Source organism: Tenrec ecaudatus, chromosome 6 (genome assembly GCF_050624435.1).
Source record: "Tenrec ecaudatus isolate mTenEca1 chromosome 6, mTenEca1.hap1, whole genome shotgun sequence".
NCBI classification, from domain to species: Eukaryota; Metazoa; Chordata; class Mammalia; order Afrosoricida; family Tenrecidae; genus Tenrec; species Tenrec ecaudatus.
In genome coordinates this window covers 169,762,597-169,834,685 of record NC_134535.1, presented here as the reverse complement: position 1 = coordinate 169,834,685, position 72,089 = coordinate 169,762,597, and the positions used below count along the sequence as shown (strand labels likewise).

General features: G+C 45.7%; 1 protein-coding gene across 2 annotated transcripts; it reads right to left on the bottom strand.

Annotated features, from left to right (window-relative positions):
- Positions 1-26,993: 26,993 nt before the first annotated feature.
- On the bottom strand, positions 26,994-50,530 carry MSRB2 (methionine sulfoxide reductase B2). Of its 2 annotated transcripts, XM_075552484.1 has the most exons (5): positions 50,391-50,530; positions 43,604-43,704; positions 39,648-39,724; positions 28,840-28,987; positions 26,994-27,720 (listed from the first exon to the last, which is right to left on the bottom strand). In XM_075552484.1, the coding sequence occupies exons 1-5, from the start codon at positions 50,506-50,508 to the stop codon at positions 27,616-27,618; spliced, it is 549 nt and encodes a 182-aa protein (XP_075408599.1). In that variant the 5' UTR covers positions 50,509-50,530; the 3' UTR covers positions 26,994-27,615. The 2 variants fall into 2 exon arrangements, with proteins under 2 accessions (XP_075408599.1, XP_075408601.1); XM_075552486.1 differs by lacking the exons at positions 26,994-27,720; positions 28,840-28,987 and adding an exon at positions 32,634-33,864.
- Between the last annotated feature and the right edge of the window lie 21,559 nt (positions 50,531-72,089).

The window sequence follows — 72,089 nt, the reverse complement described above, 5'->3', positions numbered from 1 at the left end:
TGGCAGTGACCCATGCATAACAGAGGCGGAGGTTGCCCACCCTGTGCCATTTCACAGTCTTTAAATCCAGTGCGCATGGGTGGTCGAGACAGGGGCAGCGAAGGGAGGTTCATGGCGCTCCAATTATCACTCCATTGCTACTATTTGACCTGGCAGCTGACACAGCAATAAAGGTCTCTCGGAGGTCCAGGGAGGAAAACAACCTACAATTCCACTTCCCTTCCTGAGGGCTCGCCACTGCTGCGCATGGTCAGTGCCCCTCTGGGTGTGTTTATGAGATCTGGGGTCTGGGTGCCCCAGCCCCCTCTTACTACTTCCTGTCCTAGGGCCTGATCTTATATGTGCTCTAGGAATGCAGTGTTGTGGGGCCAGCAGGACTAGAGGACCCAGTCCCCAGGAGAAATGGCTTGTCCCGGAAGCTCAGAAAAGGAGTCTTCTTGCTTATGTAGGACCAGTTTGGCATTTACCCACCCCCACCCTGGGAGAGCCAATGAGGATGTCTGCTGGGCTGTTTGTCCCCCATAGCCACCACCACTGAATGGATTCTGACTTACGGTGACTGTGCAGGGTTTCAGAAGCTGTAAATATATATTGGATCAGACAACCTCGTCTTCCTCCTGTGGAGCAGCTGGTGGGTTTGAACTGGCGATATCTGAGTGAATACTGCAATACACAGTGCACAGCACCACTGGGACTCAAGGTCCTGTCTCCATGTTCAAACTCACTCATGGCCATGGAGTTGATGCCAACTCCTGGAGACCTCATAGGACAGGGTAGATCTGCCCCCTGTGAATTTCCAAGACTCACTCTTTATGGAGTGGAGAGTCCCATCTGTCTCCCACAGAGTCTGAGATTTGAACTGCCGACCTTTCGGATCGCAGCCCAATGCCTAACAACTCTGCCACCTGGGCTCCTGGCAGTGGGGCTCAGAGGAACCCTGGGGGGACACAACAGTGAGGTGCTCTGCTGCTAAGGGTCCATGATTCCAAGCCACCAGCCACTGGGAGGGGATGGAGGCAGGGAGACCTGATGATCTAATCCCATAAGGAGCACAGCTTAGGAAACTGTGAGGCAGTTCTGCTCTGTCCTATGGGGCTGTTAAGGGTCAGAGATAACGGAGTCTTCTTTTTGTCATATCAATCTCTTTCTGTACACACACAAGTATGAGCAGCCCTGGTTTTGCTTCTTTAGAGAACCCAGCTCAACACAGAGCCCTAAACCCATCCTAAGTCTCCAGCCTCCATTGGATTCAGGCTCCATTGAGTTTTCTTCTGGCCATTGACTGGCAACGTGTAAAGCTTTGACCTCATGCCGAGTGTGTTTGAAAATGGATTTACTACCATTCCTTCAGCCAGGTAGGGGCGGTCCTGCCCTCTAGACGTGCCTGGGCGTGCCCTTGATAGGAGTTGGGGTACGGGAGTCCAGAGTCATGAGTCATACTTGGTTGGAGGGCCCTAAACCAATCTTGTAAGCTTTTCTAATCTACAACAGTGTATAGACCCCCCAATCACAGCCCCTTCCCAGCTTCTGTAACCCCCTTGTGACTGTAGGAATCCATCTGTTCATAGTCACCATTTTGTGACTAATGTCTTTTGTTTTTTAGACAGAACTGGAAAGGGCGGAGTGGGTGTGGGTGGGAACAATAAAGTAAGGACTCTTAACCCAAAAGGGAGGTGGAGGGACACCTCTCCCAAGCCTCCCCAGTGCAAAGGAAGGTCAAGGGCAGACCAGACACATTATTTTATTAATGGAAGAGATAGAGCAGGGGCAGGATCAAGCAGCCTTCTCTGGAAACACTGAGGCCCCAGGCACTACTGTGGCATGATTGGTCAAATGGGAGGAGCCCCAGTAAAGCATACATTGGACTGATAACCACAAAGTCAGCAGTTCAAAACCACCAGCTGATCCATGGGAGAAGGATGAGGTTTTCTACTCCCATAAAGAGTTACAGTCTCAGAAACTCACAGGGCAGTTCTACCCGGTCTTACACAGTCACTATGAGTTGAATCAAGGGTGGGCAACTTGAATTCCAGGTTGGGAAATTTATATCGTATGTATTATGATTAAATTCAAAGATCTGACTCATTTCCCTAACAAGAGGCAATACCCCATCTGGCCAGAGACCAGAGAGAGTCTACAAGGCATTATTGACACATAAGTTGTTATTGACCAGCAACTCACCTTGTTATTGTGACAACTAGGCCAATGGGAACATGTGGGCCGAGTTTGAAATAAATAAAGACAGCCGGCATCCCATCTCCCTCTTCCTCCCTAGTGACTGGACTAGTGTGCTGCTGCTTTAGCTAGTTCTCTGCCTCAACCTGTGAGCTAGTCTACCTGTGGACCAAGCCAACCCATGCATCATGTTTCTAGAGCATGAGACTCCTTTGAAATTTGTTTCTCCATGCTGCTGGTGTGTACATCGCTTGAGCTTGAGGCTGGTGGATCCTGTCACTCTGCTTGAGCTGGAGATTCCATGGGGCCTGCTTCACTAAACTCCTGAGCTACTGACTGCTGCTGACCCACCCTGCTGCTTGCTGCCTGTGGGCAGACTGTGCCCGCCTTGCCTGAGGGAAGACTCAACTGTCTACTTCTTTGACCTTGGTCCCTGCAGTCCACATGAGTTGAAGGACTTCCAGTATATTAACTGTTCCACAAAAGTGAGTTGAATTGAGCCCTCTGTATGCCATGTGGACTAATTAGCTATTATATTGCTTTTTGCTGTATAAACCTATCCTTTATATATGTATATATATGAGACATATATGAATATATACATTCATAAGTTTCCTGGTTTTGTTTCTCTAGAGAATCCTAACACAGTTACAGTCTTGGAAACCCACAACAGGTCACTATGAGTCAGCATTGACTCGATGGCAGCAGGTTTTGTTTTTTATAGAATGGTCCAGGATTTCAGGTCAACTAATAGGTCATCCCTATACACCCTGTGATACCAAACTCTTACACTATTCAGAGGCAGATTCCCTCCCAAACAAAGTACTTTTCTGTCCTGGACCTGAAAGATTTGCTTTTTCTGCATTGTACTAGACGCAGCATCTCACCTTTTCCCATGGTGGAGAGAGCCTTATTCAGTCCACCCCCACAGCCAGTAAGGCCCCTGGGATAATCCAGTAGATACATCATTCCAGAGTGAAAACTTGTCACCTGGCACAGTATGAAACTAATGAGGTAAAGGACAACCACTGGACCTTTCAGCCACGGGAGGACCTGTGGATGTTCTTTAAACAGATCAGAGCAGAGGAGTATAACCTTACAGTGTTAGTTTGCATTGTGCCTATCTATATATGCCAGTCTGGGTAGACTAGAGAAACAAATCCATGGACACTCCCATGTGTATATAAAAAGAGGACCTGATGCAAAGGGCTTAAGTGGAGAGCAAATGCTTTGAGAATGATTGGGGCAGGGAATGTGTGGATGTACTTTATATAATTGATGTATGTATATGTATGGATTGTGATAAGAGTTGTATGAGCCCCTAATAAAATGTTTTTTAGAAAAAGAAAGAGCTTTGGATACAAGAGCAATTGAATATTGAGAAAACATCCCAGACCAGTCCAGATCAAGTCTATAAGTCCAATATTAGCCCGTATATCTGATACCAATCGATAAAGTCCTCTTCAGACTCACAAAACACATGCAATGATGCTGAATGCAGGAAGATCACAGGCCACTGTGTAGGAACTATTGTGGGTCAGGTGGCATTGTAAGCATCTCAGCGCTGGCAGGGGTCTCTACGTGGCTTCTCCAGCTCCAGAGCTCTGGTTGCATCAAGGGAGGTCCACGTGGCTTCTCCAGTTCCCAGGGCGTGGCGCCGTGTGTCTTGTCAGTAGAGTGTCTCTCAGGCAGTGAGTAGAGAGAGTGTGTGTGTCTTCTGCCTCTAGGAGGAAATGCAGGAATTCCCAGAATCCTCAGGGGAAGGCCAAACTCACACAGAGAACTCATTGGCTATAACCCCATTGACAGAATAGACTCCACCCCATTCATTCTTACCCCTCACCAGTCCCAAACTGACACCAGAGTATGTAGCTACCACAATACAATTTCCTGTATTGCTCTGATACAATCAGCAGCTAATCTGTTGGCAAACACTCTTTGTAGCAGTCCATGCTGTATACTTGAGCCTAGGCCAGTCTGGGAGCACAGCAGGTGCCCTTGGTGCTTTGGGCCCAGACAGAGGGATTCATGTATTACTCCACCCCCTGGATATCCGGACACATATATTTATATATGTCTATGACAAAGAAGGGCCTTGCCCATCTGTCGTAGGACTGGCTTACATTGGTATTTTCCTTAAAGTGCAGGCTCCACTTTGTCCACCTTGGGTATGATTTTATTCTGGGTCTTAGATGCCTGGTACTGGATCCCATTGACACATTGTGATTACACAGGCTGGTGTTCTTCTCCAATGTGGACTTTGTTGCTTCTGAGCTAGATGGCCACTTGTTTATCTTCAAGCTTTTAAAATCCCAGATGCTATATCTTTTGATAGCCGGACACCATCAGCTTTCTTCACCACGTTTGCTTATGCACCCCTTTTGTCTTCAGTGATCGTGTTGGGAAGGTGAGCATCACAGAATGCTGGATTGTTAGAACAAAGTTAGATTCTTGTGTTAAGGGAGTACTTGAGTTGAGGCCCAATATCCATCTTCAAACTTAATTCTTAACATAGATATGAATATATAGTTCTATTCCTCTCTCTCTCTCTCTATATATATATATATATACATATATATATATACACACACACATGCCTATATTTAGGCCTCTATAAATGTCCTTTGCCTCCTGGTTCTTTCCTCTATTTCCTTTTTATTTTCCTCTTATTCTACGATCATGTTTGGCCTTCATTCAGGTTTGATAATTCCTCACTGCTACATTGCTCTTGATTAAGCCCCACTACCAGCCAGCATATTCTAGCCTCCCTCTCAAACTCCTAGATTGGACTGCTACTGGATCCCATGCCATGGCATTCCCTCAACCCTTTGCACTCAGATAGGACTCAAAGTAGTGCCGTCCACCTTAGTTCTGTGCCTCTTTCCAGCAGGAACCAGTTAGAGAAGGATACTCTTCATCCCTCAACTTCCAAAAGAATTTGGATAGTACCACTTGGGGAAGGGAAGGCAGGGCAGAGAGTATGAGCCAGGCAGAACCAGGCAAAGGAGACAAAAAGATGAGAAAGAAAGATTCATAACACACAAGGGAGATAGAGGTACCCTTTCCCCATGGCTCCAGTACAAAGAACAGTGAAGGGCTGTGTTTGTCTGGGTAGACTAGAGAAACAAACTCATAAGCATTCTTATGTGTGCAAGAAAGAGCTTTCTATATGAGAGCAATTGAATATTGAAAAAACATCCCAGCCCAGTCCAGATCAAGTCCATGAGTCCAACATTAGCCCATATGTCCGATACCAATCTATAAATTCTTCTTCAGACTCACGAAATATATGCGATGATGCCAAATTCAGGAAGATCACAGGCCAGTGAGTGGGAAGTCTTGTGGATCCAGTGGTGGTGGAAGCATCTCAGCACTGTTAGGGGTCTCCACATGGCCCCTCAGCTCCAGTGCTCTAGCATAACTCCAGGTGTCTTGTCAACAGGAATGTCTCACAGGAAATACGCATGTGTCACTCCTCCAACAAGCTATTTATCTCCTTAGTACTTCTAAATGAGGTCATCAAGCTGTGACCTGATTGACAGGTCAAACTCCGAACCTTGTTGACAACAGATTATGTAACTACCCCAAGGGCACACAAGACCCATTTTTTAAGGAAGAGAGATACAGTCAAAGGGTGTGGGCGGAGAAACACAGGATGTTCATGTTATTCCACAGTGGCTGAACTGACCATTTGTCCTGGGGCATGGCACAAGGACACAGCATCGGATCTGGGATAGCACATACCTGGAAAGGGGAGGTACGCTCCAGAAGGCCAGCCAATAGCCAAAGACCTGTCAGGAAGGTCATGGAAGGTCCCCCATTAGCAGGATAATAATGTGCCTCTTCATTCTACACGGCCCTCAGATTGCATGGTGGCCCTTTTGTGCTTCACCGCACGGTACCGCCTCAGTAAACTCACTTGTTCCATTCAAACCTTTTTTTTTTTTTAATTTTCTAACTCTGGTCTGAATTATTTCTTGCAACTGGAACAAGAACAGAGAAAAGAGCAACTTAAAACTCTGAGTCGTCTCCTGGTAACATTCCCCAGGCTCAGACGTTTAGCTGTGTGGCTGTGAACCCTTGGGCACTATTATGGCTACGGGCTGAAGGTCTCTCTCAGGCAGATGATTCATGTTTGTTGTTTTTCTTCTTGTTTTTGATCTGTTTAAGACTCCATACATGGGTGTGTAGAAATCATTTGAATTTGGAGGTCTCTTCTTCTCCTAAAACACATGAGAAATTTAGGAAAAGGGTGTTTCTCTTTTTTTTCCTCAAATGCAGCACATAAAATGAGTTTTATTTGACTATATACAGGCATTATCAATTAGAGTAGAAAATTACAGGACCTCTACATACATACATACATGTACGTTCCTTCCATCCGTTTCTCTTTTCTTCCCAGTTGAAAATTTCAGTTCCCCATTCACACCAACCTAATTGCTTAGGAGCCTTGTATCACGTGCACATAAACAGCTTCAGAATAACAATACTCACACCACCTCCAAACTGTGATGCTGAGAACTTTTTTTGGTTTTGCTTTCTGATTCTTTTTTGGGGGTGCTCCAGATAATACCCTACTAGGCTCCAAATGAGGTCCTCAAGCTGCGACCTGATTGACAGGCTAAACTCCACGTGTGAGCATGTAGAATATCACATTTTCAGAAGTCCTCGTGGAATCATCAGCTGGAACAGTGGCCTTGAGCAGTCACGGAGTCTAGACCTCTGCCTGAAGCTAATGACACCAGATAGGGGCGCAAAGGTACAGACTGGGAGCAGAAATGGAGGGGAGAGTGGTCCCTGGCTGGATGAGAAGGAAGGAGAGCACCCCCCTCCCGCCCCCACCCTAGCATCAGACCGTCCCTCCCTTATTGAAATCTTGAGGCTCTTTCACACAGCTATTGCCCCAAAGACTGAGAAGTAGTGCCATCTTGTGGAGACTCTGGGTACTACATCCCCCAGAACCTCGGGAACAGAGTGGGAACAGAGCATTTTGATGACATAGAAGAGATGAAGGGAAAAACAAGGGAGGTGCTGCCAGCCATGCAAAGAGATGAGTTTGAAGTATGTTTCCAAGAATGGAATCGCAAATCTGACTAATGTATTAAGTGATAATTTGAAGGTGATAAGGCTATTTGTTAAGTTTTTTTTTTTTTAAGTACAGAGCTTTGAAAAAAAACCAATAACTTTTAGGGGCATACCCCCTTGAATTCTTGATCAGAACAGATGGTAGTGGGAATGGGGTGCTGTCTAGTTCTTCGGGTATCAGGGTAGGTGAGGCTGTGGTTTGTGCAGATGATGGCACTCATTTCTTTTCTGAATCTTTAGTTCCCTCTCTCTCTAACTCCAGACACACAGACACCAAGAGTTGTATCTTAGATGGCTACTCAGGAGCTTTTAAGATCCCAGACGCGACTCAACAAACTAGGATGTCAATCATAAACTTTATTATTAGGTCAACTGCGCTGCTACCAGCAAGACCATGGTCCTAAACCTTCAGACTCCACAAACCAAATCTTTGAGATGTTGGATTAAGTCTAAGAATGATCCCTGTTTGTATCCTCGATGTGCCACACACACACACACACGCACACACACACACCATCATGGATTATGAGTTGGGTTGCTAACCACAAGGTCAACTCTATTATAAAGTTCTGTGGTAGTTGCATAATCTGGTGTCAATTTGAGAGGATTACTAGTGAAGGGGTGGAGTCTGGCCTGTCAATCAAGATATAACCAATGAGGCCTCTGGATGGACATGGCTTTCTCCTGAGAAATCTGGGAAATCTGGTTTTTCCTTTTTGGGGACAGGAAAGACTCTCTGCTGACTTCCTGGGAGACTTCTCTGAGGAGAAGCCACATGGACCTACCCTGATGCATCCCGAGGAACTGGAGAAGTCAGGAGAAGACCCCTGCCAGTGCTGAGATGCTTGCAACGCCACTGGATCCAAAGACTTGCTACCCACTGGCCTGTAATTGTCCTGCATTTGGCAACATTGCATGTGTTTCATGAGTCTGAAGAGGAATTTATAGATTGGTATTGGACATATGGACTAATATTGGACTTACGAACTTGATCTGGGCTGGGATGTTTTCTTAATATAGAATCACTCTTGGATATAAAGCTCTTTCTTATACACATATGAGTGTCTCTGGGTTAGTTTCTCTAGTCTACCCAGAAAAACACAACCATTCATAGCGACCCTATAGGACGGGGTAGAACTGTCCCTTGTGAGTCTCTGAGACTGTAACTCTTTACCGTAGAAAGCCTTGTTTTTCTCCCAATTCATTAGCATCTTTTGATTTGTTATTTCTTGATCTCTATGTCCCTTAGGATTGCCTTATCCCCTTCCCCTAATTTCTTGACTCTTATGTACGTGCTCCCTGTTCCAAATAACGAAAACATTCGAGGTAAGGAATACCGTGTTAGTAACATTGTTGCTGTGATTAACTGCCTTTGAGTCAGTGCCAAAGAACAGACACCCCGCACCACAGCAGGAGACCCTGCCTGGTGGGTGCAGCACCGTCATCACAATTGTTCCTGTGCTCCAGCCCCTGTTGTAGTCAATGTCTCAACCCGTCTCATCTTGTTTCCTGACACTCCCTCTTACCAAGCATGAGGTCCTTCTTGGGGAGTCTGGTCCCGCCTGGTAATATGTCCAGAGTACGAAAGAGGTCTCACGATCCTCACCGAAAAGGACAACTTCATTTTCTTAACACTTGAAAAAAAGAGACCTTGTCTAGCAGATGTGTCCACTGCAGGACTTGGTTTGATTCCTTGACTGCTGTTTCCTTGGGTTCCAGTAACACGAAAACATTGACAACTTCTCAATGTTCTCCATTTACCGTGATGTTGTTAATTGGCCCCACTGTGAAGACCTTTGTTTGGGATGAGATGTGATTCATGCCGTAGGCTTTAATCTTCCCACTCGGTGCTGCGGATCCTTTCATTTCAGCAGATCGGAGGTAAGGAGTCTGTCTCCAACCTCGATATTGTCTTCCTCTTCCTAGAGTCTCTGGCTTCTCGAATTATTTGCTCAGGATGCAGAATGAATATGCCGAGTGGAAGGATACAAGCTCCATGTTCACCTCTCCTGACTTCAACCATTTGGTATCCCCTTGTTCTGTCCAGAGCTGCCTCTTGGTTATGTGCAAGTTGTGCTTGAGCACAAATGTGTGTTGTGGACTTTCCATCCTTGGCACAGTTTTCCATAGTTTGTTATGATCCACGCAGTTGAATGCCTTCATATAGTCAACAAAGCACAGGTAAGCATCTTTCTGGTATTCTCTGTTTTCAGACCAGATCCACCTGACGCCAGCAATGAGACTCCTTGCTCCATATCCTCCCTCTTCTGAATCCTGTGTGAGTTTCTGGCAGATCCCTGTCTGTGTACTGCTACAACCATTTTTAAGTTCTCTTCAGCAAAACCACTTGCATGTAATATGAATGATACTGTTTGATAATGTGTGCATTCTGTTGGATCTTTTTTTAACCCTTTTTATTGTGAGTTGTGTGAAGTTTTACAGAGCAAGTCATTCATTTTATATCCAATGACTCATCAGTTCTCCCACTGAGATTTCCCTGTTTCCATCAGGGCTTCTTGTTGGACATTCTTCCCCTTCACCCACGTTAACACCTGTCTACTCTCAAGCCTGTGACATCCCCCTTCTTATCTTTCTCCCATAACCAGGAAAAAAGGATTCTTTTAATGTATAAACCTTTTTTTAATTGACTCTTGATAATAGTGGCTTCATATAACATTTATCCTCTTGTGCTTGGCTAATGTCACTTGATGGAGCCATGGTGGTGTGGTAGTTAAGCACTGGCCTGCGATTCCCATGATCCTCAGTGCGAACCCACAGCAGCCTCCTGGGAGAAAGGCTGGGCCTTCTACTCCCGTAAGCGGTTATGGTCTCAGAAACCCACCAGGGGTTGCTATGAGCCAGCGCTGACTCGTTGATACCGAGGGAGAATGCCACTGAGCATGACGCTCACGAGGTCCAGTCATTTTATGAGGCGTAGACGCTGATCACTATTCCTGAATGTGTCACAGTGTTCCGTTGGGTCGGTCACCTTTCTTTGGAGTGGGCACTGATATGGATCTCTTCCAGTAAGTTGGCTGCGTGAGTCATCTTCCAAAGTTCTTCTCATAGGTTAGTGTTTCCAGTGCTACATCAGCTTGTTGAAATGTTTCCATTAGCACCGATTTCTGGAGCCTTGCTTTGGCTAATACCTATTACCTTCAGTGTTGCTTGCATTTCCTCAATATCATATTATATTATGCTACACAAATTTATGCCTCAACCATTAATCCCATTAATGATGAAGAAATTGGATATTTTTATCATCAACTTCTGCAGTCTAAAATTGATCAAACATGCAATCAAGATGCATTAATAGTTAATTATTAATATTTATAAAAAAGAATACGGGCTTAAAAGAAGGATTGGCTTTTGCACTCTCTTAGAATATATACCTTTGGTGATAGAAACTCAGAGGTCACATGATAGAATTTTGCAAAACCTTATTTACTGTAAATACTGAAAATGCAGTGATTATTCACTGTAAATACTAAAAATACAGTGACTTATTCACTGTAAATACTGAAGATATAGTGACTTATTCACTGTAAGTACCCTTTTTCCAACAACATAAACAACCATATACTTGTGGCCATCAACAGATGGGATACATAGGAATCAAATGAACTACATTTGTGGAAAGAGACCAGTGAGAAACTCAATATGATTTGTCAGCAGCTGGCTGCAGATTCAAGTTGAACTTGGACCAAATCAAAACAAATCCACAGGAGCTAAAATATGACCTTGAGTACATCCCAACTGAATGTTGACTGTATCTGACACGTTATACACCACAGAATACCAGAAGAATGATGGAACAGCATGCAGAGAGCAAAGGTCATTAAGATAGGAAAGAAAATGCTGAAATGTATGTCAGAAGAGACTCTGGATTTTGCTCTTCAGCTTAAGTGAACAGAATAAACGATGACAAGAAACAACTGGACAGGACACGTCAAAGGGCAGCTTGAAAAGACGGAGAAAGTATTCTAATGAGATTCTCCCAACCCGGGAGCTGAAATTCCCAAAGGGAAGAATGTGCTTGGAATTTCTCCAGCAGGAAGCATCAAAAGAAGATGGAAGGAATACACTGAGTCACAGTAACAAAATGAATGAATGAATGAATGAATGAATGAATGCCCAACCATTTCAGGAAGCAGCATACGGCCAAGAACCATACCCTCTGATTCTCACATGCAGTGATTCTACTTTCCAAGGATCTTCTGAAAGAGGCTTGTGATATATATATATACATATGTATAATATACATATCACAAGACTCTAACTCAATCTCTTACTCTACTAATTTAATATTCCTTTCAGATCTCAAGATAAAAGTCAAAGCAGTTGCTTGTGAGGTCTTTTGTGGTTGCTGACAGTGGGGAACAGAAGTCTAACCAACCCAACAGCTATAGTTAATCAAACAACTCACTGGTTTTAGCTGCTGCTTCTTTTTTACATTATATGTAACAGTGCTAACAAATTGTCTGTTTCCTGTATGTAAGGTCAATCTATAAAATTACCAATCTAGTTAAAAATGCTTAAGACTCTCTTCTGTCACCAAAGAAAACCATGGTTGGAGCACAGGTGAAGACAGTTTAATTGCTATCCATTTCTAAGGCTATCACACCCTCCACATGCTTCAGTGTGAAGGTGGTCACACTGTATCGTATATACTCGCGTATAAGCTGACTTGAATATCGGCCGAGGCACCTCATTTTACCACAAAAACTGCATTAAAATGTGCTGGGAAATGGCTTAGACACGAGTAAATACAAGCTCGTGGACAGAGTGGCAAAGACCTTCAGAAAACCGGGAGATGAGGGCAGCATCGACCTTCTACTAGACAGGACTCTTCCTCAATGCAAGTATTGCCAGAGGGGAAGCATGGCAGATACTGCGGCACGCTACCTAGGGAAGCTCTGCGTGGGGCAAAGGGACTGTTCTCATTGGTCCATATTCTCTGAAGGAGCATGCCAACCCACCCCTTATCCGATGGGGATTCTGTTTGAGAGTCTGTGAGAGTCTAGTGACTGAATGGCTTTGTAGGAAGAAGTGAGGGACGCCCAGATGAGGAGCCCAGAGGGCTGCTGAATGTGCCCTCTGGACAGAAACACAACTGAAAACCATCCTTCCTCATCCCGGGAAAATAGCCACTCTACAAAAGTACAACCCTCCTTCCTGGGATTTCTTCTGTTCTGGAAGGAACGCATTTCTTCAAACTGTTACACAGCACTGACAAGGAAAGGCCAGCGAACCACCTGACCAGCACACCGACACTGACACTGGGGCCATCAGGGCTGTGAGGACACACAGCAAACAGAACCTGTGCCCTCTCGTCGTGGTGCTGCAAGTGTTTTTGTAATGTAGCGGCAACTGGCTGCCAATGGTGATTTATATGTTTGAAACACAATTTACAGTGGTTATAAATTAATGAAGATCGTGTAAAGTTCACCAAAGTTTGGGAGCTAGAACACGGCACATACATTACATTTATTCCCATACAATCTATCTTGATTCATGAAAACCATATATGGTATCCAAAATGTTATCAAGGAAATCATCATATAAATCCACTTGCTATATATCATCTGTATGTTTCCATATCAAAGCAAATTTACATATTCAAAAAACAAAAATTTTGAGGTCATATTTTAATGAAAATTGGGGATCAAAACAAGATTTTTATCTACTTCTTTCTGACATTACATAAAGTCTCCACAATTCTATTGCCAAGAACTATGGTTTTGATTTTGATTCATTTTTTAGGCAAACAACCCCATTGAAAATCAGTTAAAAGTTACCAAGTTTCTTTCTGGAAAACCTCACACACATCATATTGCATTTTCCATATCTGAGGTTCATGACTCTGGTGAAGCACATTAAAGGATCCCAGATTGATTCACACCCATAGAACATACCTGTACACATTTTGTCCTGGTATCAGAAGACCCCAAACAAACAAGTATAATGATGTGAAAGAGAGGGGTCAGAGTGGACACCCAAAGCCCATCTGTAGACAATTGGACATCCCCTCACAGTAGAGTCACAAGGAAGGGAAGAGTCAGCCAAGGGGCAGTATAGCACCGACAAAACACACCACATTCCTCTAGTTCCTGAATGCTTCCCCCCAGCCCCCACTGTCATGAAACCAATTCTACCTTGCCAATTCTGTTAGACCGGAGCATGTACATTGATACAGGTAAGAATTCTGAGCACACGGAACCCACGACAGATAAACTCCTCAGGAGCAATAATGGAAATAGCAGTACCATGAAGATAGGGGGATAAGGGAGAGGAAGGGGGAGAAAGGTGGAACCAATCACAATGATCATCAAATAACTGCCCCCCACCCCCACCAGGGGGATGAAAACAGAAACAGGGGTGAAGGGAGGCAGCAGGTGGTGTAAGATATGAAAATAATAATTTTTAAAAATCATTTTATTGGGGGTTCGTACAATTCTTATCACAATCCATACATCCTTCCATTGTGTCAAGCACATCTGTACATTTGTTGCCATCATCATTCTCAAAATATTTGCTTTCTACTTGAGCCCTTGATATCGGCTCCTCATTTTCCTCCTCTGTCCCTGCTCCCCCCCCCTCATAAACTCTTGATAATTTATAAATTATTATTTTGTCCTGGATGCTTCCTCCCCCCAACTACCATGATCCGAATTCTACCTTGCAGGGCTGGATAGGACAGAGGCTGTACACTGGTACATATGAGGGTTGGAGGTACAGGGAATCCAGGGTGGATGATACCTTCAGGACCAAGGGTGTGAGGGACGATGCTGGGAGAGTGGAGGGTGAGTGGGTTGGAAAGGGGGAACTGATTACAAGGATCCACATGTGACCTCTTCCCTGGGAGAGGGACAGCAGAGAAGGGGGGAAGGGAGACTCCGGATAGGGCAAGATATGACAAATAACGAGGTATAAATTACCAAGGGCATATGAGGGAGGGGGGAAAGGGGAGGGAGGAGGGGGAAAAAAAGAGGACCTGATGCAAGGGGCTTAAGTGGAGAGCAAATGCCTTGAGAATGATTGGGGCAGGGAATGTATGGATGTGCTTTATACAATTGATGTATGTATATGTATGGATTGTGGTCAGAGTTGTCTGAGTCCCTAATAAAATGTAAAAGAAGAAAAGAGAAAAAAATGATTAGGGCAAAGACTGTACAGATGTGCTTTATACAATTGATATATGTATATGTATGAACTGTGAAAAGAATTGTATCAGCCCCAATAAATTGTTAAAAAAAATTATTATTTTGTCGTATCTTACACTGTCTGATGTCTCCATTCACCCACTTTTCTGTTGTCCACCCCCCAGGGAGGTTATATGTAGATCCTTGTAATCGGTTCAATGAAAATAATAATTTATAATTTATCAAGGGTTCATGAGGAAGGGAGGGTGGGGGAAGGAGGGAAAACAGAGTTGCTGATACCAAGGCTCAAGTGTAAAGAAAAGGCTTTGAAAATGATGATGGCTTGATACAATGGATGTGTGGATTGTTCTAAGAGCTGTAAGAGCCCCAATAAAATGGTTTAAAAAACAGGGGGGGAGGAACAAAGGCAACAGCCTTTGGCTTAAGAAACACTTCTGAAGTATGAGCCATGTGCTTGTAAACTGGCATTTCCTCGTCAGCCCTCCAGGGGAAGCCAGTTGCAGAATGGAGCGGATTCTTAAGTAAAAAAATCCAGTTAGAGTTCCAAAGGCGATATTAAAAATAAAGGCACAGCACTGGAAAATCATAGTCAAATGGGGGTCCTACCCACCGGAATATAACTGAAAGTAACTAAGATGCTTGTGCAAGACTGTGCTGCTGCACAAAGCCACTAGCTGATCTTCTTAAGCTGTAAAGAACCACCCCTACCTGGAGGTACCGGAGCGTGAACAGAGGCAAACAGTGTCGAGTCAGGGCAGCCGGCCTGCAGCATCTATCTCAGTAAGGGCTCAGATTGTAGTCTGAGGCTAAGTGAAGTCTGCTGGGTAGGGGCAGTGCTGGTGGTAGTGGGGAAACATAAGCAAACAAATCCTCTCTGGCTTCTTGGTCTGGAGAACCTGAAGTGTGAAGCCAGGAATCCGTGAACAGTGAATAGACTAGAGGAATCTTCAAGGGCAAAACAAACAAGCAAACCAAAAACAGGGAAGATTTGCCTACATCTCATCTACTCATGATCTTGCTGACACTTGGATCATGCTATTTATGAAAAAGACTCAATACATTGCAAATAAATAACAAGGATTTTTTAAAATTTAAGTGGAGACTGATGCTTCTGTAAAAGCAAAAGAGTTTAAAATTCAGATCCAGCTGAGAAAAGTACTTACCTAAACAGAGTAGCTAACAGTCACTGGACAAATAAAAACCTAGAAGCTTCACAAGTTAACATTCATAATATTCCAAAGATGATTCAAAATTATAGTACAGGAAGAAGTCGAAGAAGGAGGAGGAGGAGGAGGAGAAAAATCATTCAGCAGACACCGTCGCCTAAATTTGTAGTCTTGTCTGGTCCTGTTGTGTCCAGCCATGGTCAACCCTACTGTGTTTTTCGACATAGTCGTCTATGGCGAGCCCCTCGGCCATGTCTCTTTCGAGCTGTTTGCAAACAAAGTTCCAAAGACAGCCGGAAACTTCTGCGCTCTGGGCACTGGGGGGAAAGCTTTGGTTATAAAGGTTCCTGCTTTCACAGAGTCATTCCAGGGTTTATGTGCCAGGGTGGTGACTTCACACGCCATAATGGCACTGGTGGCAAGTCCATCTGTGGAGAGAAATCTGAAGATGAGAACTTCATCCTGAAGGACACAGGTCCTGGCATCCTGTCTATGCAAATGCTGGGCCCAATACGAACGGTTCCCAGTTTTTGATCAGCACCCCTAGGACTGAATGGTTGGATGGCAAGCACGTGGTCTTAGGTAAGGTGAAAGAAGGCATGGACATTGTGGAAGCCATGAGCGTTTTGGTTCCAGGAATGGCAAGAAGATCACCATTGCTGACTGTGGACAACTCTAATTAAACTTGACCTGGATTTTCATGTTTTATCTTAAGCACCAGACCGTTCCTTGTGTAGCTTGGGAAACCACCCTTCTGTTCCCAATGTGCTTGCAGTATCGGTTAATCTTGTGTTCTCCCTCCAGTTACTCAGGTTTCCTACTTTCCTTATTCCCCCTGAGTCCAGCTTGAAAGCAGAGTTAAGTTTATGATTATGAAATAAAAGATAAACACTAAAAAAGAAAGAAAATCAGTCTAATCTATTTCCAAAGTGAATTATACGTTGGAACTAATACACGAGAATTTTAAACAGACTCTTCGACTATTCCAACCATTTGCAATGAACTACAACAAAACGTACATTCAATAAATGAAGGAGCAGAAGAGACCTCGGAAGCTTTAACAAGGAAATAGAAACAATACAGAAGAAACAAATATAATTTAAAACAGGAAAGTAAAATTGTTGAAAAATTTAAAAATCAATAGCTAAACCTAAGCACCGATTATGACTGAAGAAAGAGGAAGTGCACTTGAAGATAGACCATAAATTAAAAACTATCCAAGGTGAACAACAGAGATGGAAAAGACTTAAGAAAAATGAAGAGAGCAATAAACAGAAAACAAAATTTAAAGAACTCAATTTATAACAATATCAAACTAAAATAACTCAAACTCGTGCCACTGAGTCAGTTCTGACTTATTGTGACCCTGTAGTATAACAAGATAAATATCTAGGAAGAAATTTAATGGAAGATGTACATGAATCAGACACCGAAAACTGAAAAATATTAAAAAAGAAATTGAAAAGGATGTAAATGCTCATGGATCGAGGGACTAAATATTATTAAGATGCTATTTTCCCCAAGTTGATCTACAGATCCATTGAAATCCCACCCCAATCAAAATCCCCCAGGAACATGTCGATGAACTAATTCTGAAATTTGCATGGGAATACAAACGAACTAGAATATCCAAAAACCATTTTGAAGAAGAGAACAGTGGGAAGGCTCACGTGGTAGTTAAATGGTTTTTGGGTCAGCTTGAGGTGTGTGAAAGGGTAGGTGGGGAATGCAGGTTGTCAATCAGGTCTCACAGCCGGATGTGCCTCCTCGGGGGCGTGGCCTTCACCTAAGGAGGGATCTGGGAACTGCCTCTCTGCTCCTTCGCCTTCCTGCCTGCTGGGACTTCCCCACTGACCTGAGAGCTGCCACGGCCCTGCCGGTTTCCATCAACCTTGGAGCAAGCGACACTGTATCCCCTGGCCTGTGATCTTCGTGCATCTTGAATCATTGCATGGGGCTATGTGAGTCTGAAGAGGGACTTTTGGACTAGTATCAGACTTGTGGACTTGAGTTGGACTGGGCTGGGATGCCTTCTTCATATAGAATCACTTCTTGATATAAAGCTCTGTTTTTATGTAGCATGTCACTGGATTTGTTTCTCTAGTCAATCGAGCCTAGCGCAACTCACCATGAAAGCATATGCTTATACAAAGACAGGTATGCAGGTGTCCAGAATGGCGTTAAATACACAGTGAACCTGTGCGAGCTGCAATTCCACAGGATGCCTGTTTCCCCCCCGGGTTGTGTAAGATTTCTGCTTTTGATGGGGTGAAGTTTGCTCCCTTTTCTTTCACCCTCTCTTAGTGGAGAATCAGCGAGTGTTCCTTCTCTGACAAGCTCCTGCTTTACACAGGTGTCTGCGTTTGCAGCTTTTATGGTAACAGCTCGGAAGCAGCCCGAATATCCATTATCTGGTGGGTTTGGGGTTTTTTGGTGGATGGATAAGAAAATAGTTATAGGATAGTCAGCAAAAAGGGCCACACATCACAAGGATGAATCATAAAGCAATGATGGTAAACAAAAGGTGTTCAACACAAACGACGATCTATACGGTAGGCTTTCAAGGCTAGAAGTCCAGACAAGGCAATGCTGTGTTGACAGAAATGTCAGAAGGTGGCTGGGGTCCAGGGTGGGACTAGAGGGCCGACTAAACTAGAGGCCCTAAGAAACACTGGGTGTGATGGAATTAGCCTACGTTTTTATTGTGGTGAAAGTCACATAATTGCATACAATTATTCAATGTATCAAGCGGTTCGCGTCATGTGAGTGACTTTTATTGTCTGTAAATGTTTTCCCTTCTGACTGGGGGAAGCAAGAACAACAATAATGGAAAGTGGACTGGATTTGGAGACACCTGTATTGTGGTACGGATTTGCCTTCTGACCACTGTCTTATTTGGGTCCCTTCATTTAACCTTCTGGAGTTTCCATTTCTAACTATAAAACAAGAATGAATCAAGCCTCCTGGCCTCCCATAGTGGAACGTTTGTGAGGGCAGAGTAAAAGGGTTCTGTAGACCACAATGATGAATTGTTATCCAGAACCAGCAAGGAGCCTTGGCGGTTACACCTTGGGCTGCTAACTACAAGGTCAGCAGTTCTCAGCCACCAGCTGCTCTGAGAGAGAAAGAGGAAGTGTTTTGCTCCCATAAGGAGTGACGCTCAGTCTTTGAAACCCACAGTGGCAGTTGTACCCTGTCTTACAGGGTCGGTATGTGTTGGAATGAACTTGATGACAATGACTAAGATCTAGAACTGGTACAGGAGCTACAGCAGACCAGCATGCTCACCCAGAACAAACAGAAAAGCTAGGCAAAAGTAGAGACTATGTCTGTAAAGAACAGACAGGTAACGAGGACTGAAGGGTTAGGACACGCAGTTTTCTACTGCGACTATACTTTTAATCACCTCATAGGCATGTGAAAGCTGTACATTGAATAACATGGCGGACAGGAGGAGGAAGAGGAGGAGAATCATCCATGTATTTGAATTGTGGTGCCAAAGAACACTACTGAAAGAACCACGGACTGTCCAAAGGACAAACAACCCTGTCTTGGAAGCATGTGTCCAGAATGGTCCTTAGAGGCAAGGATGGAGAGACTTCATCTTACGTACTTTGGACGCGTTATCAGGAGAGACCAGTCGCTGGAAAGGGATGTCATGCTTCTTCAAATAGAGGGGCACTGGAAAAAAGGAAAACCCTCAGTGAGATGGATTGACACACTGGCTGCAAAAATGGACTCAAACAGAACACTGGTGAGGATGGCACAAGAAGACAAAGTGCCGTGTCATCCCGTCCCACATAGGGGAACTCAGTTGGAACTGACGTGGTGATACTGAACGACATATGCATATATTTCAAGGACTGGCTTACACAGTTGTGGAGGCTGTTAAGTCCAAATCTGTGGGTCAGATGTTAGACTGGAGGCTTCTCCTGACTCACATGTTTGCAGGGGCTGATCTACTCCAAACTGGCAAGTCAGGAGACCTACCGGCTTATGTGGCTGTGGGAGCTAGCAAGCACAAAATCTACAATTCAGGTGGCAGGCTGCTTGCTGGCTCAAGTCCCAAGATGATGATGTGGCAAATGCAGGACGGAGAGGCAGAGAAAGAGCAAACGTTGCCAGATTACCGACATATATTGGAAGCACATCTCACTTGCAAGGACACTCTCTTTACATCAGCTCACACAATGGAGGGAGCTGATGTAATACTGAGATCAAGGCCCAGCCTAGATGACAGATAACATTAACCATCACATATAGGGAAGCACAGAGAGACAGAAAGCATGGAGATAGGGACCGGGAAATACAATGACTATTGACTCTATGCCTTACAGTTTAATGATACTGATTACTTTCTTGAAGCTGTGCAACCATTTGCCCCTCTTTCACTGACAAACTCAGTACTCAATAAGGTCTCCCTCTAATCTTTCAAATATGTGTTGTACAGTTGATCCCACCTAGCCTGGTGTTAACATAGCATCATGCGCGGGCAGGCAGGCTAACTCTAAGATGACTTCCGGGCATATTTTTGAGTGAAGAAGAAAGATTTTAATATCGTTCCAGGTGGCTGCTTATCCTCCTTCTTTGATACAACACCCAAACTTGATAAATGGTCGTTTCATCCATTCTTTTTTTATACTACTACATTAAAATCAATTGGACTCTTTCATTTATAAGGGATTTTTAGTGACAACACTTGGAAGATGTTGGTTCACCAAGTAATGCATTATGCATTACTTCTAAATGTTGGCATAGAACACTGTTCAAAAGTTCACATGGGAATGTCACCATCTGTCTCAACTGAAGGGAAGCTGGTGGCAGGAAAGTGTTCACATAATCCTAATTTCTGAATAGTGATTTACATTTTGTCATGGAAATGAACGCTGCCGGTTGTTTGTTTGAAGTAGCAGGCAGTTTGAGAAAATGTCTGCCAAGTGATTATGTTTAAATAGCAATCACCTGTCTGTTACTCAGTCTTTCAACAAAAATGGTCTGTGGTTGAAGTGGGGAGGCCAACTCACAGCTCAATACCACAAGTGCTTTCTGCAATTAAACCATCCTATTGGGGTCTGCAGCAAAGCACATTACATATCCCTGCCAATTTGTCACATAGACTACTAACAGGATATGTACTCTAGGATCCAGACATAAAATTCATGGTTTTTTACCTCTTCGACTATATTCGTAAGATTCTAAGTATCCTTTTGATTTCATTAATAACGCAGTGGATCTGTAATTTTCATAGTGTTTAATTTCCATAATTTTATTTAGCTTTCCTGATTCTTTTTGTTATTGATATGTAGCTTCATTCTGTAGTGGTCAGATTAGATGCTTTACATGGTTTCAATCTTTTTAAACTTACTGAAATTTACTTTGTGTCTGAAAAGAGTCTATATCAAACATATAAGATGAAGTAGTATGTATACCGTGCTACTGTTCTGTTACGTGCAAATGATCACTCTTCTGCAGTTCTTCTGTTTCTTTATTTCCTTTAAAAACTGTTCATCACCAAAAAGTGGTTCACATCAGGATTGTCCTTCTATGTCTCATAATAAATTTTCACTTACAGCTTATTGTCATATACTAACATTGCCACTCTTGCTTGCTTTGTATTACTGATTACTTGTTATGTCAAGTATCTCCACCCCACTTTAATCCATTTATGCACTTGTGCTTAAGGTGTGGTCTTTGTCATATGGAAATGTCATATTTGTCGTTGAGTCTACCACTGTTTCTTGACTGGAATATTTAGCCCATTTACATTCACGGTCATTAATCATCAGTAGAAGAATTTACTTCAAACATTTTGCTAAATGTCTCCCCCGCCCCCTAAACCCCCCTCCTGGTTTAATCTATGGCTTCTTTATTCTCTACCTTCAAAGCTGGGTTCTTTTTAGAAATATATATTTTCCTTTATTATTTATTTGATAATCTTTTATTACCAAAGCACTTACGATTCCCTGAAAGTTTTCTTCTTATCTATACTAATCATCTCCATTTTATTTTATGTTATTGTCAATTACAGCTGTGTGGTCCAGGTATCCCATCTCATTGTAAATGAATTTTAGTATACGTCTTCAGGTGGCTGTTTAGCGTCAACACTTTGGCTGGTTGGGCAGAAATCACGTTTCCTTTCTAGACAGAGCTTCCTTTAATATTTCCTGCAGGCCTGGCCTGATGGTTTTCGACACTCTAAAGAGGTCTTGTGCAGCAGATCTGCCCAATGCAACTCATTTCTAGATCTCTTTACTGCTTCTTCCATGAGCATTGATTATGGCTCAAAGCAAGACTAAATTCTGTTTATCTGGGAAAACCCTAATTTCACTTGGACTTTTAAATGATCATTTTGCTGGATATATTATTTCTGGTTGATAGTTACTTTCTTTCAAGGTGTTGTATACGTCACCCCATTTCCTTCTTGCCTGAGTAGTCACTGGTGAGAAATCAGCATTTCATCTTCTTGGTGGTCCTTTGTAGGTAACATTTTCCTTATCTCATGCTGCTCTCAAAAGCCTTTTATCTTTATTCCTGGTAAGCTCGATTATGATATGTCTTGGGGTGTTTTTCTTAGGGTTTAACCAGGATGTACTTCGTCGGGCATCTCAGATGATAATCTCATTTTCCATGTTTGGGAAATTGTCTATGATTATTTCTTCAAAATGTCTTCTGGACTTCATTTCCCTTCTTCTCTTTCTGGAATCCCTATTATGAGTATATTATTGCCCTTCATGCTGTCCCACAGAGCCCTTATGTCCTGGTTCATTTTTCTCCCACTTATTCTTCACACTGAGTCATCTCAGTCTTTGTCTTCTAGTTCACTGGTTCTTCCTCCCATGGTGTCCATTCCGCATCTGTATTTTTCTAAAGAGCTTTTACTTATTATTTGTTATTAAGCTTCAGAATTCTTAGTGGCTTTTTATTTAAGGTTTCTATCTCCTTACCAAACTCCTTGTTTTGCTCTTCTATTGTTTATCTGAATTCTTCCAAAACTTTTCCCATGTTTTCCTTCATCCCATCAACAAACTTTAATGCTAGTTTTTGATGTCTTTGCTGAGAATTTCATAACAATAAGTGCTGGAAATATTAGCTCTTTCATTGGTGGGTAAACAGAAAATATCCAATGTCGCGAAGATTCATAGACTTCCATATCTTTCACAATTCCTTCCAAAGATTTATTTTCGTCTTTCTGCTCATCAGTGCTAAGTGATGTGAATGTGTTCTGAGAGACTACCTCCCTGTTGGCTCAGGCTCCAAACTTAAATGGACCTCCTGATGGTTTCCCTTGATCTCTGCGGTTCCCCATGCCCCACCCCCACCATCCATGGTGCAGATTTGGAGAAACTGGATGGTTGGCTAACTCTGGAGTACCTCTGGTTTGGGGTGTTCCACTCGTGCCTGTTACTACCTGAGGGCTGTTGTTGAGGTTGCTGCCGCCCCCTGGCTGCACCCCTGGTGCCAGGATGTTCACTCCAGCACAGGTCTCCGAAACAGCACCAGCCTTGAAGGTAGGATTGACAAATGGCTATGGATATGGTTAGCTAACAGAGCAATCTTCACTAAGCACCTGAGACAAATTGGGATGAAGTTTTGTGTACTAAAATGCTCTAAGCTTAGCATAGCTTGGGTTGCATGAACCTTAGTCCTCAAAGTAACATCCTTGCTTTTCAACACTCTAAAGAGGTATCGTGCAGCAGATCTGCCCAGTACAACTCATCTTTTGATCTCTCGACTGCTGCTTCCATGAGCATTGATTATGGAATTGGTACATTGTTCCAAAATTCAATTGTGAGGATTTGAGTTTTCTTTGCATTGAGTTGTAACCCATACTGAAGGCTGTCATCCTTGATCTTCCTGGCAAGACTTCCTCTTACATACTTTGGACATGCTTTCCAGGAGAGACCAGTGACTGGAGAAGGACATCATGCTTTGCTAGGTAGAGAGGCATGAAAAAGAGGAAAGCCTTCAATGAGTGGATTGATACAGTGGCTGCAACGAGCTCAGGCAGAGACACCATTCTGAGGATGGCACAGAACCAACCGATGTTCTCTTCTATTGGGCAGAAGGTCACCATAACTGAGAAGCCACAGGATGACACCTAAAATCAACAACAAGCTCAGCGTTCTTGGAGAAGAAGGAAAAATAGTAATTTGCACACAAATGAAAAAGTTAACAATGCATGTGGTGCCTTTAGGATAAGAAGAGTAAAATGATGTATAACAAGCTAATCAAGAGCGTTGTGGTAGTTACATGATCTGGTGTCAATTTGAGGATTCAGAGTGAAGGGTGGAGTCTAGCCTGTCAACCAGGTCGTAGCTTGATGACCTAATTTGGAGGTGCTAAGGAGATAACTAGCTCACTGGAGGAGGGACACCTGCTCAGTCTCTGGGAGGCATTCTTGTTGACAAACCACATGGAGACAGGCTGATGGCAGCCAGAACCTGGAGCTGGGGAAGTCACGTGGAGTCCCCTGCCAGTGCTGAGATGCTTACATCTCCACTGGATCCACAAGACTTCCCACCCACTGGCCTGTGATCTTCCTGCATTTGATGTCATTATTACATGTGTTTCATGAGTGAACAGGACTTCATAGATTAGTATTGGACATATGGGCTAATATTGGACTGGATTTGGACTGGGCGGGGATGTTTTCTCAATATTCAATTGCTCTTGTATATAAAGCTCTTTCGTATACACATATTAGTGTCTATGAATTTGTTTCTCTAGTCTACCTGGACTGACACATTATGGTACCTTGGGAACGGGTTACTAGAAAAACAAAGTATAAGATGGTGAGTGGCTGTTTGTTTGACCTCTCCCTCATGGCAGTGTTTCTTCTTTGGTGAGCCAGAAGTCAGATAAGTCCAGGCGGTTACTGGATTTTTTTTCTGGAAAGAATATGGGAAGTTAAAGTTTTGATTATTTTGTTTGGTTTTCGTCTTTGGTTAGTCATCTTTGAAATGGTAAAAATGAACGTTGCTAATGTCTATTTTGAGCTCAGGGGTAGAAATCGCCCCTTGAATTTCTCTGAACCATGATGCTTAGGGAAAATGGCTGACAGAAGGTCATCATGGCTGACAGAAAGCCTGGCTCTGGTTTGATGCTGTCAGAGGCCTAATCCCATGTTTTGTGTAAATAGTTTAGATAAGGATTTAGATAAGCTAGACAATGATTATACTTCACTATTTCAAGAACTGAGTTTAGTATCTGCTTCTACATTGTATATACTGATTTCCTCTGCTTATTATTGTTGATATAAGGATTTATAGAAATGATTATTGGGAAGTATGGGAATAGAGAGCATGTAAGCCCACTTGCCTTGATCCATTAACATCTGAATCTTTAAATGGGTTAGGACACGCCTGCAAAGAAGGCTCTGAAAAGATAAGCCCCATCCAGTGTTTTGGCATACTCAGGAGTCTGTATTCAAAGAGTCTTGCTTAAGTGGCTGTTGTTGACAGATTGAAGGGGGGAGGAGGAACTCTGGATATTTGAATTTTGAGCTAGTGTTTTTTGTCAGAAGCTGGAAACAATCTGGAACCCGGAAGAAAATTCCTCTCTAGAACTGAACACTGAAGGAAGCCTGGAGCAGGCAGAAAAGCTTGCTAGGTGACCACCTGGATCCATTTGTTGTGTGGAAGTGAGAGAAATGCAGCAATAGATAGATGGGTTGAGTCTGGCCACTGACACCCATGTACCTGGTTTACAAAGTTAAAGGACAAGATGAGAGCAGGTTGGTCTGAAGTTCATGACCTAGTCCAAGGGGGCTAGGCTTGTTGAGAATTTGTGAAGGGGAGGTGACCAATGGACACCCTGATGAGGCTAAGTGAGGCAGCCCACATTGAGTTGACCAGAATTCGACCAGATGGAGAGATTTTTGAGACTATCAACTGATGCATATTGCTGCAGACTTTTTGGAAGGCCTGTCCTGATTTTAATTTGCTTATGGATGCAGACTTTGCAAGGTTCCAACTGGAATTAAGATTCTTTATATCAAGGGATATGGGCTCCTCAGAGCACTGGGTTGATGTAAGTGGGGAGAATAGAAACTGGATACCCAAAACTGGGGGGATAAAGGCATGAAGTGGCTGGTTTATAAACTTTCATAGGTGGGGGGATATATTCATAGGGTTATTGGATTAAGATGTAGGTATTCACATAGGTATAGCATATTTTTATTTTGTTCACTGAAAGAATGTTGTGTTTGAACGAGGTGGCACATATTTGAATTGTATGCATTTTAGTTTTATCCTATTAGGTACAGATATGATTTTATTATTGTTTCAAAATTATATTTGGCTAGTTATGTGGAAGTGTCAAATTGACAAGGGGTGGTCTGTGGTAGTTACATAATCTGGTGTCCATTTGAGGATTTAGAGTAGGGGAGTGGAGTCTAGCCTGTCAACCAGGTCCCAGCTTGATGACCTCATTTGGAGGCACTAAGGAGAAAAATAGCTCACTGGAGGCAGGACACATGCTCAGTCCCTGTGAGACTTTCTTGTTGACAAGCCACATGGAGACAGGCTGATGGCAGCCAGAGCCTTGGAATTGGGTCTTATAGATGAAGCTCTTTCTGATACACATGCGTGTCTGTGAATGTGTTTTTCTAGTCGACCCAGACTGACACAAGATTCCTTTCTGCCCATAAAGTCTCAAAGAGAATGAGACGGAAACATCTTCCATAACAAATTATTCAAACCTCTTATGAGTGAAGGTTTTGTATTAACTTGACGGGGCCAGGATTCTTGGTGGTTTGGTAGTTAAGATGTAGTAATCCTCAATGAGGAGGTAGCCTGATGAGTGCGCCAGCTTCTAGTGTAAGTGGATGCTGTGGGAGAGCTCAGTCTGGATCCTGCAATGTGGCCCAGTGACTTCCAGTTCTTTGGACCTGAGCCAGTGGTGTGTCCCCTTGACCTGTAAATCTTGAGAATCATCAACAGCCTGCTATCTTACCTGCCTACTTTGGATCCATCAACCTCTGCCGCCAGAAGTCCAACTTGCTGACCTTTGATTTATTTTTCTTTGAAGCCAGAAGTCTCCCATCTGACCTGTCAATCCTGGGTTCATCCGCCCCTGTAGCTACTCAAGTCAGGAGAAATCTCTAGTCTGGTATCTGACCCATGGACTTGGAACTTGCCTGCTTCTACAAATATGTGAACTATCTCCCTGAAATAAACCTCTGTACATATCTATACCTATAAACACTGGTTTTGCGTCTCTGGAGAACCTAGCCTAAGACAACTCTTAATGTGCAAAGCATCTGAGTTGCTATTAGTTTTGGTATCACCAAATGCCTACTATCATGAGATTTAATCATTTTTGGTCATTTTGATGTAATGCCTTTTTATATAAAAAAGGAAATACATATAATTAAACAAACATCAAATGTAAATTCTGACAAACCCTTTATTTGAACATTTCAAAGTTTATATCCAGAAGGAACATGGGTGAATATCACTGTAATGTAACCAATTTTCAGTGGGGTTTACATGTGGGTAGAGAGAAAGGAACTGGAATGTTCAAAGCAATCTCAGTTTGCCAAGTTCTGCATCCTACCAGTCACATGTGCCTCCCAAAGCACACCTCCCACTCTTCGGCATCTCTGTCAAAGCTAAGGTCACTGATGACCCGATCCCATATCGCTTCTCCTACATCTCTCTGCTTGAGCCCACATGCATGTATGTCCATGAAGATTTTAAATGAAATTTCAAGCATATTTTGTAGGAACTTTCTGGCTCACTAGTCTACTGGCCCTCTGCATCCCCCAGGAGTCATGTACTGTGGTATCAGGCAAAGCCAACAGAAGTCACCAACTTCCCCTCTGCTGCTTTTTGAAACCACTCACCCAAACAGGAGTCAGGGTTGACTTGATTCAACAAGGTAAAAAATATTAAGAGAAGCTGCGACTCTCTTGGTGCCAGTAGTGAGCTTAGCTTTGCTTCGGTGTAACTATAATTAAATTATCCTTATGCACATACTGACGATGTAACTGCAGCAACGGCAAGTGGATAGGCCTCTTGAGGTAATCAGCGTTTACTTGGTTTAAACTTCAGAGCCACACTGTTGATGCAAAACCTCTGCCTGTGAGGCCCGGGTCCGTCAGGAAACACATGGCCCAGATGAGCTTCGCACTAAAGAGAGGAGAGGAGATTCAGTCAGCTTCTCAGATGAAGCAAAGACCTTTGTATAAAGCGACACCCGGGAAGTGCTCATGGCCCCCCCACTCGAGGATTTAACATCTGTAAGGGGGAGAGGATCCATCACTTCAGAATCCGATCGACGAAAGAATGCAGAGTACAGTTGTGTGAGGTAGCTGGACTTTACCAGGGAGAATGTGAACAAGTGTTTTGACTTAGGTCTTGGTCCACTCAACTGTGAAACGGGGACCATAATTATATCAACACAATAGGGCTGCTGTCATGCTTAACTGATATCATACACATCAAGCATTACGTCGTCCTTGAGGGGAGCAGGAAGTGCTCCTGGTGCTGTAGTTAGGTGGTTGCTATTTTTTAATTGAAGGCAAGAGTGTGGTATCTTTTATCTGCTTGCCTCGGGTGTGTTTGCAAAACTCACACGTCAGAAAGGAGTCCTTGGGTGGTAGGATCGATTGGTTCGCACGCTCAGCTGCTAACTGGAAGCTTGCGAATTGAGTCTTCCCAGAGACGTCTCTGAAGAAAGGCTTGGGAGTCTATGCAAACATTCAGCCATGATGTCTACGGGGAGCGCAGTTATACCCCGGGGGGGGGGGGGTAGACACACAGGGATGCCGTGAGTTGGAGCTGGCTCTATAGCAACTGGTTGAGCCAGAAAATAGGAACATGAAAGGATATCGGAATGCGTTGGCTGGCTGGTTTTAACTCAGTTTCTCACAGAGGAAGGCTTGCAGCAAGGAGCACTTCTCGGGGATGGCTCTGTCAGTGCGACGGAGCTGAGTGAGGATGAAGTTGGGTCCCTACTAGCCACACTGGACCTTTCTGCTGTCTGTCCTTCCGGTCCCAACTCGGGCCCCATCTTCAGGGAAGGCTAGACCTGGGAAGGCTACTTTAGAGAGGGGCTCAGGAAGCTTATATTTCTCTTCGCGTTCAGAACTGTGGCAGAAAGGGGGGGCTATTGTCAGTCTGACAACAACCTCCATGCGTGCTCATGGCAACTGCACCCGAGATAAGGCTACGTGTGCCAAGGATGCGCGAGCTCTTTGAGACCTGCCGTGGCCTTCGTTGGAGACCAAAGGAAACGAAAATGCCCACCTGCTTGCAGACCACCTCTGTGCGAGCCGCTCCGAACGAGGCGTCCAGACGTCTCAGGATCCCCGTGTTGCTTTCATCCGAGCCAACCGTGCCGTGTGCCTCAGAGAAGGAAGGCCACCCCGTGCCAGACCAGTACTTCTTCTCAGAACTGCGGGTGACAGTCCCAGGGCAGACAGCAGACACACAGAGCACTGCAGGCCCCGCTGCATTTCCCTCCCGGCCGGCCGGCCGGGATCTGAGTCCCTCGGCCGGCGGCTAGCGCCCCAAGCCTAGCTACACCCACACTCAGTTCCACGGGGACTTTCCCAGGGCACCTGCAGGAGGAGGGACGCTGTCTTGTTAGTGACAGCGCTTCTTGTTCCTTTGATGGTAGGACGTCTTTGCTGATGTCTGACAAGGATCTGGGAGCTCAGTGAACTGGGGGGCATATTAGGCAAGGTGGGTCACACCCATCCCTGTGCTCGAAGTGTACAATGAGGGGGGCTCCAATTGAAATCACAGTGATCTCACTCGGGAGGTCACCGTGATGTTGGCCTATCAGAAAAAAACAAACCAACCAAGCGCCGATGAAAACAGCCATTTTTGTGTGGTTATAGGAATGCCAGGCTTTCTCTTCGACATGTGAGTCCGACTAGGCGTGGGGATTGCGAGGCTGACTCCCCCCGTCTTAGCTCTGTGGTTAGAGAGGCTGAGCTCTTCGCTTCTCTACGCTTGGCTCCTCAGCTGGGGATGGAGACAGAGCGGCTAGGAGGAGATAACTCCTCTGTGGGGCTCAGCTTAAAGCTTTGCGCCATGCCTGGTCCAAGGGACGTGCCCCCAGCCGCTAGCTCTGGTTATGCGGAGGAATCCCGGCACCGTGGCTCGTGAAGCCTGCCCCTCCACCCGACGGGGGCTGATGGCTGGGGAAGGCCAGAGCAGCTGGCCGGAGAAGGGAAAGGGCAACAAGCCAGTCTCCTGGGCAAAGGCCCCTTCTCTGAGGGCTGTGAAGGACCAGCTCCCACACGTGGGTGCTGAGGGGACTTGCATGACGGAGCCCTGGTGCCACGATTATGAAGCGCTTGGTTGCTTCACAATCGTGAAAGGTCTTCAGCTTGAACTGAGAAGCCACTCTGGGGAGAGAGCATCCCTTCTCTGTGGCAGGCTGCTTCCCTGAAGATCACGGCCTTGCAAACGCTATGGTGCAGGCCTGCTCTGCCCCACTGGGCAGCTCCCTAGCAGTCAGAATAGACTGATAGCAATCAGTTTGGGCTTTTTTTTTGTTTTTAAAATAGCACCAGGGAAAGAGGGGGTTCATTTTCAGAGATAGGGAGGTAGCTCTACCTATTTAAGGATGAATAGAATAGAATGCGCTCAAAAACAAAAGCAACCCCTGCCGTCTAGTTGTTTCTGACTCATACCGGGCGTAGAGGAGAGGGTAGTGACCATACAGGACACGGACGAACCACCACCGTGGGTTTCTGAGACTGTACTCCTATGAGAGCTGAAAACCTCAGCAGCCCAGTGAGCAATTCACTATACTACCAGGGCTCTTTTAAGAGAGAGAGAGAGACAGAGAGAGAGAGACAGAGAGAGAAAGAAAAGAAGGCGGCGGCAAATGAATTCTGGTGGTAATTATATAATTATATAATTCCATGTCAACTTGAAGATATATATATATAGAATCCAAACCAACCTGTCAATCAGATTAAAGTGGAAGGAAGGTGGGGTAGAAGGGGGAACAGATTACAAGAATCTATATATAACCTCCTCCATGGGGGACGGGCAGCAGAGAGGTGGGTGAAGGGAGATGTCGGATAGTGTAAGATAAGACAAAATAATAATCATTTATGAATTATCAAAGGTTCATGAGGAAGGAAGGGTAAGAAGGAGGGGGAAAATGAGGAGCTGCTACCAAGGGCTCAAGTAGAAAGCAAATGTTTTGAGAATGATGATGGCAACAAATGTACAAATGTGCTTGACACGATAGATGTATGTATGGATTGTGGTGAGAGATTGTACGAGCTCCTAATAAAATGATTTTTTTTAATTGTAAAAAAAAAATTAGGTTAAAGTCTGCTATCTTCGTGGGTGGGGTGGGGTGGGGGCTAGGGCTTCTTCTAAGGAGGACCCTAGGACTCTCCCTCGCTCTGTGCGTTTCTCTTCTGGCTGGCTGGTCACCCTGAGAGCTGCTGGAACTGTGCCATGTTTCCGCCAACCTTGGGTCCACGAGACTTTGCGCCCACTGCCCTGTGATCTCCCTGCACTCTGCATCACTGCATGTGGCTACTTGAGTCTGAAGAGGGACTTACGGACTAGTATCAGACTTATGGACTTGAGTTGGACCGGGCTGCGATGCTTCCTTGCTATGTAATTGATAGGAAGCTCTTTCTTATGCAAATGTGAGTGTCTCTGGATTTGTTTCTCTAGTCCACCCGACCTAACACAAACGTCTTGACTATGAACACACAAGAGACCTCCGTCTACAGCATGAACCCCAGCAGACACAACGCAGCATCTGTATCACAGAGGTCCTAAAAGACACCAGCTCCTTTATACACCAACATGATGGAGCACCCCGAAGAGCTTTGTTTGCCTGGGCCACACACAGATCACCATTCATCAAATGAGAAATTGGAACTGAGATCTTTTTTTAAAAAGAAAAAGATTCATACAGCAGAGAAGTTTTCAAATATAATTTTTTCCAGGTCACGCGAACACACAGCCCATTCTGTGACAAAGAAGGACACTTTCCACAGGGAAGCACGCATCTAGGGAGAAGACGGCACTGTTTGTTTTACATTTCACAAGCCCCTTCCATGTCTGCCTTAATAAGAGACCGCTGACCCCTCCTGTGTGTTTCCGAAGCCTAGCCGCTGAGACGCTGGTCTGGGGGAGTCGCTGGAGAATCTCTGCCCTCACTCGAGCTCCAGATGGAAAAGGGAGAACTTTGGGTACAGAAAAAACCCCGAGAGGCCCTGGGGGGTCCTCAGATCACACTTTCGAGGACCACAGTGGTAGCAGGAGAAGCCTTTTGGATAGCTGACACTTAGGTGTGGATCCTGGCTTTGTGACATCCGCGTGGTGTTGGCATATGGTTTTATCTTTAAAATCCTGTTATCTTAGAATACAAATATCCCTAGCTACAGAGCGGAAATGGCACTCTTACTTCATAGGATTGCCGAGAGGATTAGCTTACGTAAGTTTTGGTACTCTGTGTTTTGTGGTCGGCCTGACACATGGTCCGGCCCTGGAGGCATAGTGGTCACATGACGGGCTTGCGGTTAGCAGCTCAAAACCGCCAGCTGCTCTGCAGGAGACTAAACGAGGTTTTCTACACCGGTAAGGAGTGTCCCTCTTAGAAACCCACAAGGGCTGCTCTACTCTGTCCTATAGGGTCTCTAAGAGTCAGAAGTGACTCAGTGGCAGTGAGCTTTATTTTTGTTTCTAATATTAATATTATTAATACTAACAAGTAGCCATGAAACGGTGGGTCCAAGCAGAAGAATCTAGATGTCAAGGCTGGGTTCTTTGTAATCTTTTCCCAGGGGCTCAGAAATACTTTTCCAACAGATTGGATGGGGTAAGGTACGGCTAAATATGCACACAATAGAATAATGAGGCTAATATATAATAACAACAGGGGTGGCATGGGGGGAGGGTTGGGGAGGGAGGGGATAAAGGAGAGCTGATCTCAAGAAGAAAGAAAATATTTTGAAACCGATCATAGGAGCAATTGTACAATTATGCTCGATCTATTTGAATTATGGGATGTTATAACATCTGTAAGTGCTCCCAATAAAACGATGAATTAAAAGAAAAGAAATACTTATCCAAGTCAAATACTCTGGGCCCGGGAGAAACACAGCAAATATATTTTAATCACCTTTGGCATTTCCCTCTCTGCGTGCCTATGAATTACTGACCATTAAGGGAATTTCGATGGAAAATTATGGATATGATATATGACAAAACAAAAGAAGAATGAAACTAAGACTAATAAAAAGCCACTGAAACACTTCAGGGGAAACAATAAACCTTTATTGATGCAATGAACAAAATCTGGAGATTTTACAAAGCAATCTAATAGGCCTAAGGTATATAATTTAAGACCGAGAACCCTGCCATTAAGGTCAATTAGGAATGCTTACATATGTATTTAAGTGATTAGCAGATTATAAGGTCTACCCTTGGAAAACTGAAACCATTCTGGCCTCTTTCTCATTTACTCATAAAGGGCTGTTTGGTTTGGTTATACACGTAGTTGCTTTGCTTTGATTTCTGGAAAGCCCAGAGCCTTCGATCCACAGCATCAACACCTAGTGACCTGACCTCGTGGAGGTGAGGCAGGGGCACACACAAGGTCTTTTTACACAACGTTACTCAGGTCATTGTGACGTGCAGGGAAGCCGGATGGCAGATCACCAGTAAACTAATACTCAACTCTCTGTTTCTTTCTATTGCAAGAAGATGGGTGACCACGAAATATGACATCCCGCAATTTAAAAAACACACACCCACACCCAAATCCCAAACTCAGCCATGGGGCTGATGCAGACAAACAGTGACCCTAAAGGATTGGGCTGAGTGGCCCCCGGGGGTTTGTGAGACTGTTACTCTTTATGGGTGTAGAAGGCCTTATCTTCCTCCCTACCCCACAACAGATTTTAATAGACGCTTCCAGAACTGGCTTGCGTGCATGTGGAGAGGGATCGAGGAAGTAAGAGAGGGCCAGGGCCACACAATTCCAGGTTTAACAACAGTGTGAGGTCTCTAGGGGGAGGTTAACAGGGAGCGTGCTCCCGAGCTGGAAGCCCTCCATTGAACGTTCTCTCGTGTGGAGCATCCAGTGGTCACAGGCTCACAATGGGAAGCAGGATATGTGTTGGCACGGGCTGTCGGAGCTGCCGTCCTCTCAATAACCAGAGCGTGTCCCTTTGTGGAGGCTGCTCACCTTGCAGGCATTGATGTCTATAATTCCGGGAGCTGCCACCAGATGGGGATGGTGCCCAGGAGACAGGGCTGCCAGGGTGGCTTATGGAACCTGGGCTGGAGGGACAAGAGAGAGTGGCCCTTGGAGTCTGAGAGACTGGCAGGGGTTCGTGCTCTTGATTGGCACATTACAGACTGTGGAACACCGGTTAAGTTATTGACTTTCCCCAAACCTCAGTTCCCCTGGTGTGGAAGGAGAGCCAGCCCACCACGGGGCAGGGTTACCAGAGGCCTGATTAAATGAAGCGTGTGCACAGCTTAGGCACGGTGCTGGGTGCAGGCCGGGAAGGAGCTCCTCTGTGCTTGACACACTCCCTCTCTGAGAAGTGCCACGGCACCGAGGCCACGCACTGAGCTCCCCGTGGGGCCAATGACGAGGCGTGCGGCCCTGGGAGAGTAACTTAAAGACCCTAAGTTGCGGTTTCTCGACCTGCTGGAGGGGGATTCGTCAGGTTCCCCTGGGCGCGTGGGGATGAACTGTAAAGGACTGAGCACAGTGCCTGGCATAGACGAAGCAAGTGAACTAAGTGGTTGTATCCACTTTCCTTACATCTCTATTACGATGTAAAGCCTTCACCCATTTAATATTCCAAGCTGTCGTCGTCCAGGTCTACAGGGCAGATAGGATCCACCAACCAATTAAAGATTACGTATGGAAGCACCTCTATACATGGAAAAACACATGGTGGAAGTTGATGGGATAGCTGGTGAACAAACACATGGAATGTGCTCATTTGTCGAAGGAAGTGGGGAAGGCAGCTACCACGGCCGATTGACTGAATGAGATCCATATTCTGGTCCATTCCAAAGAAAGAGATGCCAGTAGAATGCGGAAACCAACAAACGGTGTCACTGATTTCGTATGCAAGTCAAGTTTGCTGAAGATACTTTTACAAGACTTGTAGCAGTTGAACGACAGGGCACTGCCCGAAAGCCCGTCGGATTCGGAAGAGGACCCGGAACACGGACTACATACAGTTGTTGATGGATGGTGCTGAAAGCAGAGAGCACCAGAAAGATGCCCCTCTGTGTTCTCTTGACTGCACAAAGGCATTCGAGTGTGGGGATCATGAGAAATCATAGGTAACAATAGGAAGAATGGGATCTCCCGAACACTTAGTTGTCTACAGACCAAGAGGCAGCCATTCGAGCAGTGCAAGGGGCCACGACCCGGAAAGTGGTGGGTCGGGGATGTGTCCTTCCACCACACCTTTTCAGTCTGGTTGAGCTGAAGACGAACACAGGATCGGGATCGAAGAAGACTCACAAACAACCTGCCGTGTGCAGTCAGCACACCTTGCTGGCTGAAAAGGAAGAGGACTTGAAGCACTTCCTAACGAGGCAAAGCCTTCGGTACAGATTACAACTCAGCACAGAGACACGGAAACCCTCACAACTGGACGGATGGACAAGATCGGGACACACGAAGCACAGCTCGAAGTTGCCAAGGATTTCATTTGACTTGGATCCACGGATCCATGGATTGCACTGGACCAATCTGCTACAAAAGATCTCTTTAAAGCAGCGGTTCTCAACCTGTGGGTCGCAACCCCTTTGGGGTGGGGGGTGCCGAATGACCTTATCACAGGGGTTGCCCGATTTATCACAGTAGCAGAATGACAGTGATGAAGTAGCAATGAAAATCACCACTACATGAGGAATTGTATGAAAGGGTCGTGGCACGAGGGAGGTTGAGAACCACTGTTTTAAAGTGTTGAAAGGCAAAGATGTCACCGCCAGGACAATGCCATGGTATCTGCAATTCCCTGATAGGCAAGCGACTGCTTGGAAATGCATAAGAAAGACCACCAAAGAATCCACGCCTGCGAACTATGGGGTTGGCGAAGAATCCCACCAACTGCCAGAAGGACAAACAAATTGGTCCTGGGAGAAGCACAGCCAATTCTTGGTGAGATGGAGTGACCCAATTCTTATAATCAAGGGGCCAAAGGACTGACTGACTGACTGACTGACTGACTGACTGACTGACTGACTGACGGTGAGGATGGAGCCGGCTCGGGCAGTGTTCGTTCTGCTGGGCTCAGGGCTCTTCTGAGGTGGAACGGACTCTGTGACTCGGAACACCACCGCCACCTAGGAGGGGTGTACATGAAGACTTTGGATTCCTGATGTGATCTTTTTTTTTTAATTTTAAGTTTTATTGGCACATACTTGATATAGCATATAGTTCAATAGTCCAATCACATCGATGAGAATTGTGCCATCACTACCATACCGACTTTAGAATAGGTTGTATATGAAGTTTAAGATGGCCAAAGATGGCATGAAGCTTGCGTTTCATCTCGTCAGCCAAACAGAAGGGATGGACCAAAGGAGAGCAGAGAAGACGCCTTCGTGGCGTGGTACTGCTGACAACTGAAGGAGGCCTGGCTTTGGCATCGGGTAATCGCTGTGATAAGTGCAAGGTCTGCAGTTCAAAGTCGCCAGCTGCTCTGAGGGACAACCAGGAAGCCCCCTGCTCCCGGACAGATTTCCAGTCTCGGAAATCTGACACAAGTTGGATATGCGTCAGAGTGGAGTGGATGGAAGAGGTTGACTGAAAATTAACAGGAACTGGGAACAGATCCAGGGTGCGCGCTGTCAGCGAGGCTTTGTGGACAAGGTGGGACTTAAAGGATGAGTGGGAGACACATTACCAGACAGTGGGGGCAGGGGGGGAGCACATCAAGGAGCTACTGGGAGATGGGGGCTGTGGGAAGGAGAGGGCTCCGGAGGTAGTAATCAACCCTGAAGGCCACAGAGCAAGCAGGAGAGGCCTCTGGGTCCCCGAGTTTTCTAATTCGTTAGTTTTGTTGACCATTTCACTGCCTGTTGACTTCCCACGAGCATTCTACAAATGCTTTTTCCCTTCCTCTGCTCCCTCCTATTGAGCTTGCAGCCGGGCGCGAGGGTGGGGCTGGAGGCGACAAGCACAGCAAGGATGCAGGCAGGAGGCTAGTTGATGGTAAGCACATATTCTTCCTCAAAGACTCTCTTGAGACATCTTCTCAAGAATGCCTCAGGATCAAATGCACCTGAGTGCGTGCTTGTGAACATCTGCTGAGTACTTGAAGCCCTGGTGGCACGAGGCTTAAGGTCTTGGCTTCTAAAGCAACAGTTGGTGGTTCGAACCCACAAACATCTCCCAGGAAAAAGGCCTGGGTGGGGGAGTGGGGCAGTATTCTCATAAAGATTACAGCTCAGAAACCCCTCCGGCTGAGTTCTCTGTTCCATGGGCCCCGCTCTGAGTCCACATGGTCTTGAAGGCCCCTGAGAAGGATGCTGTGGGCCGGGCGGGCACGTGGCAAGCACTGCTCGGTGCTGGGGCAACAGGGACTCACAGCTCACACCGTTTTCACAACAACCATCATCACTTAGGCACCATTCTGACCCGGATGTTACGGTGAGGAAAGCGAGGCACAAAGAGGTTAAGAAAGGCGACCAAGCCACAGCCATGGAGCTGGCTAGTGTAGCCAGGCAGCCCTGGCCTCTGCCACACGCCTTTAGGCCATGTTCTAGGGACATAAAGGAGGCTTAGGAATAAATTCTTCTACTTCCCCCCAGTCTCTCCTGCAGCCGGAAGCTGAGAGAGAAACCAATTCAAAAGTTCCGTATGAAAATGAGGTGTCAGCTTGTCAACTAAAACTAATGTCTTAACTTGTCAGTAAAAAGCCATCAAACCAACCACATGGGTAGAGTTGGCAGTTTGAGCTCATTTGATAAACATCTCTCTGCAGAGTCGGTGGGTTTACCTGTCTGTCCTGGTGCCTCCACCACCTCAGAGCCTCGGCCTGGGTGGGCTTACTTCTCCCAGTGGGACTCAAACTCACTGCCACCAGGTCGATGCTGACCCTCTCGGTCAGGGCAGAACTGCCCCTGTGAGTTTCCGAGACTGGAACACTTAACGGGAGTACAAAACCCTGTCTTCCTCCAGAGGTGCCGCTGGTGGCTTTGAACTACCAACCTTGTGGTTAGCAGCCAACCACCGTAAGTAACCTCTACGCACCCAGGGGACTAAGACTGGAAAAAATACAGTAGCCACATGCAGCCCTTTCAGAGGACGTGAGCTCAAATGAAATCAAGACCAGGCATCTCGCTGGCCAAGAGGCATATTCCCAACGCTCAGTAATCGCTGCCTCAGCTCAGGACGGGGCTGGAGGGCAGACCTTTGTGCTCGCTTGGGTCCCTTCAGCCTCTGATGATCTGCAATTCTGTGAATGAGCCTGGGCCAAGGTGGGGAGGTGGGGAAGGAGGAGAAAAAAAGACCTTCTCTTTGGAGTTGCACAAACGGAAAACTCCAATGGAGTTTTAAAAAGGGAAAAAAGAAATACGTGAATAAAACAGTAAGGACTGAAAATCTCCACCAGCCTCTTCGAGGGTGGCATCTCATCGTTTGTCTCCTCGCTCCAAAGGCAGCGACTGCTACGGTGGAGACCCGCATGGAGTAAGAAGGCAGGGACTTGTCTGCTTGTGCAACGTGGGCTTTTTTGGGCGATGGCAGATCTCAAAGTGCCCCCCAAAGAACAACTGTAATCTGTGCTGCACAACAGTGACCCCTACGTCTCCTGGCACAGTGCTTCTCAGCCTTCCTCAGGCCACGACCCTCTCATACCGTTCCTCAGGTGGTGCTGACCCCCCACCATGCAATTTTTTTCATTGCTACTTCGTCACTGTGATTTTGCTACTGTGATGAATCGTCATGTAAATAGCTGATATGCAGGGTGTATTTTCATTGTTACAAATGGAAGATAATTAAACATAATCAAAGCCTAGTGATTAATCACCAAACAATATGTAATTAGATTACTGTGAAATATTAGTGTGTTTTCCGATGGTCTTAGGCGACCCCTGTGAAAGGGTCGGTCAACCCCCAAAGGGGTCGCGACCCACAGGTTAAGAACCACTGTGACCTAGAACATGAGATGCCACCCAAGTCACCGCTGACTCGGATATCTCCACACAGGGGGGGAGGTGGCAGAGGCCTGCCCTCAGGGCCCACACGGGAAGATCCATCCTAGTGGTCTCTGGGCCTCGAAGGCTGGGCTCTGGCTTTCCCACTCCAAGCAGCCTGGGAAGCCCTATCGGCTCGAAGCCCAGGGGACGGATGTCTGTGATGCAGTCCCGCCTAATGGGAGAGAGCGTCCTGGCGCTGGCTTGATTTATATTTTATTCTAAACCAATTTAGGGGAGATGCACGAGAAAGGAAAACATCTTTGAAGTTCTGAAAAACAGGACTGCCAAGATGTTTCCCTTTTTTTCCCCTTCATCAAATCTGCTTTTTTTTAGACTGTTTCCTGCATGTCTAAACAACAACAACAACAAAGAGCCTTTGTTGAGAGATTTCAGATCCTGATTGACTTAAAAGAGGCTTTGAAATCAAGAGACAATTAAATTTACTTCCCGCTCTATAGATGGGGGCATGGCATTCACTACTGTGAAGTACTGGGGGGGGGGGGGGGGCTCATAAAAACCTACATTTCCTAAATTAAGTTATAAACCCATTTTCCCTGGGAGAGGATACAGTTTTAATCACATGGCCAAGCAAATACAATTAAGGCTTCAATGTCTTTAAATACTTACCCTCTAAGAAATTCAAATAGCTTTGTCTTAAGGGGCCCGCTATGTTTTTTCTGGGGCGTGTTCTCTCTCCGGGAAGCATGCAGGTCAGGAATCCTTGTTAACAGCTTCCACGGCAGAAAAAATCAAGGCAGGGCCATGTCTTAGGGGAACAGCGACAGCACGGGAGTCTATTTCCCTGGCCTCGCTAGGACAGGCGGGCGCAGTGGACATGTAGAGGTTTCCTCGCCCTGGCCCGCCTCTGCCTTCCCCGCAGTGCTTACCTGAAGAGCAGGCTGTCACAGCACACACAGTGATACATCCCCGGCTCCTTGTTGTTCAGGTAGATCCCACTGAACGGCTGAAAGTCAACGGGACACACCACATTCAAGATTCTCCTGACAGCAGTGGGGGAGGATCCCCGGCTAAGTCCCCACCCCCACCGCCGGTCCAGGCAGCACCATCCTAATCTGACAAAGCACACGTTTCTCCAGGGAGTGGGGTGCAATACCCCCATGACGCATGACTAAGGCTGCATGTTCCCATGGCCCAAGCACGGGGTGTGCGCGAGACAGGAAGAGAGCAGGCTCGTCCTCTGTGAGTGTGTGAGGTCTCGCACTCACTCCATGGCGACGGGGACCCTGCCTGCTGTTGGAAACTCCAAGAGCTGACTATAAACACGTAAACCGCACAGGTCAGCCGGGGTGGGGCTGTGGCTTTCATATGCCTCGTGCGGTGTTCATAACACCAGACACTTAAGACACGTTCAGCAATATGCTCGATCCTCCCGGCGCCTAATGAAATTCCCTCTACTTCCTAATGAAATTACCATATTAACCGTGGCTGAAAGACTTGGCAGGTTCCTGAAGGTATCCCAAGAGGAACCAAAGGAGACTTGGGAACGTGAGCGAGGCAGTATTTCTTTTATAGGGTTAGGTTGGGAACTAGATTGCCTTGTTAAAAAAAAAAAAAAAAAAGACCCCACTCTTGCACAATTCCTACCACCATCTCTTCGGTTAAAGTGAAAGCAGAAATGTGGCCAAACAAAGGAGCCCTGTGCAGGTTATGGAAGAAGCCACAGCCCAGGATGGCTCACCACACTGTCAGGTTGGCTTAGGAGAGATGCTGGCATCTTCTGCCCTCTCCTTTCCACTTCAAACAATTCACAGCGCAGATATGCACCCCCACCCCCCTCCCAAGTATTCGCTGCACGTTCTTAGGCCATTTCCAATGACCCTAGTGAGCCGGCGTTTTGGGCACCTTTAGATTTTCCTCCTTTAAGAACCTTGAACTTAGCTGCACCCATTCACACGGTCCCTTAAAACCGTCTCCCACCCCCCCCCCCCCACCCCAGTGCCTGCTCCAGACACTGACATAAATTGGCCCCTCTAATGGAGACCTGGAGAAGGACATCATGCTTGGGAAAGCCGAGGGGCAGGGAAAACGAGGAAGACCCTTGGGCGGTGGGATTGACACAGCGGTTGCAGCAATTGGCTCAAACATAACCCTTGTGAGGATGGCGTAGGAGCAAGCTCACAGCAACCCTATGGGACAAGATAGAACTGCCCCTGGGGGTGAGTTTCGGAGACTGTAACTCGCTCCGGGAGTAGAAAGCCCTGTCTTTCTCCCGAGAGCGGCTGGTGGTTTTAAACTGCCGGCCTTGCAGTCAGCAGCCCAGTTGGGAAGCGCTACACACCACCAGGACCAGACAGTACGTCATTCTGTTGTGCACAGGGACGCTGTGGTTTGGAAGCACGGGGTGGTGCCCAAGGACAATGATGGTGAAGCGGACGTTCTGTCATGACAATTTAGATCAGTCCATTCACTGGATCTGGGCCGTCTGATGGTTCTCAAAACATCGTCTGCCATTGGAACAAACACACACAGAGTCTATGCAGGCCCACAGCGGTCCCCATGGGCTTCCGAGGCTGTAACTGTTCCCGGGAGGAGGAGAGAGCCCAGTCTTTCTCCTGAGGGGATGCTGGTGGTTTCCACCGCCGACCCGGCTGATTGCACGCAGCCCAACGCACGACGTTACCGGGCTCGGTCCAGAGAGACAGGCGGGCAGAGGAAATGACAGGGAGCCGGGATCACCGCACATGGAAGAGCAGCATTCAGATGGAACATTATCCACGAAACACCTCCTGACCTGACGGTTCCCAATTCTAGACACGACTTGCTACTTCTCCGGGGAAAAACTCAACATCGGCTGCAAGCATTCATTCTCGCACCTACTTTGAAACCTGCTACCTACTGGGTGAGGTGCTCAGGTCATGGCTTTGGAAAACGTGAAAAATAAAACCAAGGTTGCTTTGTGCAAAGAACGCGGCACTGAGTTGGTAAGGGATTAAGTGAGCAGGTGGTTATCTTTCAAAGGTAGACAAACGAACACATTTGCCCTCGAGTCGATCCTGACGCATGGTGCCCTCCCCCTGGTGCCCTCCCCCCTGCCCCCGGGGTGCCGGTGTAAGGCTGTGCTTCACAGTGTTTGCAAAGACTGGCTTTTCTCGAGAGCCAAGATGCTGTAGCTGGACTCGAGCCTCTAGCCACCTGGTGAGCAGAAGAGCTGTAATTGCACTCCGAGGGGCGGTTCTATGTCAGGGTGAGAGCAACCATGACGCAGAGATCACGACTCAGGGTGCTTGCACGATGGCTTTCGGCACCAGGCAGTGTCTGTGATTGGGGTTCTGTATTTTTTGGTTGTTGTTGGGTCTTTTTTGGCCTTTTAAGATGCTAAATTTCGACATTGTCCAGGCTGCGGTTAATGCTGATTTTTTAAGTGGGACACATGCTCATTCCCTGGGAGCCATCCCTGTGGAGAAGACACAAGAGAGGCTGATGGAGCCAGACCTCTGGAGCTGGAAAAGTCATGAGGAGACACCTGCCAGTGCTGAGATGCTTCTACTACCACTGGATCCACAAGACTTCCTACCCACTGGCCTGTGACTGTGGGAAACAGAAAGATTTCTCCAACCTAGCTGCTTGCTACACATGGTGAATGACTAAACACTTGGAGGTCAACAGAAGTAGGTCAGGGGTTATTCTCCCTAAAGGTCATCAGCCATCCAGAGCAAGCAGACACCACTGCACAATTAGTTGTGGGGGGCTGGCCTCTCACTCACATGTGATCTTCCTGCATTCAGCGTCATTGCATGTGTTACATGAGTCTGAAGAGGACTTTATAGATTGGTATCAGACATATGGGCTAATATCGGACTTACGGACTTGACCTGGACGGGGCAGGGATGTTTTCTCAATATTCAACTGCTCTTGTCTATAAAGCTCTGTCTTACACACTTATGACTATCTATGAATTTGTTTCTCTAGACTACCCAGACTAACATAAAGAGTCAGTAACAAAGAGGAAGCTCCCCCTGCCCCACGCCCCCCGCAACAAAGTGGATTGACCCACTGGCTGCCCCAATGGGCTCCCACATCACAATTGTCGGGGCGAGGCAGGGACAAGCAGTCTTCCTCTCGGTAACACATGGGGTGGCGAGGAGCTGGACGGCACCCACGAGTAACAGTCACAGCACGGGGAATCTGCTAGGAAGGGAGGTGAATGATACACGCAGACCTGCATGGGATTGGGACAAGATGTCCCTGAGGCAGCAGGATCTGGGTTCAAGTGAATGACAATGTTGCTATGGCGTCAGTCTAAGGAGGGCAGGTGGGGGAGGAGAAGGCGGGTCCTGCAGGAGGAGGGGAGTCTAGAGCCTCTGAGAGGGGAGAGAGGACTCCGCAGCAGCAGTGCTGAGAGCAGGGGGGAAACCTGCCGGATTGAGGTTGGCGGGTAGGGAAGGGAGCAGACCCCGGAGGGCCTCACACGCCACTTTCACACGTTTGGTCACCATCTCTGAAAGGGTTGAATCACTCAGAGGTTTTCAGAAGGGGAGCGGTGTGGTGCAACTTGTGTTTTCAAACCAACCTCTTCGGTGCTTGGTGAGGAGCAAGGAGAGCAGGGGACAACCGTGAGGAAGTTACTGTCTCCAGGCCAGTTGGAGGTGAGGGCAATCTGACAGCGTGGCGGCGGGCGCAGGGGAGATATGGGGCAGGGGATCAGGGGTTCTTAGGAGGCAATCCAGCCAGGACAAGGTGATGAGGGGTGAGGAGCCATGTGTCCAGGGGAGATTCTGGAAGGATGTTGATGCCCGGCAGCTAGACGTGGACAGTCAGAGAGGCTGCCGATGACCTCGTCCCAGGTCCCCCTCATCGGAAGCCTGTGAGCAGCTCAGCTTACCGGTTCCGTTCCTTTTTCTCTGGTGACGTGGAACTGCTCGGGGGTCAGTTTCTTCCGCCACTCACATTTGGCAAGGGAAGGCTCGCGCTCTGCCAGGGACCCTGTATGGATTAATGGAAAGAAATTAATTCCAAAAGACACAGTGAACTTTGCTCTGTGGGCCTTTCTCCTGGCGTTCAGAGGCACCGGGCAGAGTGGGACCAGCCCCTTGTCTACTCTCTCCCACATCGTCACAAGGGACCACAAGGCTCAGGTGCAAAATGCCTTCACGGACTCATTAGTGTAATAAGAAATGGCTAATAAGTAGAGAGTCGCTGCCTGCCCACCCTGGGGGGCTGGAGTGAAAGAGGCGGGAGGACGATGAGATCACGCAGAACACTTTCTCCTTGGCTTCCCGGGGCAGAAATGGAGTCTCTCTTCTGAGGCTGGTTTCAAAGGAGCGGGTCCGATCAGGTGGAGTTAAGTGACTTGAGAAAATAAGCTATTTGTGCTGGTGGACAAACATAGCACCATTTTTGCTTTGTTAAAAAAATCATTTTATTCAAGGCTCATATAGCTGTTATCACAATCCATCCATCACGTCCAGCAGAATGGTACGTCTGTTGCCATCATCATTCTCAAAACATTTCCTTTCTACTTGAGCCCTTGGTCTCAGCTCCTCATTGAAAACCCTCTTGTGTGGGGAAAACAGCAGCAGTGAATATGCTTTCGGCTGAAAAGGAATCCAGACCTCCCACCACCTATTCTGATGCGGCTTCCTGATGACTTTTGTCCTTTGGTTTCCAGCGTAAACGAAAGTAACTGGACACGATTCTTCCTCTTCAGCCAAAGGGGTGTCAGAAGCCCAATGTCCACCATATTGCTGTTGGGTGCAGCCTAGCCCAAAATACACAGAAACTCATATGTGTAAGAGATAGTTTTATATAAAGGGTAAGTGCACATTCAGAAAGCATCCCAATCCAGTCCAATCCAAGCCCCATAAGTCTGACATTAGCCCATATGTCCGACACCGATGTACAAAATCGTCCTCCATCTCACAAAACACACACACTGACGCCAACTGCAGGAGGAAAGCCGAGTCAGTGAATGTGTAAGCATCTCAGTGCTGGCAGAGGTCTCCACACGGCTGCTCCAGCACCCAGGGCTGCATCGAGGTAGGCTCATGTGGTTTCTCTCAGGGATGCCTTGCAGGAAGTGAGCCTTGCCAGCTGAAGCAGGGAACTGGCTAAGGCAGCTGCACCCTAGTCCAACTATCAGAAAGCAAGAGACCTGAGAGCTAGAAAGGCGAGGCTTACCAAGCCATTTATCTCTCTACCCTTCAATTAGTCCGACATGTGTTTATTGGCCAGGTTAGGGCAATACACCTTAACTATCTCAGAAGCCCACAGGGGCAGCCCTACCCTGCCCTCCAATGTCACTATGAGTCAGAATCGCGTCCGTGGCAGTGAGTTTAGAGTTTGTGTTGCAGTAGAACTAGTGCCCTCTCCTCCCATCCATGTGTTTTCTAGTCTTCTCTCTTCTGAACCCTGTCTGCTTTTGTCTCCCCAAGGCCCCCGGCCCATGGGTTATTCCCCTTTTCACTGGACTATCAACCCGGCCACTCGCCAGCCCCTGGCCACCCGCGTCTGCACATGCTGGGTCTCTTGTAACTGATGAAAATAACTCAAGCCTCAGTGTCCTACCTTGTCCCACCCTCCCCACAGGGCCCACCCTCAGTTTCTTTGCTGGACCACAACCAGAACTCTGTAAAGGCCGTCATCTGTGCTTCCTCACTCCCCTCAGTCTGTCCTTGAGACATTCCTTTCTTTATTCCTACCACTATTTTAGGTCCTGCAAGTACACCAGCGAAGAAACAGGCAAGATCAATGCCTTGATAAAGTAGAGGGATAAACTGAAAAACACTATAGGATTTTTATAAGGTGATGCTTTAGAAAGTCATGAAGATTTGAACATACCTTGGAAAGTATCAATGTGTGTTTGCATGTGTTTGTGTGTGTGCACGTGTTTGCATGGGTTTGTGTGACGGTGAATGGGTGTTTGTGCATATGCATATGTATATTTATGTACACTGATGAGTGTGTGCCTATGTATGTGCATACATGTTTGTGTCTGCGCATGTGTGTGTACAATAGTTTATTGTGCCAGCCTGGCCGATAAACACAAGTAGGATTAATTGAAGGGCGGAGGGATAAATGGCTCGGTGAGCCTCACCTTGCTTGTTCTGTGCCTCAATTTAAAGGGGGTACACTACCTGTGGGATGCCTAGCCTGTGGACTGTGTCGCTGTAAGTTGAGGTCCCTTTAATCCCACACGATTGGAATGTTCGTCTCTGGAGCTGGGGACCGACAGATGGTGACAGTTGGGGACCTGCCTTGCTGTTTGCTGCCTGGGTATATATAGCCCAGCTCTCTCTACAGAAGGGGACTGGCAACGGGTGGCTCTCAAGCCTTAAAGGACTGCCAGTGTCTCACTGCTTTATAATTTAACTGTTAATTTCTTGTATTATCTATCTGTATATAATTTAATGGTTCATTTCTTGTATTATATATCTATCTTTATAAATATATTTATATATAATTACTAGCAATCTGGTTTGTCTCTCTAGAGAACCCTGTCCAACACAGTGTGTTAGCCCGGGTTGACTAGAGAAACAAATTCATGGACATTCATATGTGTGTAAGAAAGAACTGTATATCAAAGAGCAATTGTATATAAAGAAAACCTCCCAGCCCAGTCCAGATCAAGTCCATAGGTCCAATATTAGCCCATATGTCCAGTACCAGTTTGTGAAGTCCTCTTCAGACTCATACAACACATGCAATGACGCCAAATGCAGGAAGCTCACAGGCCAGTGGGTGGAAAGTCTTGTGGATCCACTGGTGGTAGAAGCAACTCATCTCAGCACTGGCAGGGGTCTCCACGTGGCTTCTCCAGCTCCAGAGCTCTGATTCCATCAGGGTAGCTCCATGTGTCTTCTCAACAGGAATGTCTTACAAAGAGTATGTGTGTCCCACCTCCAAGGAGCTATTTATCTTCATGGTGGCTCCAAATGAGGTTATCAAGCTGCAACCTGATTGACAGGCTAGATTCCACCCCTTTGCAAGCTGACACCAGATCATGTAACCACCACAATGTTTATGTTGTCGTTGTTTCCCATTTATTCTATAAGGCAACCCTCCTGAATATGTCCTATCATCATCCCATCCTCCGGAGGTTGAGCTTGTCAACTTTAAGAAACAAGCTGAAAGCTGCACCTCTAGTAAGGACCAAGACGCAGATCTGAGTCTGTTCGCCATCAAACCCTTAGCCACAGAACACGCTCAGCCTTTGGGATGAAGGCCTGGCAGCAAGGGGCCCTGTGGCATAAATGTGGTTATCAGCTGAACTGCCAACTGCAAGGTCAGCAGTTTGAAACTACCAGCCGCTCCAAGGGAGAAGATGAGGCTTTCCCTTGTGAAGAGTCATAGTCTTGGAAACTCACTGGGCCCGTTCTGCCTTGCCCTGTAGGGTTACTATGAGTCAGCATCAACTCAGCAACAGCCTGGAGTTTGGTTTGGGTCCGAAGAGCTTGCTGAGGAGCCCAGGTGGTGCAGTGGGCTACACACAAGCCTGCTAAACACAAGGCCAACAGTTCAAAGTCACTAGTCACTCCACTGGAGAAAGAGGACGTTGTTTATTCCTGTAAAGGTTTACAGTCTCAAAATGGGTGCCTAAGCAAATGTGATGAAGAAAGCTGATGGTGCCCCGCTTCAAAAGATATAGCATCTGGGGGTCTTAAAGGCTTGAAGATAAACAAGCAGCCATCTAGCTGAGAAGCAGCAAAGCCCACATGGAAGAAGCGCACCAGCCTGTGTGATCATGAGGTGTCGAAGGGATAAGGTATCAGGCATCAGAGGCCGAGAGCAAAAACATCATATTAATAGGAATGAGGGGGAGTGTGGAGTGAAGACCCAAAGCCCATCTGTAGACAATTAGACAACCCCTTACACAAGGGTCACAGGGGGAGACGAGCCAGTCAGGGTGCAGTATAGCACCAATGAAACACACAACTTTCCTCTAGTTCTTCAATGCTCCCCCCCACCCCACCCCCTGCACACCATCATGACCCAAATTCTATCTTACAAATCCAGCTAGATCAGAGCATGTACACTGGTACTGATAAGAGCTCCAAACACAGCGAATCCAGGACAGATAAACCGCTCAGGCCCAACAATGAGAGTAGTGATACCAAGAGGGTAAGGGGATGGTGGGGGGAGAAAGGGGGACCCGATCACAATGATCTACATACAACCCCCTCCCAGGGGGGTGGACAACAGAAAAGTGGGTTAAGGGAGACAGCAGTTGGTGTAAGACATAATAATTAAAATAATAATTTATAAATTACCAAGAGTTCATGAGGGACGAAGGATGGGGGAGGGTGAAATGAGCTAATACCAAGGGCTCAAGTAGAAAGAAAATGTTTTGAAAATGATGATGTCAACATATGTACAAATGTCCTTGACACATGGATGCGTAGATGGAGTGTGATAAGAGCTGTAAGAGCCCCCAATTAAGTGATTTAAAATAAAAGATATCTTTAGTCTCAGAGACCCACAGGGGTCAGTCTACTCTGCCCTTGAAGGTCTCTGCGTTGGGATCAACCCAATGGCAGTGAGTTGGTTCTAGTTGTCTGGAACAGTTTTGCTGGGTTGGGCTGCCATGAGGTACTTTAGCGTCCCCTAAGTGGTGGACATGTGGGTTACGGCTAGTTTCCCCTTCTTAAGAGTAATGCTGTAGAAAGCATCCCTGCACACATCTCTTGTTTTCCTCTTTCACTTAGTTCCTTGGAGTAGATTTGGAGAGAGGGGAGTGATGAGACAGGTTGGCTGGGTGCCAGGTTATGTATTGCTGTCTGACCAAACCTCCCTGTTGTTGAAGAAGCCGCCTACTGAATTGCTCTGACGTTCTCGGCAGTTTTTGTACGTATTCCCCTTATCTTAGCCATCTAGTGGGGAGGGGTCGTGGTTTTGATTTGCATCTTTCTGAAGGCTAGCAGCAACATGGAGCACCCTTCCACCACGTAAAGAATCCCTTCTGTGAAACACCTGTGGAAGTCTTTTGTCTCGTTTTTGATTGGGTTGTCTGGCTTTTTGTTGCTACACTACCGATTCTATCTCTTTATCCATATATACGTACAATATTAGATTAAGCCCCTGTGGGTTTCCGAGACTGTAGCTCTTTTTATCAGCAAAGGAGCCTCATGTTTCTCCCGTGGAGTGATTGATGGTTTCAAAATGCTGCCTTTGTGGGCGGCAGCCCAACTCATAAGCACTATGCCACTGAGGTGCCACATACTCACTCACCTCACTGCCGCTGAGTCCAATCCAACTCAGTCTAACCCTCCAGGACTCAGTAGAACTGTTCACGTGGGTTCTGAGACTGTAATCCTCTACAGGAATAGAAAGCCTCGTCTTTTACTTACTTACTTAACAAGACTTTTAAAAACAAAACCAACCAACCAACCAACCAAAAACACTGCAAGAGATGGAAAGAGTCCCCAAAGACTGGGCACCTGAGTAGTGGGGTAGCTCTCTACAAGTCTTCAATGGGCATATACAGAAGTGGACTCAGAGGCGGGCCTGCTGGACTCAGGAAGTCAGCCTAAAATAATATCTAAAATACCATGTCAGCTGATGAAGGCCTCACTCTCTCTTTTTAGAGTCTCTTCTTACTATGGAAATCATTTGCCCCAATCAGCCAGAAAAGAGAGTCAGTCAATCTCAATCTCTCTCTCTCTCTCTCTCTCTATCTACCTACTCTCTCTCTCTCTCTCTCTCTCTCTCTCTCTCTCTCTCTCTCTCTCTCCCACCCTCCCCCCTGCTCTCTTACTTCCCCCTGGTATGTCTCAGAGCCACTAAACTTTTTAATAAATAATGATTACCAGTTTAAAGGGTGGGGATGGGGAGTACCAACCAATCAGGACACTAACCGACAGGAATCCAAACTCTGGAATGAATGAGCTGTTTCTCGTATGTTAATGAAGGACTAACGCAGAGCTCCTAGGAGAGCAGGGTTGTTAGCCGGAAGGCTGGGTTCGAACCCGACAGCGGCCCTGCCGGAGAAGATTGTGGCAGGTGGCTTCCACCAAAATTACACTCTTGGTAAACTGACATGGGTGCGGTGCCGACGTGTACCTGGAGTCCGGGAGTATTCGAAGGATTAATTTGTGCGTATGTGTGGGGAAAGGATCTGTGCTTTCCAGCAGATTCTCAGAGGGATTAGTGACCCTCCCCAGAGGGTCCAGGGCCCGTAGAAATTTCAGGAGAACCGCAGGGCCAGCACACAAAAATTAACAGCAAGCCCATGAACGCGAGTCCAACCCACAGTGAGCCTTTGGGGAGGGTGCAGCAAGACTGTCTCCCCACCCCACAATCTTGTTCCCAAGACTAATTTTTGCGGAAGGCGTGCTGGTGGCACAGTGGTTAAGCGCTCAGCTGCTAAGAGAAAGCTCGGGGTTCAAGCTCACCAGGGCTCCAACAGAGAAAATCTGCTCCCACAAAGATTTAGTCTTGGAAACCCAGTGGGGAGGGCAGTCCTACTGTGCCCTACAGGGTCACGCGGAGGGACACTAAACGGAAGCAGACTGTCACATCTTTCTGCTGCTGGGCGGCTGGCGGCAGCGAACATTTCAGTTAGTCCCCGGGGCCCTGAACCACGGGGTCACCAGGGCTCCTTAAAAGTCACAGCAAACGACGTGAATCCGAAAGCAGGAGAGGCGGGGCCGCGGAGGGTGAGCGCCGCGTCCTACCTGCGTCCCCGTGTCCGCACCTGGCGCCGTGGCCGACGCCGGCCGCACGGCCCCGCAGGGCCCGCAGCGACCCCTCCCCGCAGCGCAGCCGCCAGAGCACCGGGAGAAGGCGCGCCATGACGCTGCCCCGAGCCGGCCTGCGTCCCACAGCGCAGGCCCCGCCCCGCCTGCCTGCTCGCCCCGCCCACCGCGCTGCACGCTGGGTCCGCCCCTCTCGCGTCATGCCCCGCCCACCTACGCCCAGCCCTCGGCTTCCCTGCCTGTACTAAACCCTCCTAGAAGCATTGCTTTGCAAATTTTTGTATAGACCTATGCTTTCTTTTCTCCTTTCAAATGGTATGGCACGGTATGCAGCTAGATCTATCGGTGTAAGAGATCACCAAACGATTACAAAGGGAGTGTTACAAATGGTTGTTGCATTTCCATCAACCATGTAGGCGAAGTCCAGGGCCTCTAATCAGCGGTTCTCAACCTGTGGGTCGCGACCCCCTTTGGAAGGTGAATGACTCTTTTACAGGGGTCACCCGATTCATCACAGTAACAAAATGACAGTGATGAAGTAGCAACGAAAATAATTTTATGGTTGGGGGGTCACCACCACATGAGGAACTGTATGAAAGGGTCACGGCATTAAGAAGGTTGAGGACCACTGCTCTATATCCTTGCCCACACTTGAATGCCCAGATTTTTAATGGCAGTCATTCTCCTCGTCTGTCATGGGGTCCCATTGAGGTTTTAATTTGCATCCCCCAACAGCTAATGAAGGAGTCCCTGAATTATTCGACTGCTAACAAAAATGTTGGCAGTTCACCCCCATCACCCCCGGCGCCTTAGAAGAAATGCCTGGCCCCATACTTCCGAAAGGTTACAGCTTTGATACCCTATAAAGTTCACCTTGACTTTGTAACACAGAGTCGCCATGAATCAGAATGAACTCTTTGGAAACTGGTGGGGGTGGGGGTGAGGTGGAGGTGGGGGTGGGGGTGGTGTAATGGCAAATGAGGAGCCCCTGGGAGGTACAAATGCTCACTTAAAGCAAAATCCACCCCTTCATGAATGCCCGGAACTTGGGCGAAACGCCATCCTTTCTGACTGCGGATGCACAGATGGCTAGCTCTTGCGCGGAATCACGCTGGGACCTATCCGATGCTGGCTCCTGCCCTGGATGACCCTATGCATGTCGAGAGCCACACTGAACTAGACGTGGGCCACCACCGGAATAAACCCGTGTGCCAGAATTTTATGTTCCCATTAGCCATCTATAAGCGTTTCAAGGCTTACCCCCTCATTCTCAGCAATATTTGCTATTTCCTGCTTCTAATGCATTTCCCTTATCTTAGCCATCTGAGTGGGGAGAGCATTTGTGGTTTCAATGTGCATCTTTCTGAAGGCTAGCAATGGAACGGAATGCCCTTCCACCTATGTTGGCCGGGTCAAGAATCCCTTTTGTGAAATATTTGTGGAAGTCGTTTGTCTCATTTTTATTGGGTTATTTGTGTTTCTGTTGCTAAGCTGAGGATTCTTTTTATCCATGTATATGTACAATATTATATTAGACGCTTAACAGATATACGATTCCTGAAGCCTCATAGATTGGTTTTGCTTTTTGTTGTTTCAGCTTTTGCATGACAGCCATGTCCCTATGTTTGGTTTTCCTAAGAATGTTAGGGTTTTAGTTTCCACATTTAGTTCCTTAACCCATTTGCAACCGGTTCTTGTGTACGATGGGAGGCAATGAAACTCTGCAGCTATTTAGATGATTAAATGGCTTTTTCCCTTTTGTTTCTGATTAATTTTTAAATATTAAACCAAATCATTTGTAGGATAAATTCCTCCGGGTCTTGATATATGATCCAGCTTACAGATTGTTGGAGTCCATGGATGAACATTCTGCTCATGTCTCTTACATCATGTATATGAGTACTATTGGTTTATAAAATTCCTTTCTCATAACATCTTCATCTGGTTTTGTGACTGGATAGTAAGGAAAAGGTTCAGGTCTGGAGACATGAAGTAGCTTGTCTATGGGCATTACTGGTTAGCCGAGACGTTTTCAAAATCCCCCTAGGAGTTTCTAAATTAGAAAGTATCATGAAACAACCCATCCATCTTCCACCCTTTCCCAAGGAGAGTTAATATAGGAACTTAACAGGATGACATTGTGGAAAGCACATGAAATCTGATCTAAGATAGCCCTGAGTCAGGATGCCTTTTATTAAGTACTTGACCTTGCTCAAGTGTTCCATTTCTCTCTGAATCCTGAAGTAGAGTTGTTGCAAAGATTGGAGATGATGTATATTAAGACAGAACCTGCCTTCTGGCAGGTAGTTGGTATTCATTAACCGTTAATTAATGCTATGGAGATTTACTGTAGAAAGCAGTGATGGTACCGAAAGTTGATATGACATCCTTTTGCATGTTCCCATGTTCCCAGAAAGACATCTCCAAACACTGAGGACTACATCCTCCCCTGTGGACACATCTTCCCCTCTGTATATCCAACACACTCCCACGAACACTCTAAGCACTCAAAAAATAATTGTTGACAAGAAAGTCCATTAAAAGGTAGGTTAGAGCTACCCAGAAGTGGAAAGATGAGTTAAAAAAGCAATGGGCTTTTTCCGAACAGAGAGCCATCTGTTGAGGTATGATGAAATGGAATAAATGCGACCCACTGAAGAAGTTATATTTGCTTCTATCCACCTGAAGTTTAATATCAATGCTCTTTTTGCCCCCTACCACAATCTAGAATTTCCTAGAAAGTAACTGTGGTTGTTACATAATCTGTTGTCAATTTGAGAGGATTAAGAGTGAAGGGGTGGACTTTAGTCTGTCCTTCAGGTCACAGCTTGATGACCTCATTTGGAGGTGCTAAGGAGATAAATGGCTCACTTGAGGTGGGAAACATACTCCCTGGGAGACATTGCAGCTCACAAGACACATGAAACGTACACTAGTGCCCTGAGCTGGAGCAGCCATGTGGAGACTCCTGCCAGCACTGAGATGCTTACAGCACCACTGAATCCACAAGACTTCCACCCACTGGCCTGTGATTTCCTGCAGTTGGCATCATTGCATATGTTTTGTGAGTCAGAAGAAGATTTTATAGATTGGTATTGGGCAGAGGGCTAATATTGGACTTGATCTGGACTGAGTTGGGATGTTTCCTCAATATGCAATGCTCTTATATATAAAGCTCTTTCTTTTTCTAGAAGAATAGATAAATAGACTCTGGTATTATGATATGATATTATGGAATTTTATGCATCCATAAAAAATAACTCTCATAAACACTGCACAACATGGACAAAACCATAGAGCATAATGTTTAGCAAACTCAGTCACTCTTACAAGGATAAATATTTAATATTACCATTGGTATAAGCCAAAAGAAAGAAGAAGTGTGGTGTTTTGGTTGTTGTTTTGTTTTTGTTTCTTTAGTTATATGTACAGATGTGTTTGACACAATGGATACATGTATGGATTGTGAAAAGAGCCCCAAATAAAATAAAATAAATAAAGCTCTTTTTAAACACATATGAGTCTCTATGAATTTGTTTCTCTAGTCTACCCAGACTAACAAACCCATTAACCAAATAGGGTATATCTAATTTCTATCTATCTATGAGCTTTACTGCATTTTAAACTTTAAATGTCATTAATTAAGATGAATAAAAGTGTGGTAGAAAAAGTATAACACGAGAGTTTCATTCTTGACTAACTGCCTAGCCAGATACTGGTATTTTAATTAATCAATATGCACTTCAGGGGAGCCTAGGACTAGAACTAATAATATCTGAACTCTTTTAAGTTTGTAAATTTTGGTGAAAAAAGGGGAAGTTATATTCTCCTGCTGAGTAAAAGGCTGAAACAGTGAAGAATAAGAGTGTTGAAGTATACTTATAGATTTAAGCAATATCATTTATAACCTCAGTGGTTAACGTCATAGAAATTGGCCATGAAAATAAATGTAAAAAATTAAGGTGGCAAAAATAATATTTTTAAAAGAAAAGTAATAATGGTGAAGTAGCTTACCAGATATTAAGATGCCTCCATAAGGAACCATAATAAGTAGGTACTATTGAGTGAGATAGTCACCAGAATTAAAAATACATACGTAAAGAAACAAACAACCCAAGGAGATAAAACAGATATTTCTTGATTCAATACACTCCTAAGCTATTATAAACAGAAGGATATAAAATGGATCCATATAAGTTTTTAGTCACTATCAACATGGGGATAACAACCTTACAGCCTAAAGCTTAGATTAATAATCTACTTCAACCAAAATAATCCATTTCCCATTTAAGTGTATGCACATAATATGTATGCAAGCATAGGTATCTCTATACATATAAAGTGCAACGATGCTCTATGTATCCATCTTGAAGAGGACAGGATTTTCTGGCAATAAAAGAAATAACAAATGGACTGATGATAAGGCCACAGCTTCGGGCGAGACAATTGACAGCCACACGAGTGAAAGGCACACACAAAACAAAGGGCAAGAACGATTCATCACAAACCGAAAGGAGAACAATAAGAAAACAATAGAGGAACATCACAATAAGTATCGCCAGTAAAGATGTGATATTTAAAGGAATGTAATATTACGCTATGGGGACACTCGTCAGACCCGGCTGCACAGATTGCCGAAGGACAAGAACAGACAGTTTGCACCACAGAAAGCACAAAGAACAAACAAACACTTGGGAAAGGTTTATCTTCCCTAATAAAGAAATGCAAATTAAAGCAGTGCAAATGTGATCTTACACATATTTAAATTATTATAATTTTTAACAAACAAAGCTAAATGAGATTTGGAGATGCAGGTGTACCTAAACATTGTTGGTAGAGACCCTGGTGTTAATTTCCTGGAAAGAAAACTGACATGGAGCAAGGTTCACAGAACGTATAATATTCTTCGATTTGGCAGATGTGCTTTGAAGAGCAAATCCCAATGAACTCAATACGAGGGATTTATTTTTGCAAAGATGTTTATAGCTGTGCTTTTCAAAATGGTAAAAGAATCCAAAGTCGTTAACAGCTAGGGAATTGCTAAGTAAACCTTGACATATTAACACAATGAAATATGATATAGCCATTAAAATGTCAAATATGAAGATTATCTGGATTTATGGAATGGCCTCTATGAAATACCAACAGGCAGGAAAAGAAAGAGCCCCAAACAGTCAATAGCTGCAATAACAATGAGTAAAAGCAGAAACCGAAACTGATCTGTTAAGGAAGACAAAACTTTAAAGACTCAAATGATTTTTAAAAAATTTACAACTACTTTATATCCATTTTAGATACACTAGAAAGTCGAAGTGAGCAAAAATAATTCTTGAATACTATCCCAGAAATCATAATTGATAATAGTTTAATATACATTCACTCATCAGTCTTTTCCAAACTCATATATTTTGTAGTCAATGTGTTTGAATTATATTTCCTCCTCTCTGCACTATGATTTTTCTTTGATTCTCCATGTGATTTAGATTGGATGCATCGAGCAGGGTCTCTCAATTCTGGGACAAAGGATATTTTTGTGTCAAATAATAGCTTGTGGGAAGAATGGTACATGCATTTTAGCATCTTGAATAGCAGCCTTGACCTCTTCTCATCGATGCTAGTAGCACTCCTTCTGTAAGGTATGACAAGCGAAAATGTGTCCACTTCATTATGATAAGCGATGTCCTATGGGGAGCACCTCCCTTTGAGAACCACTGAGCTTGCAGCTGATTGACTTACCTAACTCCTAGCTCTAAGGATTTGTTCACAGGCGGGCACGCAAACCACACTGAGACCTGCAAACACCATGAGCCTGTAGCTTTGGTGGCTGGGTCAGAATGTGTGGTGCAGAAATGAAGATGAAGTCAATAGCTGGGAAACAGAATCCAGGCAGATAGAGAGTCTTCTGTGAGGTTTTTTGAGCTACTGGACCAAGCACACCTGTAGGTGACATCTTGATCTTTTAAAATGTACTGAAGTTAACAAATAGATACACTCTTCTTGAGTTTCACTCAGTTTGAAATGGGCCTTCTATCTTTACAACCAGGAGTTCTACCTGAAAGGTTTATATTTACTTTTGCAGTGTTTTCCACTTTGTAGATCAGAAGTATTATTCTAAAATCATTATTTAATTATGAGACATAAAATATCCAGCAGACAGGGTCAACAATGTAGTTGACATCTATGTAAGCAGCATAAAGTGTAACATACAGGTGCTAACAGTGTGTCATATTTGCTTTAGATCTCTCCCTCTCTCTTTGCACCGTGTCTCATGGGCTAGAGCAGCGGTTCTCAACCTGTGGGTCGCGACCCCATTGGGGCATGGAACAGTTCTTTCACAGGCGTCACCTGATTCATCACAGTAGCAAAATGACAGTGATGAAGTAGCAATGGAAATAATTTGCCACCACATGAGGAGCTATATTAGGCAGCAGCATGAGGAAGGTTGAGAACCACTGCTCTAGAGAAAGGCGGCATGACAATACCTGAGACTCCCCAAACCTGTTGTTGCCCTCGCCCTTGCTCTTTCCCAGTGTCTCTGCGTGTGTTTTGCCATTGACCGCCGACTATAGGGTTTGAAGGGTTTACACGATTGCTCAGTGTGTTTTAGAACCTCATGAAAATGATAACACACTATAGGTATCATTTATAAGTGAATTTTATCATTCGATACTATATTTTAAAGGATTCGTAACTAGAGATAAAGACAGGTTGCTAGATTACATGATAGTTCTGTAGTTCATAAAGATCTGTTTCATTCATGGAAACTGCTCTTTTTAGCAGTGACCCTTATTCACTTTAAAAGACACCCCTTATCCTTTTTAGAGTCAGTTCTCCCAAATCTGAACTTCATTACTGTCCAGTTGATTCTGACTCACAGCCACCTTATAGGTCAAGGCTGCACCCCCGGAGTTCCCAAGTCAGAGAAACCTTGTGGGAGACTGTCACCTCTTTCTCCCATGGGGCAGCCGGCGGGCTAGAGCAGGAGTGCACTTAACCGTCATACCACCAGGGTGCCATTCCTTAGACAAGAAAGAACCTGTTGCCTGGGAATTGTTTACAACTCAGAGAGACTCTATCGTAGGATTTTTTAGAAAGTCTTTAGCGCTTTCCACCATCACAGCAATGACCAACTTTGTATCAACTCCTTGTGCACATTTTCTCCAGGTCAGACATCTCTAAACTGAACTGGATCAAAGAACGAGACTCATTTCAGCTTCCCTCCGACGCACCTGCTGCTCGCCCTTACCAATGCTCCGTATGACCAGACTTACGGTGCTTTGCGAATAGACAGGAGTTCAAAACAGGATCCAACTGGTTCTTAATGTTCATTTCCCTGATTGTTAGTGGGTGTGAGAGTCTTTCCAAACACGCACTGGCCATGAAGGGGTTTCGCTCTGGGAACTACGTGCATCCTAGTTTTGTCTTTTCTTTTTTAGTTTAGTTTTTTCTTACAGCCTTGTTGGAATTCTTGATTATTGTGGATATCAGTTCTCTTGTTGATGGTTCGGGCTTTCAATATTTTGACTTTGCTCTTTTTTGTAGAAATGTTTTCATTTTAAGTAATCAAAATGAATTATCGTTTGCTTTATAGCTTGTGCTTTCTTATTGTTTATTCACATGTGTATATGTGTGGTTTCCTTCAAATAGTATATATACTACTGTCATCAATCACACAGTGTGTATATATATATATACTATGCACATATACTGTATTATATATGTATATATTATTATGTTATATATGTGTACATATATGCACACAGTGTGGTCGATGACAATAGTATATGTACTCTTTGAATATACACAAACAAGAGTATATTGTATAGAATATTAATAGTATATTATATACACAATTGTATATACATATATATACTATTCTATATATAATATACATATTGAGGGGGTACCCCTCCAAAACTGGAATTGCTCTGGGCAAAGCAGAGCTTTCTTAGTATGCATTTTCCCTCTGGGTGTGCATCAATTAACTCACTGAGTTGGTGCACCCAGTGGCGTTGCCTGGGAAGGTTCTCTCTGGTCACAGTGAATTTTTTCATAAAAGCAGTTTCACTGGAATCTTGTTCTTTGTGATGGCCTATTTAAGAGAACAGCATGCAACTGCTTGGGAAATATGCCGCAGAAACTGTTGTGATGCTGAACACAGCTGACAAGGACAGCGCTATGGGAAAAACTCAAGTGCACGAATGGTTTTCTTGTTTCAAAAAAGGTGAAATGTTGATTGATGACAAAGTCATTCTGGACGTCCATCACCTTCCTGAATGGATGAAAATGTCAGCCTGTAGTGCATTTGGAGTTTGTTCCACCAGGTCAGACTGTTAATCAAGGTTTCTATTTAGAGCAGTGGTTCTCAACCTCCCTAATGCTGCGACCCTTTGATGCAGTTCTTCATGCGGTGGTGACTCCCCAACCATAAACTTATTTCCATTGCTACTTCATCACTGTCTTTTTACTACGGTTATGAATCAGGTGACCCCTGCGAAAGTGTCATTTGACCCCCAAAGGAGTCGTGACTCACACCTTGAGAACCACTGATTTAGGGGTTCTGAAAAGATTGTATAACAGCATGAGACAAAAAAGGCCAGATTTGTGGCAGACGGGGAACTGGTTTTACCACCATGACAATGCACCTGCTCATGCAGCCATCTCAGTGAGCCAGTTTTTGGCAAAAATCAGCATGCCTTTCTTGCCCCACACACCTTACTTACCTGACCTTGCTGGGTGTGACATTTTTGTTTCCGGGGATGCAGAGGGACATGAAAGGACAGCGATTTGATGACGTTGAAGAGGTGAAGAAAAAAAATGAGGGAGGTGCTGTCAGCCATCCAGACAGACGAGTTTGAAAAATGTTTCCAAAGTATGGAAATCACAGATTTGGCAAATGTACTAAGTGTAATGGAGAGTTCTTTGATGGCGATAAGGTTGTTTTGTACAAAACATGTAAATACATCGCTTTGGAAGGGAAAAAAGTCCAATTTCTTTTGGGTACCCCCACATACAATATACACATATATGTGTGTATGTATATTATATATATATATATATATATATAATACTGACTCATCAGAACTACTCTGTCAGTCTCCCCATCCACTTCCCTTTTCACGGATACTTCTGTTTAATTATTCCAAGCCTTTCAGCTTGGAGAGCCTTCTCATAGGCTTTCTATGGACTCTCTTCAGTCCTAAAACCCATCCCTGAAACCTACAGGTTGCCCTCCTGTGACCAAGGATACTTCAGCACACAGCGGTTGTCTGCCATCAAGCCAGCTCTGGCTGACGCCAGCTCCATGTACACACAAGGACACTCTGCCCACTCCCACGTCCTCCTCGTGACCGAAGGCATGCTGGAGTCTATTGTTGCCTTCCAACTGTTGGCTGCTTGTCTTCCAGCATAACAGCAGATCATGCCTGTCAGTGCAGAGGGAGGGGTACGCTTTCCTTCTGTCGCACCTGAATGTCCTCAGCCAATCGGACAGGACTTTCTAGGAAGCATCGTGTGTACCTGTGAGTACTTCCAGCCATTGCTTCACAGTCATGGCGCTGAGCCCATGGATGTATTGATGGGGGATGGCGACTCCTCTCTCCAGATGGCTTGGCCTACAAGTTAATCCCACTCCGTGTTACTGGTAATTGAATGCTCCCCTGAGAAGGAAATTGTATGAGATCCATGGACATTTGATGTATGGATTTTTCAAAACGTCCTGACTCAGAAAATATTAAAACAGCCTTGTACTCCAATCTCTCAGACCTCCTCACCGGCAGAACCCAGATTTTAATCTGCTCCAGGTGGCTATACTCAGGAAGGGTTTATATCGCTCAGCATCTTCAACTAATGCCAAGGGTTATCATAGTTGGCAGGGCATTCTGGCACATTGAAGGGATGGGCCCAGCACCTCCCTGCCAAGTGCTCTCAGAGCACCATCTCCTGGATTATACTTTTCATCATCGAGAGCTACCGTGATGAATGAGTGACAGGCAATGGGTCATCCCCTCCACTTAAAAATCAGAACCTCGGTGGGAAAAAGAAACCAGTGAACGCAGACCGTTCTATGTGGACTCAGGCTTCTTGACCCCAAAAGCTTGTGCACAGGCAGCTGGAGTCTGATTGAGTTGTGCTGTTTCTCTCTGTGCGAGGGGCTGCCTGCTGCCCCGCGTCCCTGAGCTTGCTCTATTTATTTATGTATTGTTTGTGTGTCCATGGGCTCAGAGGCCTTTGGAATTAGCCGCATTTACAAGGAAAACAAAACATCAAAACATTGGCTTGGGGACATAATCACATAACTGGATTCGCATTTGTCTGCTCCATTGGCTCCTGGTTGGGGGGGGGGGGGGCGGCACCGGGAGGAAGTGTTCCCAGAGCTTGTCATCCGGGCAACTCTGTACACCAACTGACCCTCTTGACACTGGCCTTGGCAAGTTTTCAAAGTTCAATTTACCAGTCGGAATTGAAAAGGAAATTCTCCCTTCGAAAAAATTAGGAGTCCCACAAAAGTTTTCTCTAATTTGATGGCAATTGCCAGATGAAGAAAGCGACGTTTCTTAAACCCCACAGGAAAGACAAGGAAGTCAGAGCCACGAATCAGACAAGAAGACTTGTCCTTGGACCTAGTGCCGCTTTCAAAATACGCAGGAGACTCGACGCTATCGTAGACTGGCAGAATGTGTGATGTAGGTAACATTACACAATTGTCTGACTCGCAAGAGAACACTGGTGAACAAGAAATAGTGCTTCATGCATTTTGGTGGAGTACAAGCAAACAAAAAGAGTAACAAGAAAATCTAATCGTTCTTGATATTTTTCCCCCTCCCCAACTTCATAAGTAACTACTGTGCGTATTTAAATTTTGATTTATGAGGCATCGTAAAACGGCGTGCTGCTGCATTACAGGTTGCTTTCAAAGGCTGGAGAAGTGGAGTCTTCATCTTATCATGCATGGCATAAAACTCCTGGTAATTACTGCCTTTCGTGAGACTTCCCATCCATCAGGTACATGGCGAAGATCCTATTCCACAGTGAATAGATGGTGAAAAGGAACCGCGTGGAGATTAAGTGGCTCGTGTTCATATTACAGTCGTGCCAGTGGAATTCAATCAGAGGCGTTGTCTGTCAAGGAAAAATACATGTCCACGTGTGTTTGCAGAGATGCCTGGAAGAACATCTCCATGCCTAGAGGTCCCACACGTTGGTCTCACCCCCATCCCATCAGGTGTTGCTTGCTCTTTTGAAAGTCCTGGTGACCAAATGTCTTGCTCTTTTTAGCATGGCCCCCTGGAAAAAGAGAATCAGTGTAAGACATGAGAAAAATCCAAATAATTCATAAATGATCAAGGGCTTATGAGGGAAGCGGGGAATGAGGAGCTGATACCAAGGGCTCGAGTAGAAAGAAAATGTTTTGAAAATGTTGATGGCAACATATGTACAAATGCGCTTGACACAATGGATGGATGGATGGATGGATGGATGGATGGATGGATGGATGGATGGATGGATAGATGGATTGTGATAAGAGCTGTCTGAGCCCCAATCAAATGATTAAAAAAACAAAAGAAAGAAAAAGGATACCGAGCTTGGTAAAATAGAGAGTCCGTGGGAAGAGTAAGGCCCACAGCGTCTTGATGGGCATGCGGCTGCAACAATGGGCTCAAACATCAAAAGAGCATGACCCAGGTGGGCTGACAACTTCTCAAGCACATGAGCAAGGGCAGAAGGAAAGCCAAGAGGGAGCAAATGGAGAAGGAAACCTCCTTCATTCACGTATCTTCTCCCACCGTGTGACTTTTCTGTGGCTCTGGGCCCAGACACTTCCCTTCTCCCCCCCCCCCCCCACAGCCTCCCTGCAGCAGAATCTCAATAAAGCCCCTGCTTTGAGGCACGGTTACCCAGGGCCACCCTCCCCCTGAGCTGGTACTCCTTCCTGCCATCTGTCAACCTTCAGGCCACTCTCTCATAGACGCCCAGGACTTTTGCCCCTAGTGCATTGTCATTTCCTTCACCCCTACTGTGCAGCAACGTCTGAGTCCACACTGAAGACTATCAGACACCCTAACTGATGGTCTGCTCGGCTTCAAAATCTTTCTGAGACTTCTTGCAGGAGCCGAGCATATCAGATCCATAGAATCACTAGGCCAGGCGACTTAAGTCAAAGCCATATCCAAACTTTTTTTGGGGGGCGGGGCTCAAACCATCACCATGAATCTCCGCTAGAAAATCTGAAGTGCCTTCATCCCTGGGGAAGAGTATCCTCTCCAGATGCATTCCATCTGTGGAAAGGCAGACTCACCAAGCTTGTCATAGAAACTGCTGGGAAGGCAGGTCCTACACATTTCTCTTGGCTATGAGATCATAGCCAATGAAAATTAATCAAGAACCCATTCATGAAAAAAAAAAAAAAAAGAACCCATTCATGCTCAATCCCACCATCCACTGGTCAGGATGCCACGTGGAAGACTATCCCCCAATGTGGGAAGGCTCTGTACACAGAGGCTGTACCGGTGTGTTGAGTCTGCCTATGCTCATGGAGATGGTGAAGGACGCAGAAACAGGTGGTGATGTGATTGGCTTGCTTCGGAGCCAACGCCAGAGCAACTAACCCCAACTGTGGGAAACAGAAAGATTTCTCCCAAGTGGTCTCCCCCAAATATATGTTAGACTTAGGACATGCTTGCAGCTAAAGATAAATGATTGTCAAGTTACCTCCCTGAAGGCAGTCAGTTGCCAGACTACAGGTAGGTCCCACTCCCAGGACAATGGGCTACTTCTCCCTAAACACTTGCAACCATTAGCTTGTTTCCTGTAGGTGGGGTTCATACCCTACTGATAATGGTTTCTAGGATCCGCCCTTCTTGTCACATGTATACTCCCAATCCCTCCTCTTCCTATTGCGTGTGTATCCCTAGATTGTCCCCCTCTCATTGCTGTATAACCCATAGTGCAACCCCTTCCTGTGACGTGTGTCTTTACATGCTCACTACTCTAGCCCCATCCCCAACACCACCCCCACTATTCAAGACTGGTCTCAAAACGTGTCTTTTTTCTGAGAGGCTTAAGGACTCCGGTGCACATGTCCTAAGTTCCCTGAACTTCCTGGTTCATTCTGTAGTCCGTTAGCAGGGCTTCCATGGCCTCTACACTGAATTTTGCCAGGATGAAAGAGAAACTCTGTCCTCAAAATCATTGACACCATCCTGAAGCACGATCCAGTCCATGGAATGACAATGCTTTAAAAAGACAACAACTTTATCATTGATAGTCAAGAATGGACAAGGTGTCAAATAGAAATTTGTCCCTTCACCCCTTCAATACAGGTCCTATGTTGACTGTTAGAGTGTGTGTATGTGTGTGTGGGGGGGGGGGGCGGTATCTTGGAGGTAACCACATTCAACATCTTCATTTGCAATTTCAGCAAATCAAGTCCAGAGAGGTTAGACATTTTTTTAATCGATCTTTTTATTGGGGGTTCTTACAGCTCTGATCACCATCTATACATCAATTGTATCCAGCACATTTGTACATATGTTGCCATTATCATTTTATTTTCTTTTAAATTTTATTTTATTGGGGCCCTTACAGCTCTTAACACAATCCACACACAGATCCATTGTGTAAGCACATCTGTACATATGTTGAGATGATCATTTTGAAAACATTTTCTTTCTACTTGAGCCCTTGGTATCAGCTCCTCTTTTTTCTCTCCTCCCTCCCAACCCACCCTCGCAAACTCTTGATAAATTATAAATTATTATTGTTTTCATATCTTACACCGCCCACTGTCCCCCTTCACCCACATTTCTGTTGTTCATCTCCCTGGGGGTGGGGGTGGTATTAATACATTGACCCTTGCAATCGGTTCCCCTTTTCTCTCCCTTCAATCCCCACCTTCCCCTTCCCTCATGGCATTGCTACTCCCATTACTGTTCTTGGGGGCTTATCTGTCTCAGATTCTGTGTGTCAATAGCTCTTATCTGTACCCGTGTACATGCCAATTTTGCACAACGAGAGGCCCTTGATAGTAGCCTGGCAGAGTGGGGGTGAAGAGTTGGGCTACCCATCACAAGGCCAGCAATTGGCAGTGAGGCAGAAACAGAAGCTGAGAGGACATTGATAAGGAGCCCTGGTGGTGACATGGGGGCATGTTTGTCTGCTGAGACAAGATCGACAGTTCAAACCCACAGGAGAAAAGGCCTGGTGCTCAGTTCCTCTCAGGACTACTGTAAACAACAAGCCAACAAAACCTACAGTCCCATTGGGCATTCTACCCGGTCCTGCAGGATTCCTAGGAGTCAGCATCGCCGCAAGAACACACAGCAACACGTGCTGATAATCTGGTGGCGCAGTGATGAAGCACTCAGCTGTTGACTGCGGGGGCGGGGGCGGGATGGGGGTGGCCATTCTACCACCAATGGCTCTGTAGGAGCAAGATCTGGAGACCCCAGCCCACAAAGGAAACCCCAAGGGGCGGTTCTACTAATAGGACAGCTATGAGGCTGTAAGTTGGGACAGAGTTGACGACCCTCGGTAATGGCCCTCGGAAGAGGAGCAGAAGCAGGTCTAGAACTCCAACAGAAAACAGATTCTTCCTGCTCCACTGTGAAAATGAGCGGTGTCTCCCTCTGAGGACCTTGGTTGATTCAAGGTACCACTGTTTCCCACATGGTCCAATCACTGGGGAGCCCCGGTGAGACGGACACGAATGACCAAGGCACCCTAACTTTCTTGGCTCTCAATTTACTGCTCCCAGAGGGCCATGCTGTAACTGCACACGTTCATTGATGTGTTATCCTGAATACGTATGCCTTTTACCAAGTATTCATTTTACTGCATATCGTAAGCAGACCAGTGCAGCCCATTTTGATAACAGTTTACCTCATTTCTCTTCACGGAGCTAGATTTGTGTGGGGTTTTGGGGGGACTAAATTTTGCAGACCCCAAAACAAAACACCACACATTCTTTACCTGGAAGCCAAGATCCCATGGATCCACACAGGGTGCCGTCTCTTTACATACCTTTGTTAATAAATAACCTTCACCTGAATAAAAATCGTGCTCCCTATGGTTACTTATTGTTGATCATTGTACAGGCCTTTGTATTTTCAGATGATGAATAAAGGGGCATCACCTGTAACTTCTCAATACTATGGCTGCCATTTAAAGACCACAGTCAATAAGCATTTATGAAGTGCTTGGGAGAGATCATAAAACAAAGACCAGGGCAGTTCAGGCTTTGTGAAGTCGCCAACCAAGTTGGGCAGTCAAAACAAACAAACCCTGTCGGTTATATAACTGCGGATGAGCTGGGAAAGGCAGGAATTGATGCCAAGAAAAAGTGGAATTTGAGATAAGTATGGAACACGTCAACTGGTTGGTTGGCTGATTAGTTGGTTGGTTGGTTGGTTGGTTGGTTGGTTGGTTGGTTGGTTGGCTGGTTGGTTGGCTGGCTGGTTGGTTGGCTGGCTGGTTGGTTGGCTGGTTGTTTTTTTGGTTAGTTGTTTGGTTGGACAGAAGGAGCCAGAAAATTTGTGAAGATGGACACAAATGATTAAAAGTTTGCATAGCTGTGTGAGCAAGTGAGGGTGTACAGGCTATTTGTGGGAAATGCCCTGGTGGTGTCATGGTTTACGTTTGGGGCTGCTAACCAGAAGGTCAGCAATTTGAAACCACCAGCAACTGCCCAGGAGCAAAATGAAGCTTTCTACTTTCCCAAAGTGCTATAATCTCAGAAACTTATGGTGGGAGGAGGGTGGTGCTCCTACCCTGTCCTATGGGGTCAATAAGGTTCACTTTGAGTCAGACTCAGTTTGGAGTAGGAGTCAGCATGACAGTGAGTGTGTTTGTTTGAAGCCGCCCGGAGAGCTATCATTCTGAGCTCCAGGCTGTTGGAGTGAGGTGCTGTCGAGTTGCTTCTGAGCCACAGAGATTCATAGAACAGGAACACTGTTCCATAGGGTTGTGGGTTTTTTTGCTTTTTTTTTTTTTTTTTTTGCTTGACAATAATCTCCATAGAAGCAGATCTCCAGCACTCGCTCCCATGCAGATGCTGGGTCTGTTCAAACTGCCCACCATTTCTATCTCAGCCAAGTGTCTGAACATTTGTGCCGCCAGGGCTCCTTCTGAGTTCCATAAAACATGTCACGTCCAGCCCAAACCATGGCCATTGTGTCCACTCTCACTCCCAGGGACCCTCCAGGGTAGAGCAGGGCTGCCCTGTAGCATTGCTAAGGCTTCACATCTCGATGGAAAACAGAGGGCCAGCTTTCTCCCAGGAAGCTGCTGCTGGGTTTGAACTACCAACCTTTCTATCAGCAACCAGGTGCTTTAAGCACCTGTGGTAGTTACATACATCATCTGGTGTCAACTTGCGAAAGGGTGGAGTCTAGACTGTCCATCAGGTCACAGCTTAATGACCTCATTGGGAGGCGCCATGGAAATAGCTCATTGGAGGCCAGCTGCACACTACCAGGATTTCTATGTTGACTTGCACTTGAATGGATGTCCAGCTACATATAATATTAGTTTGAGTCTTTCAAGCATTTCAAGGTGACTGATTCATTTTTCATAATTCAAGATTTCAAAAGAAGCAAAGTTCTTCTGGTCACAAAATTAATATATGAGTTATCTTCTTCCCCTAGATATATAAGGCTGTTCTACTTCATTCTTTATCTTTAACATAAAATCAATAAACCACCACCAACCAAAAAAACCCAAACTAACTGCTATCAAGTCCATTCTGACTCATAGCGACCTTATAGGACAGAGTAGACTTGCACCTGTAGGATTTCGAGGCTACACCTTTTTACGGCAGTAGAAAGCCTCATCTTTTTTGGCTTTGGTTTCATTTGAACTGCTAACCTCACAGTTAGAAGCTCAACCAGGGACAAGAGAGGAGGGAAAATTCCTGGGATCTGGGGTAGAAACTGTCATCAATGGAAGAAATTCCATAAGTAGGTGACACCTTGTTTACGCAGATGAGGTCGTGCCACTTACATTTGTTGCTGGTTGTTGCTGTTGTTCTCGGTTGCCATGGAGTCAGTTGGGTGGATTTGAATTGCCAATATTTTGGCTAGTAGTTGAATGCTGAACCATTAGTGTTTTGGAACCAAACTTTCCATGATGTTGATCTCATGGTCTAAACGCACTCATGCATCTTACAGACTTGAGCCACTGGGCTCCTCTCATCTAGAGGACCAGTCCCCATATGTCACTTGAAGTAAAAGCAGACCTACTGAAAAAATTACATGACAACACAGGGAACCTGTTCTTTATTATTATCCTTGCCATGTTTTATAGCTGTTCCTTTGTTTTAGTAATATGTGCATTTTCTTAGGCAGCTACGTCAATGCCACCCAGATCAGAGTAAAAGCAGACCAATTCCAATGACGCTAACCTATTGTTTCACACGTCTGACCCTCTGTTCTTGCTGCTCATCCAAGAGCATCTTGGTTTTGAAACATTTTCTCCATCATTTGTAGTTCGCCTTTGGAATTTGGGGGTTGGGGATGAAAGGAAGCTTTCGTGACATTGACCTTCTAAAACAAACACCTGTTGTCATCTCGATGTGGCTTAAGGTGCGCTGTGAAGCTGGTGCTGACATCGGTGCTGTACCATCTCAAGACGTCATCATCCTTGGTGCGGTTGAGCCCATTCTGTCCACTCGTCTTTTTGAGGGATTTCCTCCCCATCACAGATCCTCTACTTCACCAAATGAGGTCCTTTCCCAGGGACTGAGATTTCCTTATGGTGTGTCCAAAATACATGAATTGAAGTCTTTGCCTGCCTTGCATCTACCAAGCATTCTGGTTGTGTTTATGAAACATTCATTCCCATAGCATATTCACCATTGCTCACCAACACCTCAAGGTGAATGCATCGATTCCTCTTTCTTCCTTGACGCCTATCCAACTTCTGTGCACACATGATGCAATTGAGGGGGAGAAAGAAAAGAAAACACGAAAAAAAGAGAAAAGAAAACATGACCGACAGTAACAACAACAAAATAATCAACAATGACCTGAAAGCAAAAAATGAGAGGCTAAGAGGGCAGAAAAACTAGATAACTGGAAACAGAGCAACCATAATGGAAATAGTGTGAACATGAATATATTGTGAAGAATATAAACAATGCCACTGAAGAATTCAAGTGTAAATTATTAAATAGTAACCTAATGTTCTTTGTAAATGTTCGCTAAAACCACCCTATCTACCTATCTATCTAGAGTATATTTTCACCCAAACCTCTCCATAGAGAGATGGATACACACACACACGAGTTATCTATTTATTTCTAACTAAATATAGACACCCTGGTTTGGGCCAGGGTTATCATATCCATCAAAGCAAGATCTTCACTTTTCCAAACTTAAAAAGAAAATTAGTCTTTTGTAATAGACTTGCCCAATGCAACATACAAGTTGAATGTTTTCACTGTTCTTTGTTGCCCCTGCTCTGCCTAGACCAATGCTTCTCAACCTTTCAAACGCTGTGACCCTTTCATACAGTTCCTCATGTGGTGGTGACCCCCCCCAACCATAAAATTATTTTTGTTGCTACTTCATCACTGTCATCTTGCTACCGTTTTGAATCGGGCGACCTTTGTGTAAGGGTCGTTCCACTCCCAAAGGCATTGCGACCCACAGGTGGAGAACCCCTGGCCTAGAGCATGCCAGGTGCACAAAGCCTTGATGGACGATTGTGGAGCAAAGATGGTGCGGAGGGGGATACAGATAGGCTCCGAAAAGAGTGGAGGTTGTGACAAATGACCACGCCAATAGGTTTCTTTCTCCCTGGTTTTGCCCATGAAGAGATTGAATTTGAGACAAATCATAATAAGAGACTGCTCACAGCTCCTGATTCCTGGGAGCAAGGCGCTCAGCTTGCCTGGATGGAGGCTGGGTAGCAACATATTTGCCGGCTTGACTGCGGCCTTCTGAGATGCAAGAGGATATGCATTACAGCATAACCCACGTGGCGAGGAAGGCTCACACAATAATCAAACATAAATTTTTTAAAATCTTGCTTTTCAATAGTGATTTGAGGTTGGTTTTGTTGTTCATCTCGGAGCTTGGATGGCCAAGTGGTTACCAGTTGCGCTGCTAACCAGAAGGTCGGCAGTTTGAAACCACCAGCACCAGCTGCTCCTTGGGAGAAAGACGGGGCTTTCTACTCCCCTAAAGAGGGACAGTGTCAGAGACGCATAGGACTGGATCTACCCTGTCCAGTAGCGGTCGTGATGAGTCAGTGACAATTCAGGGCAATGACTTTGGTCCAAGGGGCTTTGCTCATCTCATCCCGATACTCCCTCCTGCTGTGGAGTATGTTCACTGTTTTCTTAAGAGGTGACGCGGCTGATCCGAGGCCACCTGACTGGAACCAAGACTCAACCCCAGTCCTGCGCTCCCAAAGCCAGTGTTCTTTCCCGGATGAACTCAACTGGAAGGGCAATTGAATCCAGCTCAGCCACAGCAGCGCCCATAGGAATGTAAATGAAGGTAAATTCTTTCAACCCAAGAATTGGGAAAAAGCCTTTCTTCTAGTGAATAGGCCCGCGTTTTCTTTTCATCTGCAATGTGAGTTTTGCATTTCTCCTGTTTTTTTGGCTTTGGCTTTCTGAAAGCTCAGGTCGGGGCTCTAATTTTGAAGATCGCAAAGACCTTATAGCCTGACTTTTCTGGGCTCATTTTTAATTTATTTTTTCATTCTCCCGACATTACCCTTCCTTCTTGTTTGCCAGGTTTCTTATTTATAAGTGCAATGCACACTGGAAGCCACTTCAAATACCTTTGGGTCCAAGGTGACAAGGTGGATTTTGAATATGTAAAGAAAGGAAGCTGAGCCCTGGCATTGGGCAATTTCAGATTTCCAGAGGCAGGGTTACCGCTCTGAGTCTTCAACATCTGCGTATGGAACATGTGCCCTGACTTGTGCAGTGGGGGTAGGATGAGGGGGTCAGTTATCAGCTATATAGAGCCATGTGGCAAAGGATCCAAGCACCAGTTCTTGCCAGCTGTTTCCTCAGCCTTAACAACTGCATTCTCTAGTGGCTTTGTGGGTGCCAAGAGATGGACGTGGATTGTGTCAGATTGTGGTTCTGTTAGATTCCTCAGGTGGGAAATAACTTGGTTCTTGGCTTCCCACAGAAAGAATTCATGCCGAAGCCTGGTTTGTGATCCAAGTGGGTTTTTTTTAAAATAAAGGATGGAAGAGGTTTCAGGTTTTACTGTCACTGAACACGGGACTGCACCCCCACACGTGGTGACTTGAGGCCCAAGAGAGAGAGAGAGAGAGAGAGACAAATCGTGGTCTCACAGGTCTAGGAGCAACTGGAAAAAGAGGGCAGTGGGTTCCAGGTTCCGGCTTTTTAAAGCCTTCCTCCGGGAGGTGTTCAATGGCACTGGTTGACCCCATTGGCTGAATTAAGCCCACCTGGTCTAGATTTGGCCAATCCAGGTGTAGTGCCCACCTAGGTGTACTGCCCTCTCCACCTGGCTCAGGGGCCTGAATTGGTGCAGGCCCTTTATCCTTTATGGGCTTCCAACCTCCTGTAGGGGCCCTCTAGGCATAGAGAGGAACACCCCCCTCTCTTGCTACCTAACAGTCCCCCTTCAACACAGAGGACACGGTCACTGTGAAAAGCTGTGAATGTGGACTTTCCAGAGGGTCCAGCTTGGTTATAATGAGAATAGTAATCCCTGTGGAGCAGAGTCCAGTCTAGATTCTCAAGTCCTGCCTACTTTGTCTCCTTTCTCAGCAAGGCTGCCAAGCTCAGCACGCCCTCTGTTTCCTTCCTTTTGAAGACCGGTTTCTCAAAAAGAAACCCCTGTCTTGTCTTTTTCCCCTTCTGAAGAGTCAGAACCCCGACTTCACAACCTTCTTGTCTGAGGTGCGCAGTCGCCCCCAACGTGCACAACAGAGAGAAAACAGTGGGCCCTTGTGGCCCTCACGGGTGGTGGGTCTTTAGAAAGCAGGGCTTTCTTCCTTGTCAACTTAGTCCAGGAGCTCCGCCGATAACTGGTTCAGCATCACGCCTCGCCGACAGGGATGCTGGCTGCACAGGCGAGACATGGGCTGGCAGGTGAGCGGGTTAGCTTTCTCAGGTGGGAAATGCTTCTGTGCTTGGCTTCTCAGGAGAAAGAATTCATGCCGAAGCCTAGTTTGTGATCCAAGTGAGTTTTTCTAAAAGGACAGAAGAGGTTTCAGGTTATACAGTCACTGAACACGGGCAACCTGCAGGACTGCACCCCCACACATGGTGACTTGAGGCCAGTGTGGCCGAGCAAAAAGCAGAGAAGCAGCCAAAGGGCCCGGGGGTCTTGAGGTCCAGGTATTTGGGACCTTCTGCTGGGAGGTGTGGTCGAAGGTCTTGGTTGACCTGATTGGCTGAATTATGCCCACCTGACTTAGTTTGGAGCCACCCAGGTGTACCGCCCACCTGGCTCGGGGGCCTGAATTGGTGCATGACCCCGAGGCGTCCCTGCTGCTCACTCCCTAACACAGTCAGTGATGTTGACTGGCTTCCTCAAGGTGTGCACACTCATGTCACCACCCTTCTCCAAAGTATCACACCACTGAGTTAGCCCGCTGCCCCTCAGCATCTTCTGGTTTAGCGATTGTCTCAGGTCATTGTGGTAGCTGCATAATCTGGTGTCAATTCGGGACTTGAGAGGATTA

Bases quoted from the DNA above. Each gene is read 5' to 3' on its own strand.
- MSRB2 (XM_075552484.1), bottom strand. From the start codon at position 50,508: ATGGCGCGCCTTCTCCCGGTGCTCTGGCGGCTGCGCTGCGGGGAGGGG. The intron at 43,705-50,390 runs GTAGGACGCGGC...TAATCCATACAG, and splicing joins GTGCGGACACGGGGACGCAG to GGTCCCTGGCAGAGCGCGAG. The intron at 28,988-39,647 runs GTAAGCACTGCG...TGTCACCCGCAG, and splicing joins TGTGACAGCCTGCTCTTCAG to TTCTGAGAAGAAGTACTGGT.